The sequence below is a fragment of the Prunus mume genome, linkage group LG3 (assembly GCF_029339155.1).
Source record: "Prunus mume cultivar Tortuosa linkage group LG3, ASM2933915v1, whole genome shotgun sequence".
Taxonomy (NCBI): Eukaryota; Viridiplantae; Streptophyta; class Magnoliopsida; order Rosales; family Rosaceae; genus Prunus; species Prunus mume.
The window spans coordinates 6,262,180-6,332,988 of NC_142700.1; the positions used below are offsets into that span (position 1 = coordinate 6,262,180).

General features: G+C 38.4%; 6 protein-coding genes and 4 pseudogenes across 6 annotated transcripts; all 10 read right to left on the reverse strand.

The window, feature by feature from the left end:
- Positions 1-2,752: 2,752 nt before the first annotated feature.
- On the reverse strand, positions 2,753-4,173 carry LOC148918553 (wall-associated receptor kinase 4 pseudogene; annotated as a pseudogene).
- A 3,625-nt stretch (positions 4,174-7,798) lies between these two features.
- On the reverse strand, positions 7,799-9,018 carry LOC103325256 (wall-associated receptor kinase 5 pseudogene; annotated as a pseudogene).
- An 11,812-nt stretch (positions 9,019-20,830) lies between these two features.
- On the reverse strand, positions 20,831-23,801 carry LOC103325257 (wall-associated receptor kinase 1-like). Its single transcript, XM_008227410.2, has 3 exons — positions 22,794-23,801; positions 22,467-22,622; positions 20,831-22,219 (listed from the first exon to the last, which is right to left on the reverse strand). The coding sequence occupies exons 1-3, from the start codon at positions 23,755-23,757 to the stop codon at positions 21,789-21,791; spliced, it is 1,551 nt and encodes a 516-aa protein (XP_008225632.2). The 5' UTR covers positions 23,758-23,801; the 3' UTR covers positions 20,831-21,788.
- Positions 23,802-27,518: 3,717 nt separating this feature from the next.
- On the reverse strand, positions 27,519-30,499 carry LOC103325258 (putative wall-associated receptor kinase-like 16). The gene is made up of 3 exons (XM_089049408.1): positions 29,562-30,499; positions 28,991-29,164; positions 27,519-28,850 (listed from the first exon to the last, which is right to left on the reverse strand). The coding sequence occupies exons 1-3, from the start codon at positions 30,436-30,438 to the stop codon at positions 27,613-27,615; spliced, it is 2,289 nt and encodes a 762-aa protein (XP_088905534.1). The 5' UTR covers positions 30,439-30,499; the 3' UTR covers positions 27,519-27,612.
- A 12,062-nt stretch (positions 30,500-42,561) lies between these two features.
- Positions 42,562-45,797, reverse strand: LOC148918554 (wall-associated receptor kinase 2-like). The gene is made up of 3 exons (XM_089049407.1): positions 44,882-45,797; positions 44,513-44,686; positions 42,562-44,127 (listed from the first exon to the last, which is right to left on the reverse strand). Exons 1-3 carry the CDS (start codon positions 45,765-45,767, stop codon positions 42,890-42,892), a joined length of 2,298 nt encoding a protein of 765 aa, XP_088905533.1. The 5' UTR covers positions 45,768-45,797; the 3' UTR covers positions 42,562-42,889.
- A 437-nt stretch (positions 45,798-46,234) lies between these two features.
- Positions 46,235-54,651, reverse strand: LOC148918555 (putative wall-associated receptor kinase-like 16). The gene is made up of 3 exons (XM_089049443.1): positions 53,577-54,651; positions 53,115-53,285; positions 46,235-47,606 (listed from the first exon to the last, which is right to left on the reverse strand). Exons 1-3 carry the CDS (start codon positions 54,421-54,423, stop codon positions 46,384-46,386), a joined length of 2,241 nt encoding a protein of 746 aa, XP_088905569.1. The 5' UTR covers positions 54,424-54,651; the 3' UTR covers positions 46,235-46,383.
- A 3,715-nt stretch (positions 54,652-58,366) lies between these two features.
- Positions 58,367-61,345, reverse strand: LOC103325360 (putative wall-associated receptor kinase-like 16 pseudogene; annotated as a pseudogene).
- A 368-nt stretch (positions 61,346-61,713) lies between these two features.
- Positions 61,714-62,930, reverse strand: LOC148918556 (wall-associated receptor kinase 3-like). The gene has a single exon (XM_089048521.1). It carries the CDS (start codon positions 62,913-62,915, stop codon positions 61,749-61,751), a length of 1,167 nt encoding a protein of 388 aa, XP_088904647.1. The 5' UTR covers positions 62,916-62,930; the 3' UTR covers positions 61,714-61,748.
- A 3,779-nt stretch (positions 62,931-66,709) lies between these two features.
- LOC148918557 (wall-associated receptor kinase 4 pseudogene) lies at positions 66,710-68,196 on the reverse strand (annotated as a pseudogene).
- Positions 68,042-69,274, reverse strand: LOC148918558 (wall-associated receptor kinase 2-like). The gene is made up of 2 exons (XM_089048653.1): positions 68,371-69,274; positions 68,042-68,232 (listed from the first exon to the last, which is right to left on the reverse strand). The coding sequence occupies exons 1-2, from the start codon at positions 69,272-69,274 to the stop codon at positions 68,042-68,044; spliced, it is 1,095 nt and encodes a 364-aa protein (XP_088904779.1).
- Positions 69,275-70,809: the final 1,535 nt, after the last annotated feature.

Below are 70,809 nucleotides of genomic sequence, written 5' to 3' on the forward strand. Positions count from 1 at the left end.
GAGTGAAGGTGCGCGTGAGTAGATTTTGAAGTTGTTATATGCATGTTTGATGCATTAAGTTATTTAAGAACTTTGTGAGCGGTTCTGCTAGAAGCATTTGAAGGCAGAGCCATTTTAAATAAGTGCATGAGATTTTATTGTGCATGCTTTGTTGGGTTATAAAATCGTTTTATGCAGTGGAAATTTTGAAATGTTCAATTTATAGGAAGTGCGAATTTTGGCCGAAAGTCTAAATGCCATAGTCCTCTCGAGTAGCGAGGACATAGATTTAAGGAGTGAACTTCGGCAGGTGTGATGCAGGGGTCTCCACGAGTTAAATCTCGGGTTACAGGAAATCGGGGCAGAGGTCTGTCAAGAAGCTCGATATTCGGCCTCTGTGGAGCTTGAAGTGAAGCTTGCTTTTAGAAGCCCAGAGATTGGATTGTGGAAAAACTGCATAACGGTGGTAGATCGGCGAGTGTTTGGGTCGCTTTGCCCATCGGCATCGCAATAGTTGGAAAGCATAGTGCCAAGAGAAAGTGATCCCATGCAGTGCCTTACAGATACCGAAGAATTCTTTTGACAAAACCAAAATGAACATCAATGAGATTATGCATGAATTGACAGACGGTATTGACTGCGAAGGCTATGTCTGGATAAGTGAGGGTTAAATATTGTAGGGGCCCAACAATACTACGATACAATGTAGGATCACTAAGAGCGAGACTATCAGTTGTTAAAGCTTGTTGATGAGGTTTGAAGGGTGTGCTACAGGGTTTACACGTATCCATGGCAGCCTTCTTGATTAAATCCTTAGCATACTTAGGCTGATTGACAAACATATTGCCATTAGCCTAATAGTGAATCTCAAGACCCCGAAAATATTTGAGTTGACCCATATCCTTGAGTTCGAATACTTCCCCAAGATCACGAATAACTGAGTTGACATGTAATGACCCGATCCTAAATAAATGTTTAATTATAAATGAAACATGATAAAAGACCGTTTGCCCCCAGAATATTTTATTAGGTTTAAAGTTTACTTTTTGACCAGGAAGGAATCTTTGAAAAAAGATGTGGAAATAATTAAAATGGATGGAATTTATCTCATGGGGAGAGCCGGATGATTGGAGTCATGTGTGGTGGTACTTAGCCGTGTGGGAGAGAGGAGACAGGGAGTGGCGACAATACAGAGAGAGAGAGAGAGAGAGAAAGAGAAAGAGGGGATTTTTGTCGGGTTTTAAAATGATCTTGAATGTCTTGTGTGGCTATATGTATTTATAGTCTCCTTGTGTGCTATGATATTTAGAAAATAATCTTTATTTGGTTAGATTGTGTCTCTTAATGTAATTTTTTCCAGCCCAACTCAACAAATTAGTTTTGAGTTCTATCCATCGTGGATTGAAGTCACAGATGTTCTTAGTAAATAAAAATAAGAATAAATGAGCCTTCAGTTTAGAGCGGGGCCCATATTTGAATCAATCAGAGAGGCTAGAGGCATAAACAATTATTAAAAAAAACCAAAATTATTTTTTTACAAAATTAAAAAACAAATAATAATATTTTTTTATATATAATATATATTACTTTTGCGCGACGAAACGTAAATCGTCGCGCAAAATCATTTAAACAAAACCCGTTGACAAATATATTTTAATCATGTGCGACAAAGAGTTTCGTTGCGCAAAATGTGTATGCGCGACGAATTATTTGGTCACGCGAAATCGTATCTTGTGACAGAATTGTCTCGTCGTCTGCGAAATTTGTATCTTGTGACGACTCTTCGTCTTGCAAAGACTAATTCGCGTGTGAATCTTGTTTCAGTAGCAAAGTTCATGTATCTCGGCGGCGAAGCCTCCGTCCAGCGCATTGTTGTTGGGACGACCAACCTTTAGTCGCGCAAAGATTTGTCACGACGGACATTTGGAGTCTTCGAGCGTTTTTACGAAGTTGTTATCGTCGCATTGTTTTGCGCGGCGACTCTTATATATCGTCGCGCAAAACCTTTCTTCACGAACTGCGCGACGGACTATGCTGCGAAATACGTCGCGCGCAATTATATGCGACTAAAATCCTCTTTGCTGGCCAAGACTACTTACGTCGCACAAAACTAAAATGTTGTAGTGATAAGGAGTCCAACTAGATATTTAGGCCCAAACAAATAATGGGCTCGTTATAGAGTCCAACTAGATATTTGGCCCCATATTTGAATCAATCAGTCTATGGCCACATGCCGTGGAAAATTTACGCATTGATTGTGTAGCTATCCATATGATATCATGTGCTAGCTAGCTGGCTCAAGAGAGTCGTTGCTTCTTCCTCAAGAGAGTCGTTGCTTCTTCCTGATCAGGTGGAATGGGTGTCTTGATCATTTTCCAGGGCCAAAATCACCTCTATACCTTTCTCGGCTTTTTGGCTAGCATCAAGTAAGAAGCAAGATTTTTATTGTTTAGAAAAACATTTAAGTATAACTATTCCAAAAAAATTAATAAAAATAGTTGAAAAATTAAAAAATTCTATCGCCTTTTCATCAAGCACGGCCACCATGAATGCATGTCCCAAATCATATATATCACTTTTTAAATTGATGATAACTTTGGAAGAAGAAAAAGAATAATAATTATAAAGAAATTACGATGATTACGGGAAGTGTTAGAAATCAACGTTATATATAACTTGGACATTTTGATTACAAACCAGCCAATTACAGAAGTATTGCTTGCATTGCACATTTTATTTTACGAGGCACTCATCAAATGTAACAAACTGAAATTCAAATCAACGACCATGATCGTAAAGGCTTCACCATTTGGCTTTGGTCGTCTTGCGTGCAGTTTGCAATTGAATCACTATCACCAACTTCACCTCTAACATCCAAAACGTAATTATAATAATTAGCAGCAGGTGACCCGAGCAAGTGGTCGGAATCTTTGGAAGACCGTTGGATATCATCAGCCTTTTCCCCAGCCGTATTCTTTCCCATAATTTGCACTAATCCCAGGAGCTCCACGGCTACTTCATTCATGGGAGGCCTTTCTTCACCTCTTAACGCTAAACATTTGTTTGCCAGATTGGCAACTTTTTCTACGATTGTCTCGAAATTATGTTCCTCCTTAACTAAGTCAGCATCAAAATTTCAGCAGCAGCCTCTTTCATTGCGCTAACAAAGACGTTTGCCAGGTTTTCTGCCTCATTTTTTTCTTGATTAGTGCCTTTTTGCCTGTGAGTAGCTCCGCTAGGACAACTCCAAAGCTATAAACATCACTCTTATCTGTTAGAATGTGTGACTGAAGATATTCAGGGTCCAAGTAACCAAGCGTCCCTTGCACCAAAGTTGCTAGTTGATTTTGATCTTCCAGAACCAACCGTGAAGCCCCAAAGTCTGCTACTTTAGCCACATAATTCTTGTCCAGTAGTATATTCATTGCTTTCACATCTCGGTGTATTATTGGATTTGAAATGGAGTGATGCAAGTACGAGAGAGCTTCTGCAGTACCTGATGCTATCTTCAACCGCGTGATTCAACGAGTTTTTTCTTTTCCGTCTTTTCCATGAAGGTGATCATAAAGAGTGCCATTGGAGATGAACTCGTAAACGAGAATAGGTGTTTGGGTCTCTAAACAACAACCAAGGAGCTTCACAACATTTTTATGGTTGATTTGAGATAGAAGAATCACCTCGTTAGCAAACTCCAAGCTGTCAGTAATTGGGGCACTGACTTTGGACATTTTTATGGCAACCTCTCTTTTATCTGCAGGCAATATACCTTTGTAAACTAGTCCATACCCTCCTTCACCAATCTTTCTCTTTTCATCGTAATGGTCTGTCATCTTCTTCAGTTCTTCTTCAGAAAAGATTGAGGCTGTCTCTATGGATCCATTGTATCGAGTCAGTTGTTGTCGTAAAAGTAAGCCCCCATTTTGTTTAAAGAACTTTTCTTGTTGTTTCTTGAACTTTCTTCTCTTGACTCCGTAATATATCCAAAAGACTAAAACCAGTAAAACTAAGAAGCTCAGACAGACACCTGCAAAATCCAAGTCAAACTTGCTTTTTATAGATGACATGGTGGGACTATGATCACAATGAAATTGATTATTCAATTTTTTTTAAAATTATATTATTACTGGTCAAATAAAAGCAGCTTATTGTTATTTTCTTAGACAAACGTGTTGACCTATTTATGAACAAGTGTATAACATGCATGTATGCCTGTTAATACAATACATATTCTATATAGCAGCTGGCAATATGAAATTAACTAGCATACCCAATGAAATTTTGAGGCAGTGTTCTTTGTTCCGGGTATGCAAGTCTTGGAGTCGTGGTTTCTGTACCCACTATTACATTTACAATAGTAACTTCCATCTAGATTATGGCAAGTTCCATTGTCGCAGGGTTTGAAGTCTCGCACTCATCAATATCTGAACGGAAAGAAAAATAATCCCATGTCAAGCAATAAAATTAGGTAAGAATCAAGTTAATGATCAATAGTCAAGATTCACAATATGATGTTTCATATGTTGTGGCGATGTTGATGTATGAAATATTTGATTTTTAAAAAAAAGAAGAAGAAAGCATCATCAGTACCTTGGCAGCCATCTGTGGTATGGATTCCTTGGTAGCCCTCCGAGCAATTGCAAATATAACCAGGCTTACCATGGACAATGGACCAGTCCACACACTTGCTATTTCCCTGCATAAAGAATTGTTGTCTTTTCACTACATCACACGGCTCATCCCCAACTTTCCAGTTTATGACCACCGGAAGCTGCTTGTTGTTGCTGAGCTGTTGAAAACTTGTATTGGGAGCATAAGTAAACTTGGAGTCTTCCACAAGGAAGGCGTAGTTACTGGTACTCCTCGTAGAACCATTTCGTTACATTCCTGTTCTGCTCCCCAAAGCTATAGTAAATCAGGTCATCTCAAAGACTACCAATCCACCGAGGCCAGATTCGGTGCAAGCAATGCCGGAGCAAGTGTCGGGAACTTTGTTGTCGCTTGTTAAAATATTGTCGCATGCCGCCACACTGTAGCCCTGGGTGGATTTTGTTTTATCTGAGATAGGGTCTGCGATCTGCAAATCCAAAAGTGCAAAAGCTTCACAGCCAATGACAAACAATTTGTTCTTGGTTTCGGAGATGGTGTAAAGAGGAGGCAGCATCAGGTAATATACGTTGTTGCTGGTGCTGTTGCTGGGATTACCAAAGGCGTCATGACAGCTATCGGCTGCATCATGTGCTATTTGCAGCTCAGCCTCATCAAAGTAGAAGTTAGTAATGCTCAAGTTGTTTCTGGTCAAGTATGTTGGGTGTGTGCTGGCTTGGTTGCATGTGATGTTGAATTCGGGTCGGAGGTAACAGCCGTCACCTATGCCAAATGGGTAGGTTGTGAGATTACCGCATTTCTCTGGGCACCCAGGCTTGGCTTGAGGCAGCAGGGCTTGAGCTGCTGATGCTATTGGTGTAAATATGGCCGCCCCTAATAGCACAACCATAGAGAGTTGCACAATAATAAGCATGCTCCCAAGTAAGGCCATGGGGTTGCACCATGATTTTTCCTTGTACTAAGAATTGGTTTAATGTTTTAGGGAAGGAATTAATAAATAAATAATATTTTTCCTTCATGGGTCTTTTTCTTTCTTGATTGCTGGTACCGTGTAATGACCAAGTCATTAAACAAATAAATGACCAAGTCCACGCAATAATCAAATCCAGCAACAGCAACAGTTGGAATGGTGACTTTTCGACAAACAAAAAAAGTCATTTCTCTAACCCTTCTTCAAATCAAACCCTACCAACGACTCTGAAGTCAAAACAATGACAAAGAAAAAGATAATTAAAAACAAAACATTTGGGCCATATACGTGGCGTGGCTTTGATGGCATGTATGTGTGTTTCCCAACAAGAGTGAATCAGTGATTCTATGGTGAGGGCCTTGTCTATGGTACTTAAGTAGGTATTATATCTTAATCGTTAAATCAGATTAACTAATTTAATTGAGCATAGCCGGACATCACATAATCTAAGAACCAAGAGAGCTTTAACAGCCCATTTTAGTATCGCCTACTTTGTATATGTTGTTATAACTTAGGGCCCTATGTGAACTTTAAACTAGGTCTTCACATAAGCTAATACAAACTTACACCATTACAAAATTTCATACAATAAATGTTTTTTTTTAAGTGACCAAAGTACCCCTACTCCTAAGGGCAAAATTGAAATTTCACAATAGAATTAAATTTGATTAAATCGATTAAATTGGATCAGGGATATGTTACACCTTTTAAATAATCACAATGATTGTGACGTTAAGTCTTTGTCGTAATAGATCACATTCAGATATTAAATATTTTTTAACACCTAAATTATTTTGTATAAATAATTCAAGAACATCATTAATTGGATGCAACTTTTTTGGTTGAGTTAGTTGGAAGCATTATTTTTGCAAAATTAAATATCTTTTTAACACCTAATTTATTTTGTATCAATATTCCAAGAACATCATTAATTGGGTCCAACTTTTTTAGTTGGATGCATTATTTTTGCAAAATTAAATATCTGAGCATATATAAAAACAATCGTGTACCACTTTACTAACCACATTTTTAATTGAGGTGAGCCCTATATATGGGAAGTCTTATCTCTATGGCCGCTTGAAAAAAATAAATAAAATCTACATGAGTGATTGAAGAGCTAGCGTCAAGTCGATGATGGGGACGTTTGAGAGATTCAGTGTCATCATTTGAGGAATGAAGTGCTTAGTCGTTGGATCAATTTCCATGAAATCATGTGGTTGAGATTGATTTAAGTGTTTAAACTTGTTTGTGTCTAATGACTTGCCAAAAACCCACATGTATGTACGCTTTACTGCATAGCAAGGTTGCTGTAATTCGTCCACGTGTTATAATATGGATGGGCGATATGGTTAATATTTCCCACTTTTAAGATATAATATCAATAAATATTCACTTATAATTACTCGCACTTAAAGCACACAAAACTTGGACATACTCTCATACTAGGTACACTATAATTACTCGCACTTAAAAAGCACAAAAAACTTGGAACATGACAAATGTAGTATTATGCACGAAAATCTACAATGGATACAAGGACGGACCATATAACTTTACAACCCACGGTACAAGATATTAACATAGATTTATTTCCTGAGGCACTGGCTCGAACTGAAACAAACTAATATTGGTTTAGATTTCCTAAACATACATCATTAGCAGCAAGTCAATCTATTGTTTGTGGCACTTGTAAGTTCTTGCGCAGTAAAGACTGGTATGGGGTGGCTCTAAGTCATGGATTAGGGGTAATTATGGTCTTCCTCTACAAATTTGTCTGATCCAATAATGTTCCAGTCTTTGTGGCAGTGATACCCTGTCTCCATTTTCATCTTACCCACTTACTCTAGAAAACCAATACGCTACAATTTTTTAGAACACTCGCAAAGAAGAACAAATTCAAGAAGCATATGGGTAATGCCAGCCAACAACATTGCTCTGTTTCAAATTTAAAATTTAGTGCGAAAATGCCATCTAGGATTTATGAAAAATGTAAAGAAGAATGAATTTTATTTTCTTGTTTTTGGTGGAGAGATCATAAAGCTTAATATGATAAGCTTGCACTTGATATATCAAATTGTAAATTCAAGATTGATGATAAAATTAGTGGGAAACAAACGAGGAACAACAATACACCAGGAACAAACAAAGTTCAAGATTGATGAATTTTATTTTCTTCTTTTTGTTCTCTTATTTCAGCAAGCTCAAGAACAAGAAGTTCTATTTTATGAGGGAACATTACCAGGAACAAGAATTCAACTGATTATCGCCCATCTCCATAAGGCGTTACCATCTGGATTTGATTTTGCATGCTCCTCTCATAATCTGCACTGATTAAAATACTACTATAACTACCAGCATCACCCTCACCTCTGATATCCACAAAGGAAGAGCTTGAAACAGGTGACCCAAGCAAGTAGTCGGTATCTTTCTGAGTTCGAGAAACTAGGCTTTCCTCCACTTGGATACAGTTCCATAGTTGGCACTAATCCATCAGGCTCTGCAGCTACTTCTTTCATGGACAGCCTTTCTTCCCCTCTTGCCTTAAGCATCTTTTGCCAGATCAGCCCTTTTGTGACTCTCTCAAAGTGTCCCTCCACTATTTCATCATCAAGAATTTGACCCAAGCGATCCAGGTCAACAAGAAACAAAGACTTTGCTAGGTTTCTCTCTTCCTCAGGCTTTTCAAAACAGAAAGAGCCTTTGGCTTGTGGTAGCTCCACTAGGACAACTCCGAAACTATAGACGTCACTCTTTTCTGTTAGTATGTTTGACTGAAGATATTCAGGGTCTAAGTATCCGACTGTCCCTTGCACAAAAGTTGATAGTTTGTCTTCATCTTGATCAGGAACCAATCGTGAAGCTCCAAAATCGGATACTTTTGCCGTGTAGTTTTCGTCTAATAGTATATTTGTTGCTTTCACATCTCGGTGTATGATCGGGGTAGAAGTGGAGTAGTGCAAGTAAGCTAGTGCCTCTGCTGTATCTGATGCTATCTTCAATCATGTGGCAATGAAAGGGTGATGTTCCTTTGTTGTTTTTCCTATGAATGTGCTCATAAAGAGTGCCATGGGCGATGAACTCGTAAACCAATATTGGTGTTTGGGTCTCCAAACAACAACCTAGCAGTCTCACAACATTTTTATGGTGGATTTGAGAAAGAACAATCACCTCGTTAACAAATTGCTTACTCTCGGTAATTGGGGCACTAACTTTGGACTTCTTTATGGCAACCACTTCATTTGACAGTATTCCTTTGTAAACAGTTCCAGCCTCCTTCACCAATTTTCCTTACATGATAATTGTTTGTGGCCTTTTAAGTTCTTCTTCAGTAAAAATTCTGGCTGCTGTCCGAACAGATCCAGCATAACTGGCCAGTTCTTGCTTTAAAAATAAGCCACCATTATCTTCAAAGTATTTTTGTTTGAGTTTGTTGAACTTTCTGTTCTTCATTTCCTGATACATACAAAAACTCGCAACCACTAAAACCAAGATGCTCAAAGGAATACCTGCAGAAATTAAAAATCATAGTCAAAGCTGATATTCGTAATTTAATTATTACCAAAAGTCACTTTTGGTTCCCGTAATTTTGCACTTCAACCACTGTTGACCATGTAGTTTAAATTCCATCAATTTTTCCATTGTAGTTTTATAATTGTAGCAATTTGAGGAAAATTCTAATTTCCATCAAATTATTCTAATTTCTGTCATCCATTCAGGGTAAAAAATGGTAAAATGGCCAAATTTGAGGATTGTTCTTAAATTGTTACAGTTACGAAACTACAATGGCAAAATTGACCAAATTGAAACTATATGGTCAAAAATGTTTGAAGTGTCAAACTACACGGATCAAAAGTGACTACCTTTAATTATTTATGCTATTTTTATAGTATCCTGGGTCAGGTGTCAAAACTATATTTCTAATTAAAAACAGAAATATATAGGGTATTAACAAATCTTCTAATAACTCTTCATTCATCAACTCATATTTAATAAACTAGATTAATAATATATCAGCCAACTATTTGTTAACTTTGAAAGTAATGCCAACTATTTTGTAATAAACTCTCCATAGGTACCTCTTTTTTTTTTCCTCGTAATAAAATTTGTTTCCCTGCTATTTTGTTTCAGAATCATGAATAATTTAGGGAGATTCACTAATATACCCAATATGGGGGCCCAAATTATAAAAATACCCCATATGAAATGAACTTTATAAACACACTCAAAACTCATTTACAACATAACAAAGAGGCTTTAACTTCTTATAAATTACAAAACTACAATAAATTTCTTAAAACAAGCCTTCAAATCTCATAAAAATACCCAAAACACTCAATAGGGCATTAAAGTAATTTAATAATCAATATTAAATTCAATAAGGCCAGCTGTCATTTTTGGGGGTTTTTTTTGGGTTTGTTTATAGAAATTCAATGATGGAGGGTTTATCTATAATATTAGGGGTAAGAATGGGTATATCACTAAATATCTCAATAATTTACCATGCATAGCATATACTGTTTGTGTGTTGTATGTTTTGTATGGCCAACGTGTTGAATTAATTTGCTATAAAATATATAGGATGCATGCTTATATCTAAAATAGCTAGCTGGTTATACATACCCAACGTAATTTTCAATGAAATTGCAGATTTGATGCATGTAATTGCGTCCTGGTTTTTGTAGCCACTATTACATGAGCAAGAGTAATTTCCAGGTAGATTTTTGCACTTTCCATTGTTACAAAAGTCGATTCAAAGCGCACTCATCAGTATCTGGAAGAAATAGGAAAAACACATATATAGATATATATCACGTATCAATTAAGAAGAATCCCCAATTTTGAGCAACAATAGTTAACTAGCACATGCACAAACATATGTTTATTGCAGTATACTAATTTTTCTCGTGTTGTGAGACTAGGATATTGTCAAACTCAAATACCTTGGCAACCATCTGGGTGGTATGTGAAAATGGTACTTAGGTGACGAGGGGTAATCTTAATCACACAAACAAGACACAACAACACAGCAAGCTTCACACACTTTAAACCTAAACCAAATACACATATGACTAGTCAACTACTAGTCAAGAAACAATCGCAACCAATAGAATGCACAGAGCATGCCATAATGTACCTGCAATCCTAGAAGATTACTAGTGACAACCTAGGCACTCAGAAGGACCTGTCAATCTAGGCATCCCCTGTGCTAGCAACAACTATGGTGAAAGTGTGTGAAATCATCATTATCATGTAATCATCAAACAGCAGATACAGATGACTAGTCAACCACCAGAACACAAACCCAGAAAAATTCAGGATATGCAAAACAGATTTTGTTCACCCAGAAACCCACCATTGGGAAAAACTGGGAGTCATCAACCGACCAGGCATTCCACTAAGTAGAAAAAGATTCTTACAAAGGAAACACAACCAAGCTCAAGAAGCACCTAGGTCTATTTAGGAATATGAGCAATACCTCCTTTGTGCAATCTTCTTCTCCAACTTAGCAAAGCTTGAAGCTCAGTCCTTCATGGCAATGGCAGCTCCTTCTCCAGCTCGTTCATCCCATGGCACTAGCTTGCAAGCTCCAACACAAACCGAAACCAATTTGGATTCAAAGGAGAAAGACCAATTTCTTCAAGAAACCATACTCTTGAAGAAATCAATCTTGAATCCGACCTAGATATAAATGATAGAATGATTTAAATAGCTAGATGCAGATTTGTGTTTCAAATGCAGTTTTTCCAAAAGAAATCAATTGGAAAAACTCATAGATGAAATAATGGTTCTCTCGTGGAAGAAGAAGATGTGAAGCCAAACTTTCCAAAACTTCCACCGAAAAGACAAGCGCCAAATAGAAATATCGTGGGCTATCTGGACCAACAAAATCGTTAGGTCGAAAAACCCACTTGGCGTGAGAGAGAGAAGAAGAAGAATAGGACAAAGCAGTTTGTTATCGGTGGAGGCAAGGATGACTAGTCATATAAAGCGGTTGACTAGTCATCTTTTATGTTTTATGAAATGATATCAATGCTCAATACCTTTGTCAACTTGCTTGAGCCACCATAGAGCAGAGATTAGAGAAGAGCACCAATAAAAGTTTTCCCTAATCTAGACTTGAGCTTGATAAATTACATTACACAACCTATTACAAAGTTGTCAAGGGAAGCCAAAAGAAAATAGTAAAAACCATACATTAACAATCTCCCCCTTTTTGGCTTTCCTTGACAACACACTCTCTAAGGACACTCAACCCAAAACCGAGACTAAGGAGATGATGTAGTGAAGGTACCTGCAAGAACAACCAATCTTCCCAGCACAAAAACAAGCATATTATCACAGAAATTAAAAACAATATGCAATGTGGGGTTGAGAGTGTTCTCCCCCTTGTTGATAAGGAAAGTGCAAAAAGGCAGAGAGATAGAAACATAAGATAAAAGGGATTAACCACAAAGTGATAGGCATATAGGAACAAGGATAACAGAACATGTTCATAGATGGATGACTAGTCAACCAACAATAGTTTAAAAACAGTACAGACCATAGAGTTATGACTAGTCAAATATCAGTTGTTCAAAATAGGACAGAACAACTCCCCCTATCACAATGCTGAAACTACCCACAATGTGTTTACAAAAACAAACCCTCCTAGCAAAATGCACAGACTACTCACAATGAGATTACAAAACACCTCCCCTTTTCAAAATGCACAACCTATCTAGACGTAATCTTCCTATCTAGGACCTGACCAAGAGCAACACCAAGCTAAAGATCAAAGACCACGGAATCACGAGTCATCAGGAGTCCTCATCGTGTGAGAAGCGGTTGAGATGCTGCAGCGGCAATGACGGCCAGCGAGTGCGGAATCGAGTGGATGGAATGAGGCTCAAAGATGTTGAATATACTCCTCCTTGGGCCAGTGAGCTCAGAGAGGCATTCTCGGAGAAGGCGACCTGAAGTGAGAAAGGTCACGAAACTCTCGGCTAAGAGCGTGAGAGGCCTTGCCATAGGAAGCAATGGGGGATGCCGTGATCAGAATCAGAAATGCCACCCATTTTTTTCTCACAAAGATTTGAATCAGACAGAACACAAGTCCCTTGTGCTTGGTACCATGACCAATGGTTTTCCCAGAATGGAATTATATAGATATCACCAAGGGAATTTTATCATGATTCACCATGGATATCATGAGTTGGCGAGCGCAAAGTGGGATTAAATTGTTCCCAGTGGGAGAACATTATGGATAAAATTCACAAAAATTTATAAAAGGGCAGGTAAGACTTAAGGGGACCTTTAGAGTCAAAGCAAGATTGATCAATGTATGCCATGGATTTAAAAGATCAGCGAGTATTGAAGCAAGAGCAAATTTTGCAAAAATCAAAACAGGCATGATCGAAAACCTAAGACCCGATTGATAATAGATGGTTTGAGAGTAATGGGTGCTGACCTAACAAAATCTGATATTTTGACCCCTTAGGGTCAGCAGGAAAGATTAGAGTAAAACTCTTGAACAACAGGGATGTTAAACTTACGAGAGAGAGAATTTAGGGCTTGAGGTGGTAGTGCTCCAAAATCTGATTTGCGGACTCTGAGCCATAGGGAACAACATCAAATTGATAAGTCCTCTCAGGAATGAATTTCCTCTTTGAGACAACCTTATCAAAGAAGGAGGCAGCCTCAGAGGACACAAAAGAAGAAATCTCAGAGGCAGAGGAAGAAGAAGCGGGTTGAGGAACCTAGGAATGTGGTTGAAATCCATGTCGATGGATTTTGATTTGGAAGGCGACGGTGGTAAGTGTGGAGAGGCTTGGAGGAAGACATGGTCGTAGCGGGAAGAAATTTGGAAGAGAAAAACAAATGGAAGAAGGGGACGAAGGGCGAACAAAGAGAGAGAGAGAAAAATAAATGAAATGGAGCGAAGTCGAGGGCCAGCGAACGAGAGAGAGAGATAAGAGGCAAAAAGCGGCGAAGAAGAGGAAAATAAAAGACCTAAAAGGAAAAAGCGCAAGCGACGACCTAAAAAAAGAACCTTTCGGAACCAAAAGTGGAAAAAATAACAGCCAAAGCGAAAAATGAAAAAGAGCGCGTCGGTTAGGGAACAAATCGGATGGCTAGTCAACCACAAGCAAGATGACTAGTCAGCGAGGCAAAATTTGCGCGAGCGGGCGGATGACTAGTCAATCACAAGTATGATGACTAGTCAACCACAATATGATGACCAGTCAACTAAGGCAATATGAGAAAGAACAGCAAGGCAAACCATCCAGATGACTAGGCAACCATAAGCATAGATGACTAGGCAACTAAACCAGCATTATGACAAACACCAAATAATATCGACCCTGTGAAAGACATGATTTTGGTTCTTTTTTTATTTGATTATTTTTAAATTATAAGCATGAACCAGCACATATATCAAGTGACCAAGGAGGCATTAGCACAATAATCTAAACCAAGTCTTCAACACATGAAGAAAAGAGATGAAAAAGAGGAATAGTTTAAAAACATATGCAGTGTACATAGACAATCAACTCTGAGAGACACGCAATGAGATGCAATTCATGCTCAGAGACAAGGCATATTTAGGAAAGAAGGAGGTTTAGAGCCAAGGGACACAAGAGATGATATCTAATCTCTCTTGGAGACACATACATGCACTTTGCATTCTTAAGACATGATCATAGTATGGGCTCACGACAAAAAATAAGCACTTTCTATGGACAAAATATTTGATGATTGATTTTGTGGTACTTGCACATCCCGAACATAAGTGCTTTGAATGGCCCAATTTTACGGCTCTTTGCTCTAGATTCTTCAATCAAAACACCTTATACCTTCCTAGAGCCGTGACTACATTGGTCACACTTCCCTTTTTTTTTTTTTTCTTTTGATTTTTTTTTTTGATTTTTTATTTTATAAATTTGAAATAGATTGGCTAAGAGAGTGAGACCAGCTAAGAGAGAATAACAAGAACAGTCCAAAATGAAGCCGAGATACATGGCTCACCAAGAGGACAAGATAGCAAGATTTTGGTCTCAACTAACAGCTCAAAAACAAGAAAAAGGATTATGCACAAGTCAAACAAAGCACAAAAACATTCGGCATGCACACAGGGAGATGAGTGATATGAGATGACACATTGGACTAGGCAGCGGACAAGCAAGATGACTAGTCAACTGTTTGGAGTGTGCTGAAGACAAGGAGAAGACTAGCTAATCAATCAATGGAACAAAGGCCAATGGATTGCCTCAGTGTACCATGTTTCTGAAAGTCCAAGGCCTTGGTGAGTATATCTGCTAGCTGTTTTTCAGAGGGAACAAATTCCAAAGATAAAATTTTGTCTTCCACAAGATCTCTAATAAAATAGTGCCGAATGTCAATATGCTTAGTCCTAGAGTGTTGAACATGATTTTTTGAAATATCTATGGCACTCATGTTGTCACAATAGATTAGAAAACATGATTGAGCAAGACCATAGTCTTCCAACATTTGTCGCATCCAAAGGAGTTGAGTACAACAACTCCAGTGACAACATACTCTACTTGAGTGGATAAGAGACAAATTTTGTTTTTGCAATGCCAAGCAACAAGATTGTTGCCTACATAAAAACCCCGGAAGTGCTTTTCCTATCATCACTACACACCTTGCAATCGGCATCACTATACCCAACAAGATTGACACAAGTGTCATAGGTATACCACAACCCAAACTCACTAGTCCCACTCACATATTTTATAATTCTCTTAACAGCAAACAAGTGAGACTCTTTTGGGTCACTTTGAAACCGAGCACATATACCAATACTAAAAGAAATGTCAGGTCTACTAGCAGTCAAGTAGAGAAGACTTCCTATCATGCTTCTATAGAGAGTTTGATCCACACTTTTGCCATGCAAGTCTCTATGACTCTTAGCACTAGTGCTCATTGGAGTTCTTGCAGATTTGGCTCCTTCCAACCCAAATTTTGTCACAAGATTTTTTGCATATTTAGATTGGGATACAAAGATCCCATCATGGCTCTGTTTAATTTGGAGACCTAAGAAATAATTAAGCTCACCGACAAGACTCATTTCAAATTCACTAGTCATGACATGAATAAAATCTTGAACATGCAAATCAGATGTAGAACCAACCACAATATCATCAACATACACTTGAGCAATCAAGACATCCTTTTTAAACCTTTTCACAAACAATGTTTTATCAACGGACCCTCGAACATACCTATTTCCTAGAAGATGAGAGGATAACCTCTCATACCATGCTCTAGGAGCTTGTTTCAAACCATAGAGGGCCTTTTTTAACCGAAACACATCATTTAGATGATGTGGATCTTCAAAACCCTTTGGCTGCTCAACATAGACCTCTTCATTTAGGACACCATTCAAGAAGGCAGTTTTGACATCCATTTGGTAAAGTTTAAATTTCAAATGACAAGCAATGGCAAGAAGCAATCTAACTGATTCTAATCGTGCAACAGGGGCAAAAGTTTCATCAAAGTCAATGCCTTCCATTTGAGTGTATCCTTGAGCAACCAATCTAGCCTTATTTCTCACCACATTACCTTGTTCATCGGTTTTATTCTTGAAAATCCACTTAGTGCCTATGACATTTGTGTGGACTGGTCTTGGAACAAAGTACCAAACATCATTTCTCACAAATTGATTTAATTCTTCCTGCATTGCAAGAAACCATTCACCATGGTGCAAGGCTTCTTTCACATTTCTAGGCTCTTCCTTGGAAACATAACACACATGGCTAATTTCTTGAGCAAGTTGTTTCCTAGTTCTCACTCCTTGATTAAGAGGGCCAATAATGACACTCTCGGATGGAGTGAGAGAACTATGATCGTGAGAGGCAGCTGGGCGGAGGAGATGGAACTAGAAGTTGAAGGGGTTGAGTCAGTCAGGGACCGAATTTTCAAAGGTTGTGACAGGTCAACCACAAGATCCAGACACTGGAGATTCTTGCTCAAGTGGAGGAGGAGGAAAAAGACCATCCTCATCTAATGCCATCTCTATAGAGGCAGCAAAATCATCAATAGTGACATTTATGGATTCAATGATGGTTCTGGACCTACAATTGTACACTCTATAGGCTCGGCTAGAAGTGGAATACCCTAGAAAGATTCCCTTATCACACTTAGAATCAAACTTAGCAAGATGCTCCCTATCTCTCAAAATATAGCATGTGCTACCAAAGACCTTAAAATATGACACATTAGGCTTCTTTCCTTTCCAAATCTCATAGGGAGTTTGTTTGGTACCAGACCTCACAAATACCCTGTTTGAGATGTAACAAGCTGTATTGACAGCTTCAGCCCAAAAGTGTTTAGCAAGATTTTTGCTATTTAGCATCACCCTTGCCATCTCTACAAGCACTCTATTCTTTCTCTCCACAACACCATTTTGCTGAGGTGTAATAGGTGCAGAGAACTCATGTTTAATTCCCATCTCTTCGCAAAATTTCAGCGAGAATTCTCGAATTGAGCCATGGTCTATTCTAATTCTAACAAGATGCAGATGACTGGTCATCTTCTCTTTTTGCAAAAGATGACAAACATACTTAAACTTTTGAAAAGTTTCAGATTTCTCACGTAGAAATGAGACCCAAGTAAACCTAGAGAAATCATCCACCATGACAAGAATATATTTCTTTCCACCAAGGGACACGGTTTGAATAGGACCAACAAGGTCCATGTGAACAAGTTCTAGAATTACATTTGTTTGAATATGTTTGACATTTTTGTGTGACACTCTGACTTGTTTGCCTAATTGACATCCTTCACAAACATGCTCATCAGATTTTTCCAGCTTTGGTAAGCCACTTACTAGCTCTCTCTTGGACAATTTATGCAAGTCTCTAAAATTAACATGTCTAAGCCTTTGATGCCACAAAATACTTGTTTCATTTACAACCTTGTTGCAAACAATTTCTTTTGCATCGTTGACACCATCAATGCAGAAGCAATTGTCCCTAGACCTTGCCACGCTCACAATCTCATTTCCACCTTTTCCAATGATTTTGCAGCCATGCTTGGAGAATCTGACTTCTACTATTCCATCATCACACAGCTGACTCACACTAATGAGATTGGATGTGAGACCCTCAACAAATCTAACATTCTTAAGCTCGGGCAAACCAGGAATACAAACAGTACCTTTTCCAACAACTTGAGATCTATGACCTCCACCAAAAGTCACATTGCTCCATCAAAGGGGCGGAGAGATGAGAAAACATTTTTATCTCCAGACATATGTTTGGAACAACCACTATCAAAATACCAAAAGTTGATATTTGAAGCAGCAAAAGCATTTAGCACAACAAGAGATTTGGTATGACCTCTTGCAATCCAAGTAGACTTAGGCACAATAGGAGAACTCATTTTGAGGGAGACAAGTTTGGCTATCTTAGTGACCTCATTTAGCAAATGATCAACTTGATCTTGCAAAGATCTGGGATTCCTTTTAGATTTTTGAGACAATTTTCTGGTCTTATCTTTGCTATACATATGACAGACTGGTCGAATATGACCAGTCAACCCACACCTGTGACAAGTTGGAACAAACTTAGGTTTCTTGACAACCTGCTGAACATCAAGAGGAATCGTGATTGGATTTTCTGATTTGACAAACTTAGTGGTAGAACTAGACAAACTAGAACCAAAGTGATTAAATCCAAGACCACCTTTGTCCCCATGAAGTTTTCCCATATTCAACATTTTGTCAATTTTTGATGCACTAATGGTCATAGATATAATCTTCCTATTTGCTTCATTCAATTCACCTAGGAGCTGTTTGTTTGAGTTCTGGAAACCAATGTTACTTTCCTTGAGCACATTAACTTGGTTCTCGAGGTTACTCTTAATTGACATAAGAGCATCAATTTCTTTTTCTAGAGACTCAAATTTGTCACTCAACTCCTTTTTGGTTTCTTTTAAGATGAGAATTTCATGTTGAAGATCTTGTTTATTTGCCTCAAGTTTGAGGCTCTCTTCTTTCAAGGACAGGGTCTCTTTAAACAAACAATCATATTTTCTTCCTAATGACTCGTATGACAGGTCATCGACTCGAATCAGATTCATCAGACATGGGCTGTACAGAGGCAACAAAGGCAACATGTTGGTCATCATCATCAGAGGAAGATGAATCATCTTGAGAGCCTTCACTTTCACTCTCACTCCAGCTCACTTTCATGGCCTTGTCCTTTCCTTTGGAGTATTTTTTCTGATTGTTTGCACAGTCAGCAGCATAGTGTCCAATGCCTCCACATGTGAAGCACTTGACATGATTTTCTAAAATCTTTCGTGAAAGGTTTGACATCCTTATTCCTCTCATTAAACCGATCAGTTGATGGTCTAAAATTTTCTCACTACCAGAGCTGCCCTCTCTAGCAAACTTTCCCTTATCCTTAAGAATTCTCCTAAATTTTTTGACAAACAAGGCCATCTCATCCTCAAAACCTGAGGATTTATCACCACCTTTCGGAGAGGAAACATGCACTCCTTGAAGTGCAACATTTTTTGATTTTTTGGAGTCATTTTCTTCCATATTCAATTCCATCTCATAGGTTTTCAATTTTCCTACAAGCTTGCCAAGCTTAATTTCATTTAAATTTTGGACCTCCATGATTGCGGTTTTCTTTGCTCTAAACCTAGATGGTAGAACACGAAGAATTTTCTGAACAACAAGAAGCTCTTCAATGGGTTGACCTAGACTCATGGCTTCATTTGTGATCATCTCAACTCTTCCATAGAACTCAGAAATAGACTCAGATTCAGACATCCTAAGTTCTTCAAATTGTGCAAGCACCATCTGAAGTTTTAGGGTTCTAACTTGGTCATCCCCTTCATGAACTACCCTTAGTTTATCCCAAGCTTGTTTAGCATTAGGGATGTGTTGTATATGTGCAAATTGTGTGCTAGACAAAGCTGTAACTAAGGCATTTCTGGCCTTCTTGTTCGAATATGCAGCAAACACCTTAGCTTCAGTCCATTCTGACCTAGGCTTGGACACAAGCTCACCCTCAACAGTCTTGACTGGAGCAACCCACTCTTTTGTGAGATACCCACTTGCATACTCATCAAGAGCATCAAGGAATATCTCAAATTTTTCTCTCCATGCAGCATAGTTATTGCCGTCAAAATAGGGAGGGGAGTTGCAAGATCTAGCAACTCTATCCCTTTCCATAGTGAGCACACTTAAACACCAAAACAAATCCTAGGATCTCTCTATTTTTGTTAAGAGCTAACGCTCTGATACCAATTGAAAATGGTACTTAGGTGACGAGGGGTAAACTTAATCACACAAACAAGACACAACAACACAGCAAGCTTCACACACTTTAAACCTAGACCAAATACACATATGACTAGTCAACTACTAGTCAAGAAACAATCGCAACCAATAGAATGCACAGAGCATGCCACAATGTACCTGCAATCCTAGAAGATTACTAGTGACAACCTAGGCACTCAGAAGGACCCGTCAATCTAGGCATCCCCTGTGCTAGCAACAACTATGGTGAAAGTGTGTGAAATCATCATTATCATGTAATCATCAAAAGCGGGAATACGGATGACTAGTCAACCACCAAGAACACAAACCCAGAAAAATTACAGATATGCAAAACAGATTTTGTTCACCCAAAAACCCACCATTGGGAAAAACTGGGAGTCATCAACCGACCAGGCATTCCACTAAGTAGAAAAAGATTCTTACAAAGGAAACACAACCAAGCTCAAGAAGCACCTAGGTCTATGTAGGAATATGAGCAATACGTCCTTTGTGCAATCTTCTTCTCCAACTTAGCAAAGCTTGAAGCTCAGTCCTTCATGGCAATGGCAGCTCCTTTTCCAGCTCGTTTATCCCATGGCACTAGCTTGCAAGCTCCAACACAAACCGAAACCAATTTGGATTCAAAGGAGAAAGACCAATTTCTTCAAGAAACCATACTCTTGAAGAAATCAATCTTGAATCCGACCTAGATATAAATGATAGAATGATTTAAATAGCTAGATACAGATTTGTGTTTCAAATGCAGTTTTTCAAAAAGAAATCAATTGGAAAAACTCATAGATGAAATAATGGTTCTCTCGTGGAAGAAGAAGCGAAGATGGCAAGCCAAACTTTCCAAAACTTCCACCGAAAAGAGACAACGCCAAATGAGAAATATCGTGGGCTATACAGACCAACAAAATCGTTAGGTCAGAAAACCCACTTGGCAGCAGAGAGAGAGAAAGAAGAATAGGACAAAATAGTTTGTTATCCAGCTGGAGGCAAGGATGACTAGTCATATGAGAAACGGTTGACTAGTCATCTTTTTATGAAGACTGTTTTATGAAATGATATGCAATGCTCAATACCTTTGTCAACTTGCTTGAGCCACCATAGAGCAGAGATTAGAGAAGAGCACCAATAAAAGTTTTCCCTAATCTAGACTTGAGCTTGATAAATTACATTACACAACCTATTACAAAGTTGTCAAGGGAAGCCAAAAGAAAATAGTAAAAACCATACATTAACAGTATGGATTCCCATGGTAACCTGGCTTGCACTTGCAAGTGTAACCTGCAGACCCAACAGTAGTACAGTTGCTATTTCCCTTGCATGCAAAACCTTCGCTCTTTTGAGCTGCGTCACATGACTGATTCCCAATTTCCCAATTAAGAGCCGCCGGAAGCAAGGTTCTGTTGTTGAGCTGTTGAAAATTTATACCATTGAATTCGAACTGGCCATCTTGCACAATAAACGAGTAGCTGCAGGGGTTGAAGTCCCAAATACCCGTGTGATTTCTAAAGCTTTTCAACGTGACCGTCTGATTCTTTAGCCCTCCAGGGATGGAAGTTTGGCAGCAACCAACGCCAGAACAAGTGTTCTGCTCGTCAACAGCGTTGCCTAGACTATCACATACGGACAAGCACCCCGTCGTGAACTTCTGGTCCTCTCGGTAGCCGCTGAAAAACGAGTAAGTGTCGCAGCCAAGGGCGTAGAACTTGTTCTTGGTATGAGAGATGGTGTAGGGAGGAGGCACCCACAGCCTGGGGACGTTGCGGCCAGTCGGGTTGCCCTGAGCGTCGTAACAGTCTTCGGCAACGTACTGAAGTATTTGGAGCTCACCCTCCTCAATGGAAAAGTTGGTGATTATGATATTGCTTGTCAACAACTGTACTTTTGGGTGCTGGGAGGATTGGTTGCAAGTGATGTTGAATTGGGGTTGGAGGTAGCAGCCAGGGCCTATGCCAAAGGTGTTTGGGTCTCTAAACAACAACCAAGGAGCTTCACAACATTTTTATGGTTGATTTGAGATAGAAGAATCACCTCGTTAGCAAACTCCAAGCTGTCAGTAATTGGGGCACTGACTTTGGACATTTTTATGGCAACCTCTCTTTTATCTGCAGGCAATGTACCTTTGTAAACTAGTCCATATCCTCCTTCACCAATCTTTCTCTTTTCATCGTAATGGTCTGTCATCTTCTCCAGTTCTTCTTCAGAAAAGATTGAGGCTGTCTCTATGGATCCATTGTATCGAGTCAGTTGTTGTCGTAAAAGTAAGCCCCCATTTTGTTTAAAGAACTTTTCTTGTTGTTTCTTGAACTTTCTTCTCTTGACTCCGCAATATATCCAAAAGACTAAAACCAGTAAAACTAAGAAGCTCAGACAGACACCTGCAAAATCCAAGTCAAACTTGCTTTTTATATATATGACATGGTGGGACTAGTATCACAATGAAATTGATTATTCAATTTTTTATTATTATTTTTAATTATATTATTACTGGTCAAATAAAAGCAGCTTATTGTAATTTTCTTAGACAAACGTGTTGACCTATTTATGAACAAGTGTATAACATGTATGCCTGTTAATTACGATACATATTATATGTAAATAGCAGCTAGCAATATGAAATTATACCCAATGAAATTTTGAGGGCAGTGCTCTTTGTTCCGGGGATGCAGGTCTTGGGGTCGTGGTTTCTGTACCCACTATTACATTTACAATAGTAACTTCCATCTAGATTATGGCAAGTTCCATTGTCGCAGGGGTTTGAAGTCTCGCACTCATCAATATCTGAAACGGAAAGAAAAATAATCCCATGTCAAGCAATAAAATTAGGTAAGAATCAAGTTAATGATCAATAGTCAAGATTCACAATATGATGTTTCATATGTTGTGGCGATGTTGATGTATGAAATATTTGATTTATAAAAAAAAAAAAAGAGAAGAAAGCATCATCAGTACCTTGGCAACCATCTGTGAGGTATGGATTCCCATGGTAGCCCTCCGAGCAATTGCAAATATAACCAGGCTTACCATGGACAATGGACCAGTCCACACACTTGCTATTTCCCTTGCATAAAGAATTATTGCTCTTTTCAACTACATCACACGGCTCATCCCCAACTTTCCAGTTTATGACCACCGGAAGCTGCTTGTTGTTGCTGAGCTGTTGAAAACTTGTATTGGGAGCATAAGTAAACTTGGAGTCTTCCACAAGGAAGGCGTAGTTGCACGGGTACTCCTCGTAGAACCATTTCGTTACATTCCTGTTCTGCTCCCCAAAGCTATAGTAAATCAGGGTCATCTCAAAGACTACCAATCCACCAACGAGGCCAGATTCGGTGCAAGCAATGCCGGAGCAAGTGTCGGGAACTTTGTTGTCGCTTGTTAAAATATTGTCGCATGCCGCCACACTGTAGCCCTGGGTGGATTTTGTTTTATCTGAGGTAGGGTCTGCGATCTGCAAATCCAAAAGTGCAAAAGCTTCACAGCCAATGACAAACAATTTGTTCTTGGTTTCGGAGATGGTGTAAAGAGGAGGCAGCATCAGGTAATATACGTTGTTGCTGGTGCTGTTGCTGGGATTACCAAGGGCGTCATGACAGTTATCGGCTGCATCATGTGCTATTTGCAGCTCAGCCTCATCAAAGTAGAAGTTAGTAATGCTCAAGTTGTTTCTGGTCAAGTATGTTGGGTGTGTGCTGGCTTGGTTGCATGTGATGTTGAATTCGGGTCGGAGGTAACAGCCGTCACCTATGCCAAATGGGTAGGGGATTGTGAGATTACCGCATTTCTCTGGGCACCCAGGCTTGGCTTGAGGCAGCAGGGCTTGAGCTGCTGATGCTATTGGTGTAAATATTGCCGCCCCTAATAGCACAACCATAGAGAGTTGCACAATAATAAGCATGCTCCCAAGTAAGGCCATGGCTTGCACCACTTGATTTTTCCTTGTACTAAGAATTGGTTTAATGTTTTAGGGAGGGAATTAATAAATAAATAAAAAATGTCTTCCTGGTGTGTACGGATTGGTAAAATACTCGGTCAAATAAATAAATAATATTTTTCCTTCATGGGTCTTTTTCTTTCTTGATTGCTGGTACCGTGTAATGACCAAGTCATTAAACAAATAAATGACCAAGTCCACGCAATAATCAAGAAAATTAGAAATCGTGGACCTGATTAAGTCGGAATTAGTATAAATAAATGCAAGAAAACATCCGAATCGATAAATAGTCAACAGGCGACGGTAATTTCTCGACGGCGGGGGCGAAGTGAAGTAAAGTAATTTTATTAGAGTTGGTTTCTTTTTTCTTTTAAAATTAGAAATAAGAATTGCTGAAAAGTTTTTGTGATGTTTAAATGAAGGAAAAGGTTGACCGGTAAACCTCCAAGAACTTATCAACCTTTACTGGTTTCTAGAAAATTAAAAAAATGGTAGACTTCAAATAGAACCCTACCAACGACTCTGAAGTCAAAACAAAGACAAAGAAAAAGATAATTAAAAACAAAACATTTGAACCATATGTGTGGCGTAGCTTTGGTGGCATATATGTGTGTTTGCCAACAAGAGTCATTCTATAGTGAGGGTTTTATCTATGGTACTTAGGTGAGGTCTTATATCTTAACTGTTGGATCAGACTAACTAATTTAATTGAGTATAGCTGGACATCACAAAATCTATGAACCAAGAGAGCCTTAACAGCCCATTTTAGTATTGCCTCCCTTGTATATGTTGTTACAACTTAACACGTTGTTGGGACAAGTGTGTGACATTGGCATCATAACACACCTACAGAAAAAAGTGATCATGATCAACTATTATTTGATGACATTTGTTGGGTATGTATTAAAAAGTGTCAAAATATAAACAAAGAGAGAGAGAGTCTATATTTCAAAAAGCTGGGCCCAAAGTCCAAAACCAAACAAATAATGGGCTCGTTACCGAGTCCAACTAGATATTTGGGCCCAAACAAAGAAAATCCAATTTCTCTCTCACATATTCTTTTCCTATTCAAAACAAACCGTTTTCAACTTTTTATTAGATTTTTTCTTTTATTCTTTTGAATCAATTCCTCTCCAGAACTTGGAAGGGGAAAATTGCGAGCATCCTGTTCGAGGGTTTCTGGTACTGCGCGTTTCAGCGGTTAATCTCTCAGGTAAAATCTCATTTTGAATATTGAGCATCTTAATTCAGTGAAGTTGAATATCAATTTCAATTAAAATTGAAATTATTTATATGTCCCATTGCTAAGTCACCATCTAATTAGCTAATTAGATGATTAGTTAATGGAGGAATTTCATCTGTGTCTGGACCAATATTAGGATACAAGAAGGTAGGGGTTATAAATTAGCCCTGAAATACTACTGTGAAGAGGAAAGTTGATCCCTTTGAACAGAATTTTTTTTGGGTGATAGTATTTGTGCTGCACTTTATGCTATCGTTCATGAATTTAGTTTTGTTTTAGAGGCCCTTAATTTTTCCCTTTTTGGAAGTTCCCTATTTAAACATTGGAGTACCATTGTCAATTTTGTTCACATTTGAATAGAGTTTCAGTATGTTTTTGATATATTTTAAACTTGGTTTTAAATATTGTGGGTATGAGATTCTATGGGCTCCAGCCTCCACTTGTGTTGTGTCGTTGCTAATTGGGTTTTGTGGAAACTTCAATCCTATGGTTCGATCTTTAGCATTTTAATTCAATGAAGTTAGTTTCAATTTCAGTTAAGTTGGACGTTTCGAAAATGACCTTCTTGAAAGCCATCTTCTTGGTTGAATGGAAATAGAGATAACAGAAGCTAGGGGTTACGACTTAGCACTGAAGTACTGTGAAGAGGAACGTTGCTCCCTATGAACAATTAAGATTTGGTGATAGACCCTTAACTCTGCCCTTTTTTGAAGTTCCCTGGTTCAAGATTGGATTACCCAATTTCAATTTTGTTCTCATGTTAATGGAGTTTAAGAATGTTTGATGAAACGAAGAAGCTTATTCCCTAATATAGTTTTTGGATGACCTCTTGGCTCTTTTAGTTTGATGATTGGTATTTCAATTATTTTGTTATTCGATCTACATGCCTTTGTCATTTAGGAAAACATGAAATTAATCATGTCTTGGTGACCTGTATATCTGAAAGTTTATGCCAAGATAGAGTTGCCACTGGTTGCATGAAAGGGGAAGAACATGGCATTAAGTGTCATTGGTTGAGAAGGGGGAGGGATATTACTTGTGCATATTGTGGGGGACAAATCAAAGTCAACATGTTTATCTTCTTAAGTTCACATTGCACAAATTCAATTCTTTGTGCATCATGATTGAAACGAAAAGCATGTGCTACCTCAGTCTTGATTGTTCATGTGCACTAAAGCATGAAATTACTTTTGGCTTCCCTACAGTATTTGTAAACTGTAGAACTTGGAAATCTCTTAGCCGTGGAAATGGTTTCGTGTGGGTTGGGGTGTGTGAACCATACTAATCAGGCCGCCATATAAGCAATGGTAAGTCATAATTAGCTCTTAATCAAGAGAATGCAGTCCAATTTTGTAAATTCGTAACTTCTTCCTGAAATGTTTTCCTGCTTTAAAGGCTTTCCTTAGCAAAAGGGGGAAGGGAGGTTTTTAAAATGCCTTTGTAGCTGTTCCTGGACTTTTGCTAGGTTTGCCCAGTGGATTTTGAAAGAAAGGTTAAGGTGATTTAAGTTTATTTTCATATAGAAAATGTCATAGAACTTACATTTGCGTTTCAATGGTGAAGTTTTTCAGCAGGCTTTCTACTCCGAATCAGCAGCTTATGCAAGACACTGACCGAACCAAAGCAAATGTTATGGTGTTTAACAGTACTTAATTCCTAAAGCTTTGGATGGGTGGCAATGTAGTTGTTTGTCGCTTAATTTACAACAATGTGTTTATTCCGTGTAGTTTTGGAAATGGTGTTTATTACATCTATTGTAGTGAAACTTACCCAAATGAGAAAGGGTGCTGGGGGAATTTGGCATTAGAAATCAAGCCTGTCTAAGTATTTTATATATGCACATTCTTTTCATAAAACCAAAAAATAAGCTTTAGTAAAATCTGTACAGAGAGAAACCACTCAAGATTACCCAAATCAACGTGTTTTGGGTAAAGAAAAACACTATAAAGGCACAGGAATGGGGCTGTTCAAATTATCCTTAGATCTTTAGTGACGACTTCGATAGCCGCTTCTAAACGGTAATTTTGCGATGGCTAACGGCGAAACAAATCGCCGCTAAATGATGTTTGAAAAATATCCACCTTAATTTCGTCACGAAATGTCCATGAAACGTTGCAAGTCGCCGCAAAAGACCTGAAACCGTGGTTTAAAATTAGATGACCTAGTTTTTGCTGACTGAACTGTTTTTCCATCTGTAAATCTGATTCTGACTTGGGTCCGAAGTTCACAGTCCAATCAAGAATGTTGTTTTATAGCGGAATACTGCTACATGTATTGAGAAACGAATAATGCAGTTTACCAAAAGTTCGTCTTTAGACATTTGTAATTCAGATCCAACTCATTCCATAGACATTTGCAAAATCATCTTGAACTGACAAGTGACAAATTCCTAACTGATATAACATGTAAATACTGTGTGCGCATCTTGAGTTCAAAGAATCAATAAACCAATAAGACCAACAAAGAACAGGATATACATCTAGTATATATTTATGCACACACAAAAAATATTTACAAGAGACAATGAACAAATTAATAGTGGTTTAGATTCCTTAAACTACATCATTAGACGCTAGCGACATGAAGTCAGTCAACTATCGTCCATCATACGGCATTACCATTTGGATTTGAATGCTATCGTACCCACTGGTTGTACCAATAGTTGCACCTCTAGAACCAAAATCACCTCTAACATCCACAAAATAAGCGTCTGAATTCATAGCTGAACCAAGTAAGTACTCAGTGTCTTCTGGACTTGAAACTTCAGATTTTCCCCATGGTTGCTTTGGTGTAACTCTCATTCCCTCTAGCTCCATTGCTACTTCTTTCATGCTAGGCCTGTCCTGCCCTTTTAACCTTACACATCTTTTTGCGACTTCTGCCACCTTTTTTAGTGTCTCAACGTTTCTCTCGTTGACTATGTCATCATCAAGAACCTCATTCAAGCGATCTTCCTCCATGAAACGAACAAAGAAGTTTGCTAGGTTTCTGTCCTCCTCGGGCCTGGCGAATGAAAGTGCCACTTTGCTTGTCAATAGCTCCATAAGGACAACTCCGAAGCTATAGACGTCACTCTTTTCCGTCAGTTGATTTGTAAGGAAGTATTCGGGGTCTAAGTATCCAAATGTTCCTTGCACTAACGTTGTTAGTTGAGTTTGATCTAGAGGGATCAATCTTGAAGCTCCAAAGTCGGACACTTTTGCCGTGTAATGTTCATCCAATAGTATGTTTGTTGCTTTCACATCTCGGTGGATAATTTGCATGAGAGCAGAGGAGTGTAAGTATGCTAGTGCTCCTGCTGTTTCTGTCGCTATATTCAATCGCAGCTCCCATGAAAGTGATGATCTTTTACCAATTTTTTTATGGATGTGCTCAGAAAGAGTGCCCTCAACGATGAACTCGTAAACCAGTAATGGCGCAGGTGTCTCTAAACAACAACCTAATAACCTCACCACATTTCTGTGCTTGATTTGAGAAAGAACAATCACCTCATTAATAAAAACGTCACTCTGAGCTGGCGCACCATTAACTTTTGACTTCTTTATGGCAACCACGCTGTTATCTGGTAATATTCCTTTGTAAACCGTTCCATAGCCTCCTTCACCAAGGATTCTACTTTCGTGGTAATTGTTCGTGGCCTTCTCAAGTTCTTCTGCTGTAAAGAGTTTTGTTGTTTCCATAGAGCCTCCTTGACTAGCGAGTTGTTGTTTTAACAATAAGCCACCATTTTCTTTGAAGTATTTCTCTTTGAGTTTGATGAACTTTCTTTTCTGCATACCCCAATATATCCATAAACTTCCAACCACTAAAAGCAAGAAGCCTCCACTGGCACCTGCCGATTAAATAAAATTTCTTTTTTAGGATAAAGGTTTTCATCAAAGTGATATATTACGAACAAAAATGAGTATCACAATTAAAATTTGGTATTGAAATGCCTATGACGCGTGTTAACATGTAAATTAAAATGCTTACCCAATGAAATACCGAGCAGGAGAATAATCTTTGATCGATTGTTGTCTTTGATGCAAGTCTTTTCATTCATGCCATCATTTTTGTATCCTTTGGGACATTTACAAGAATAATTTCCCAGTGAATTTATGCACTTTCCAATACTGCAGGCGTTTGAATTCTCGCACTCATCAATATCTGAAAGTCAGTGAGGAAAACCAATGGTAAAAACCCAATTTTAGCTTTTCTAGTAACAACTTTATAAACAAAAGATATGCTTTCTAATGAGAATCAAAAGGGATTGCTTAGGGTAAATCCTCAATCCGATCGACGCTCCGAGCCATCCATTTGTTAAAGAATTCATTTAGGATCATCCATACAAAACAAATATCACCGAATCATCATAAAGTATTTAGCTATATGACTATGATCAAATTAATATAAAGACAAATGTTATGATCACTAAAAGTGTTCTTGATAATAACAATCAAATGGTTAAAATAAATTCATTTTATCTTCTTTTTTGGCAGAAGTAGTATTCTTAGATGGGATATTCTAAAACCTTAGATGGTTATGGAAACACTGAAACACATACCTTGGCAACCATCTGGGTGGTATGGATTCCCATGGTAACCTGGCATGCACTTGCAAATGTAACCTGCAGACCCAACAGTAGTACAGTTGCTATTTCCCTTGCATGCAAAACCTTCGCTCTTTTGAGCTGCATCACATGACTGATTCCCAATTTCCCAATTAAGAGCCGCGGGAAGCAAGGTTCTGTTGTTGAGCTGTTGAAAACTTGTACCATTGAATTCGAACTGGCCATCTTGCACAATAAACGAGTAGCTGCAGGGGTTGAAGTCCCAAATACCCGTGTGATTTCTAAAGCTTTTCAACGTGACCGTCTGATTCTTTAGCCCGCTAGGGATGGAAGTTTGGCAGCAACCAACGCCAGAGCAAGTGTTCTGCCCGTCAACAGCGTTGTCTAGACTATCACATATGGACATGCACCCCGTCGTGAACTTCTGGTCCTCTCGGTAGCCGCTGAAAAACGAGTAAGTGTCGCAGCCAAGGGCGTAGAACTTGTTCTTGGTATGAGAGATGGTGTAGGGAGGAGGCACCCACAGCCTGGGGACGTTGCGGCCAGTCGGGTTGCCCTGAGCGTCGTAACAGTCTTCGGCAACGTACTGAAGTATTTGGAGCTCACCCTCCTCAATGGAAAAGTTGGTGATTATGATATTGCTTGTCAACAACTGTACTTTTGGGTGCTGGGAGGATTGGTTGCAAGTGATGTTGAATTGGGGTTGGAGGTAGCAGCCAGGGCCTATGCCAAAGGGATATGGGATTGAGAGATTGCCACAATGGTCTTGGCAGCCAGGGAGGGCTTGAGCTGCTGTTGGAATTGGAGTTGCTAATAACAATATCACAACCAAATCCGCCACTACCACAGAGAGTTGAAGAATAAGTAGCATCCTCGTATATGCTACAAATTGTGTTTATGTTTTGGGATGGTTTTTGAGTGTGAAGAAAACAGCCAACAAGCCTGTTCTTTTATGTGGAAGGAAATTAAGACGCGTACTGGCACATTGGGTTAGGGAAAATTGTCTTCCTAATCTTAATTAACTGCCATTTGTCTCTGTTAATGTTTTTCTTTTTCACCCCAAGTAGGCCTCGTCCCCTGTTATTTTCAGGAATTAGTATAAAGAAATGCAATAAAACATCCGACTTGGAAACTAGTCAACAAGCGACGGCGGGGGGCGAAGTCAAGTCAAGTAATCTTATATATGGCACGAAAGATTGCCGATGAAGACCTAGCTAGTTAACTTAGGGAGAAATAAAATACATTAATAGAAAGAAGTGAATTTATTTGTTTGTTTACTTGATATTAATCAAATCATGTTTTTTTTTAAAATAAGAGATTTTTAAACAAGAAGGAAAAGGTTGACCAGTAAACCTCCAAGAACTTATCAACCTTCACTGGTTTCTAGAAATATAAGAAATTGTAGATTTGATTAAGTCGGGTAATTTTTGATCAAAATGAATTACTGGGTCAACTTTGACCAAACATTAAAAACTTTTGATCCTAAATTCTCAAGTGATCATATATCACTGGCAGAAAGACATCTTGAATTCATAACATATCCATACAAACCAATAAGACCATCAAAGAACAACATATTGGTTTATTTCTAGAATACATCACAACTAGACCCTAGCAATCGATTATCGCCCATCACCATATGCCATTAACATCTGGATTTGCATGTTGTCATATCCACTACTTGTGCCACTAGGATGACCACAATCTGCTGCTGTAACATCCGCACGATAAGCATCTGACTTGCGTGAACCAGGCAAGTGCTCGGTCTCTTCTGGACAATCAGCTTTCCCCCATGGATGCTTTGCCATAATTCTCATGCCTTCTAGCTCCAAGGCTGCCCCTTTCATTGTAGGCCTTTCCTCCCCTTGTAACCTCAAGCATCTTTTCGCGAGAATGGCCACATTTTTCAGAGTCTCAATATTTCCATCGTTGACTATGTCATCGTCAATAATATAATTCAAGCGATCTTCCTCCACTGAACAAACAAAGAAGCTTGCTAGGTTTCTATCTGCCTCAGGCCTGTCAAAACAAAGTGCTATATTGGAATATGTACAGAGTTATTTCCTTAATTTATTATTATGTTGGCTGAGTGGAGTTAGTTGTCTTGGGCTCTTCATGAGTGTAGCTTGGTACCTGATGTGTGCATTAATTGTTTTCAATTGGCTGTTGTATGAGTGCTCTTTATGTACCAGAGAAGCTAATTCTCTGTTTATGATGAATATGAGTTTCTTCCTTCTTCTATGGTGGATGCAGGTAAACTAAGCCGAACCACATTAAACACTGTGTTTCTTTTTCCTTTAATTTCTACATGGTATTAGAGCAAGAGTCTTACTGATCAAAGCTTCTACAAGATCTCAGTTTTTTGTTGTTGTTGACAATAGGAGAACAAAAATGAATTTCAGAGGAAAGAAAAGTTCTACTACCTGTGACTATTGTGGACAACGTTGACATATCAAGGAAACCTCCATCCACATTTGAAATCAAGAAATGAAAAGAATGCTAAGTCTGCGCATGGTTCTGCTGCCAAAAATGTGAGCTCCACCAATGACTATGGAAATGGTGTCTTCTCAAAAACTGCACCAGGTTCTAATTCGAGTCAAGTCACCTCTAAGGAGACTTATGCAAATCATGCTTCTTTAAATTCTCTTACCCTGTTTGGTGAGCTTACTAAATTGCTTCAATAGTTTGGTAAATTAGAAAATGCATCACTTGCATCACATATCTTCCAAGCTTTTTTATCTACCTTATCTCATAATTGCTAATCAAGTATTTGGGTTGTGGATATTGGAGCTACAGACCACATGACAAACAATAAAAATTGTCTTTAATCTTCAAATTCCAGAAAAAAGTCAATCAGTTTTGGTGGCAAATGGAACTTCTGTACCTGTCCTTGGACATGGGGAAATCAATTTCTTCAACTCAGAAGTTAAATCTACTGCTCTCTATGTTCCCTCTTTCCTTGTTCAACTGTTAGTAGTAGGGAAGTTAACTAATTCCTTAAACTGTGATGCAATTTTCTCTCCTCATTCTGCAATTTTTCAAGACCGAATCACCAAGAAGACGATTGGTGAGGGAGTTTATTCCAATGGCCTATATCTCTTGCATCAACCTCTAGATAATTCAAGAGCTTTTCAAGTCAACTCTCCCCAAAATAGTTTGTTGTGGCATCAACGCCTGGGGCATCCTTCTAATCAGGTGTTGTCATGCTTGTTTCCTTCCTTTGTTGTGGACTCTGATGTATGTGAAGTTTGTCAGTTTTCTAAACAAACTCGTAAGCCTTTTGCTTCTTAGTTGTCTAAAGTTGATAAACCATTTAAGCTTATTCACTCTGACTTATGGGGTCCTGCTCCTGTAGAATCACATGATGGTTATAAGTATTTTGTCACATTTGTTGATGATTTTTCCCGAGCCACATGGTTATACTTGTTGAAATTAAAAAAGGAAGTTGTTTCATGCTTTAAAGATTTTCATAAACTGATTGTGAATCAATTCAATTCTCAAATCAAGGTATTGCGATTTGACAATGGTACAGAGTTTATGACAAGTTCTATGTCAGAATTCTTGACTGGTGAAGGCATCATTCATGAGACGAGTTGTGTTGGTACTCCTCAACAAAATGGAGTAGCCAAGAGGAAAAATCGTGATCTTCTTGAGAAAACCAGATCTCTCTTGTTTCAAATGAATGTTCCAAAAAGGTTATGGTCACAAGCAATTCTTACTACTGCATACTTGATAAATAGACTTCCCAGCCGTATTCTTGGCTCCAAGTCGCCACTTGAAATTCTCAACAATCGAAAAATTGATCTTTCTCATCTACGAGTGTTTGGGTGCTTATGTTTTGTTCATGTTCAAGCTACTCAATGAGATAAATTTGATCATCGAGCTGCAAGAAGTGTTTTCCTTGGATATTCTTCAACACAAAAAGGGTATAAATGTTATGATCCTAAAGCAGGGAAAATGGTTATTTCTCGTGATGTTCAATTTGTTGAAACAGAAGCTTTCTTTAAGGAGAAATGAGGGGCTGAGTCTTAGAGGGAGAATCCATTTGATCAAGTTCCTTTACCAATTGTTGACACAACTGAAGGATGTTATCCATCAAATACGGATGGAGATGGTGTTGATTCGAGAAATTCTCTCACATAATTTGGCTGGAGATAATGATATTTCACCTCAAAATGAGGAATCTGTTTTTAATGGTGAACATTCTCATGCTATCGATGATTCAAATGGTACATTACAAAGATCATGCAGAATAAAAAACAAGCCGACCAAGTTTCAAGATTTTGTCACCTATCACACATCTAGGTACCCAATTCAGAAGTACATATCTTATGATAAAGTGTCTAGATCATATTCAGCCTTTTTAAGCAAGATCTCAAAGATATCAGAACCTACATGCTTTCAAGAAGCAAAATCTCAATTTGTTTGGAGGTAAGCAATGGAAGAAGAACTTCAAGCTCTTGATGAAAACAACACTTGGACTATAGTCAAGCTGCCAGAAGGAAAAAAATGGGTTTACAAAATTAAGTTCAAAAATGATGGATCAATTGAGAGATATAAGGCGAGGCTGGTTGCTAAAGGATTTACTCAAACTTATGGGGTAGACTACAAAGAGACTTTTGCTCCGGTTGCAAAGATGAACATGATAAGAGTTCTTTTGTCTATTGCTCTAGGACATCAAGAAAATCAAGAAGGATTTGTATGCTAGTTAAATAAAGCTCTCTATGGACTTAAACAGTCACCAAGAGCTTGGTATTCAAAACTTAGATCAGTTCTCGAAGCTAAAGGTTTTAAAAGGAGCAATGCAGATTCTTCTCTATTTATTAAGGATGGATCCTTTGGAAAGCTTGTTGTCCTAATATATGTTGATGATTTAATAATCATAGGGAGCAATAATACTAAAATCTCTAAACTAAAGTTCTTTCTCTCTAAAAAGTTTGCCATCAAGGACTTAGGAGCATTGAAATACTTCCTTGGAATCGAAATTGCTTCATCAAGAAAGGGTTTGTTTCTCAACCAAAGAAAGTATGTGTTGGACTAGGTGCCAAACCTAATGAAAATCCAGTTAACAACAAGGAGAAACTTAGTTTGGATGGGGAATTTTTATCAGATGTTGGACAGTATCAACGGCTGGTTGGAAAACTCATTTTCCTTACCATCACTCATCCTGATATAACCTATGCTGTTAGCTTAGTAAATCAGTTTATGCACGCTCCAAGGACAAGTCATCTTACGGAGGTAAACATAATTCTAAGGTATTTGAAGAGCTGTCCAGGACATGGTATTTTGATGAAAAAGAATGGACATAGTCAGATTGTTGACTATAGCGATCTTGATTGGGCGGATGTCCAATAGATAGAAAATCCACTACCAGGTATTATATCTTTGTCGGAGGCAATTTAGTGACTTGGAAGAGTAAGAAACAAAATGTTATTGCTCGATCAAGTGCTGAAGTTGAATATAGAGCTATGACATCTACTACTAGTGAGTTAATTTAGCTTCAATCTTTGCTTAAAGACTTTGGGTTTGTTATTTCTCAGCCCATGGAATTATTCTATGATAACCAAGCTGCTATGCATATTGCCTCTAATCCTGTGTTCCATGAAAGGACCAAACATATTGAAGTTGACTGTCACTTTTGTTCGTGAAAAGGTTCAATCAAATGTCCTTCAAACTGTGTTTGTTAGAAGTAATGAGCAATTGGCAGACATTTTTACCAAAGGCTTGTCCTCATCTCAGTTTCGAGAGTTTTTCTCCAAGCTTGGCTCCACTAACATTTTCGCATCAACTTGAGGGGGAGTATTGGAATATGTACAGAGTTATTTCCTTCATTTATTATTATGTTGGCTGAGTGGAGTTAGTTGTCTTGGGCTCTTCATAAGTGTAGCTTGGTACCTGATATGTGCATTAATTGTTTTCAGTTGGCTGTTGTATGAGTGCTCTTTATGTACCAGAGAAGCTAATTCTCTGTTTATGATGAATAAGAGTTTCTTCCTTCTTCTACGGTGGATGCAGGCAAACTAAGCTGAATCACGTTAAACACTATTTCTTTTTCCTTTAATTTCTACAACTCTACTTGTTAGTAGCTCTGCTAGGACAACTCCAAAGCTATAAACATCACTCTTTTCCATTAGTTGATTTGAAAGGAAGTATTCAGGGTCTAAGTCTCCGAGTATCCCCCGCACTAAAGTTGTTAGTTGAGTTTGATCCACCGGAATCAATTTTGAAGCTCCAAAGTCTGACACTTTTGCTGTGTATTTTTTATCTAACATTATGTTCGTTGTTTTGACATCCCGGTGTATGATTGGTATGGAGTGGAGGAGTGTAAGTATGCTAGTGCTCCTGAAGTTTCTGTTGCTATCTTCATTCATAAGTCCCATGGAAGTGATGATCTTTTGTCCCTTATATTATGAATGTGGGCGGAAAGAGTGCCATTGGTGACGAACTCGTAAACTAGTAAAGGAAGGTGTCTCTAAACAGCAACCCAATAGCCTCACCACATTTCTATGGTTGATTTGAGAAAGAACAATCCTCTCATTAACAAACTGCTCCTTCTGGGTTGAGGCACCAATTTTGGACTTCCTTATGGCAACCACTTTGTTATATGCTAATATTCCTTTGTAAACAGTTCCATAGCCTCCTTCACCAAGGACTCTACTTTCATGGTAATTGTTTGTGGCCATTTCAAGTGCTTCTGCAGTAAAGATCCTGGTTGTCTCCATAGAGCCTCCTTGGCTAGCAAGGTGTTGTTCTAACAATAAACCACCATTTTCTTTGAAGTATTTTTCTTTGAGTATGATGAACTTTCTTCTTTGCAGACCGTAATATAACCAAGAAATTGCCCCCAGTAAAATCAATAGCCCTGGCGTAATTTCCACTGCTGGTAAGTTATTTTAACAAGATTTCCTTTTGCATTTTGCAGGCTGAAGAAGGATGCCACCAAAAGTGTTCGATATTTACAAGGGCAACAAGTTCATCCAAGGATCTAGCTAGTGAAGTGTTTGATATGTCTGAATGGGGCTGCTTAAACTTACTAGTTATGTAAGTCTTTTGCTTCCTTCCCATATGGCTTCCCAATTCCACTGGCATCTGGTTGATATTTGTATGTTCCTTTACTATGGCATCTGGTTGATTCAATTATTTTCACAGGAAGTTCTGCTTGTGATAAAAGTCTATTTCTGGTTCTTCTTTGTACTTCTCAACCTATGTCTGCTTCTAATTTAATTAGAAGGGGGAAACAATAAGTTGGGATTGTCAGTCACATCATCATCTAAGACCAAACAGAACCCTAAGAGCCTATTTAATATTGCCTTGTGTTGATCTTTGATACAGCTACATATGCACTCTTTGGATGAGGATTTGATAATAGCATTGCAATACAGCGAAAACCTTGTGTCGTTGTTGTTCATGTCTAGGGCTGCTAAAATAATTTCTCTGTTTGTCTTGGTTGCAATGTTAAGCACATATGTTTGCAAACAAAAATTCAGACAAAACTCACTCTAGACATTTTGCAATTAAATGCATGCAAAGACATCTCTAATTGAAAAAAGATCAATTCAATTCTCAACTCAACTGATCATATATCACTGGCAGAAAGACATCTCGAATTAAAAACATCCAAATAAACTGAAAATGCCAACAAAGAAGAGGACATAGGCTTACATTTTCTAGACTACAACACTACAGAAACAAGTCAATAGATTATCGACTATCGACCATTACCATATGGCATTAACATCTGGATTTGCATGCTGGTACCGTGTAATGACCAAGTCATTAAACAAATAAATGACCAAGTCCATGCAATAATCAAGAGAGTTAGAAATCGTGGACTTGATTAAGTCGGAATGGTGATTTCAAATCAAACCCTACCAACGAGTCTGAAGTCAAAACAAAGACGACAAAGAAAAAGATAATTAAAAACAAAACATTTGAGCCATATGTGTGGCGTGGCTTTGGTGGCATATATGTGTGTTTGCCAACAAGGGTCATTGTACAGGTCTTTAGGTGAAATCCTATATTTTAACTGTTGGATCAGACTAATTAATTTGATTGAGCATAGCTGGACAACAGAATCTAAAAACCAAGAGAGCCTTAACAGCCCATTTTAGTATTGCCTCCCTTGTATATGTTGTTACAACTTAACACGTTGTTGGGACAAGTGTGTGACATTGGCATCGAAACTCACTACATAAAAAAGTAGCGAAGTCACTATTATTTGGTGACATTTGCTGGGTATATATTAAAAAGTGCCAAAATATAAACAAAAAGAGAAAGAGAGTCTGTATTTCAAAAAGCTGGGCCCAAAGTCAAAACCAAACAAATAATGGGCTTGTTATTGAGTCCAACTAGATATTTGGGCCCAAACAAAGAAAATCCAATTTGTCTGTTACATATTCTTTTCCCATTCAAAAATAAACGTTTTTCACTTGTTATTAATTTTTTTATTTATTCTTTTGATCAATTTCTCTCCAGAACTTGGAAGGGTTTGCGAGCATCCTGTTCGAGGGTTTCGGCCTGCGAGTTTCAGCGGTTAATCTCTTAGGTAAAATCTCATTTTGAATACTTAGCATTAATTCAATGAAGCTGAATATCAATTTCAATTAAAATTGGACGTTCTGGAAATTATTTATATGTCCCATTGCTAAAGTTAATGGAGGAGTTTCATCTGTGTCTGGACCAATATTAGGATACAAGAAGGTAGGGGTTATAAATTAGCACTGAAATACTACTGTCAAGAGGAAAGTTGATCCCTTTGAACATGATTTTTTTTTTTTTTTGGTGATAGTATTTGTGCTACACTTTAAGTTATCGTTCATGAATTTTAGTTTTGTTTTAGAGGCCATTTTTCTTTTCTGGAAGTTCCCTAGTTAAACATTGGAGTACCATTGTCAATTTTGTTCACATTTTAATAGAGTTTCAGTATGTTTTTTTTTATATTTTAAACTTGGTTTTGAATATTGTGGGTATGAGATTCTATGGGCTCCAGCCTCCATTTGTGTTGTGTTGTCGCTAATTGGGTTTTGTGGAAACTTCAATCCTATGGTTCAATCTGAAATTGGTACTTAGGTGACGAAGGGTAAATTTTACGACACTTAAACAAAACGCAACAATCTTCACACACTTTAGACCTTGACCAAAAACACTTATGACTAGTTAACTGCTAGTCATGAACAACCACAATCAAGAATACACACAGAGCATGCCACAATATACCTGCAACCTTAGAAGATTACTAGTGACAACCTAGGCACTCAGAAGGACCCGTCAATCTAGGTATCTCCTGTGCTAGCAATAACTATGGTGAAAGTGTGTGAAATCATCATAATCAAGTAAACACCAAACAACAGATAATGATGACTAGTCAACTACAAGGACAAAAACCCAAAATTCATACGATGACTAGTCAACCACCAAGAACACAAACTCAGAAAAATTACAGAGATGCAATCAAAAATTGTTCACCTAAAAACCCATCATTGAGAAAAACTGGGGGTCATCAACTGACCAGGCAATCCACTAAGTAGAAAAAGATTCTTACAAATGAACACAAGCAAGCTCAAAAAAAACCTAGATTTATTTATGAAGATGAGCTATACCTCCTTCGTGCAATCTTCTTCTCCAACTTAGCAAACCTTGAAGCTCAGTTCTTCATGGCAATGGCAGCTCATTCTCAAGCTCATTCATCCCATGGCACCAACTTGCAAGCTCTAACTCAGACAGAAACCAAAATTTGGATTCAAAGGAGAATGACCAATTTCTTCAAGAAACCATACTCTTGAAGAAATCAATCTTGAATCTGATCTAGATATATATGAGAGAGTGTTTGATCTAGCAAGATGAGGTTTTCATATTTCAAATGCAATTTTCAAAAAGAAACATTTTGGAAAACTCAAAGATGAAAAATATGAAGGTTACACTTGAGGAAGAAGAGAAATTTTACAGAGAAACTTTCCAAACCTTGCCTACAAAAGTGACGGCTGCCAAATGAGGAATGCTGTGGTTTTTTACACCAAAATCCCTAGGTTAGAAACGTACAGGGCAGCAGAGGATTTTGCATAATAAGACGAAAACAAATGGGTAGGGTCTAGCTGGAAACAGTGACCTAAAAAACCTTACTAATGCAAAGGTTGACTAGTCATACGGAGGAAGGATGACTAGTCATATGGAGAAAGGATGACTAGTCATAATCTTCAGGAATATGTTAATGCAATGTCATGCAATGTAAAACATACCTTTGTCAAATACAATGTTGTCCATCATAATGTAGCCAAATAAGAACACCTAAAGATGAAATTCTTAATCTAAACTTGAGAAAATACAATGATTGTCCTATTACAAACTTGTCAAGGGAAGCCAAAAGAAAATTCAAAATGCATACATTAACACAATCTTTAGCATTTTAATTCAATGAAGTTGAGTTTCAATTTCAGTCAAGTTGGACGTTTCGAAAATGACCTTGAAAGTCATCTTCTTGGTTGAATGGAAATAGAGATAAAAGAAGCTAGGGATTATGACTTAGCACTGAAGTATTGTGAAGAGGAACGTTGCTCCCTATGAACAATTAAAATTTGGTGATAGTATTTGTGCTTCACTTTAAGTTATCTTACTTGAATTTAGTTTTAGAGACCCTTAATTCTGCCCTTTTTTGAAGTTCCCTGGTTCAAGATTGGATTACCCAATATCAGTTTTGTTCACATATGTTAATGGAGTTTAAGAATGTTTGATGAAATGAAGAAGTTTATTCCCTAATATAGTTTTTGGATGCCCTCTTGGCTCTTTTAGTTTGATGATTGGTATTTCAATTATTTTGTTATTGGATCTACATGCCTTTGTCATTTAGGAAACATGAAATTAATCATATCTTGGTGACCTGTATATCTGAAAGTTTATGCCAAGAGTTGCCACTGGTTGCATGGAAGGGGAAGAACATGGCATTAAGTGTCATTGGCTGAGAAGGGGGAGGGATATTAGTTGTGTATTGTGGAGGACAAATCAAAGTCAACATGTTTATATTCTTAAGTTCACATTGCACAAATTCAATTCTATGTGCATCATGATTAAAACTAAAAGCATGTGCTATCTCAGTCTTGATTGTTCATGTGCATTAAAGCATGAAATTACTTTTGGAATACCGTTTCCCTGTCCCTACAGTATTTGTAAACAGTAGAACTTGAAAATCCCTTAGCTATGGAAATGGTTTCGTGTGGGTTTCGATGTGTGAACCATACTAATCAGGCTGCTATATGGGCTATGGTAACTCATAATTAGCTCTTAATCAAGAGAATGCAGTCCAATTTTGTAAATTCATAACTGCTTCCTGAAATGTTTTCCTGCTTTAAAGGCTTTCCTTGGCAAAAGGAGGAAGGGAGGTTTTTTAAATGCCTTTGTAGCTGTTCCTGGACTTTTGCTAGGTTTACCCAGCGGATTTTGAACGAAAGGTTAAGGTGATTGAAATTATTTTGATATAGAAAATGTCATAGAACTTACATTTGCTTTTCAATGGTGAAGTTTTTCAGCAGGCTTTCTACTCCGAATCAGCAGCTTACGCAAGACACTGACCGAACCAAAGCAAATGTTATGGTGTTTAACAATATACTTAATTCCTAAAGCTTTGGATGGGTGGCAATTTAGTTGTTTCTCGCTTAATTTACAACGTGTTTATTCCGTGTAGTTTTGAAAATAGTGTTTATTCCATGTATTGTAGTGAAACTTACCCAAATGAGAAAGGGTGCTGGGGGAATTTGGCATTAGAAATCAAGCCTGGCTAAGTATTTTATGTATGCACAATCTTTTCATAAAACCAAAAAATTAGCTTTAGTAAAATCTGTACAGAAAGAAACCACTCAAGATTACCCAAATCAACGTGTTTTGGGTAAAGAAAAACACTGTAAAGGCACAGGAAGGGGGCTGTTCAAATTATCCTATGGATCTTTAGCGACGACTTTGATAGCCGCTTCTAAACGGTAATTTTGCGATGGCTAACGGCGAAACAAATCGCCGCTAAATGATGTTTGCAAAATATCCACCTTAATTTCGTCACGAAATGTCCATAAAACGCTGCAAGTTGCCGCAAAAGACCTGAAACCGTGGTTTAAAATTAGATGACCTGGTTTTTGCTGATTGAACTGTTTTCCATCTGTAAATCCGATTCGACTCGGGTCCGAAGTCCACAGTCCAATCAAGAATGTGGGTTTATAGCGGAAATACTGCTACATGGTGTATTCATACCAATAATATAGGTTACCAAAAGTTCGTCTTTCTTAATTGCAATGCAATTTTAAGAATATATTTTTGCAACCAACAATTCAGATCCAACTCATTCTATAGACATTTGTAATAAAAAAAACATGCAAAATCATCTTGAATTGACAAGTGACAAATTCCCAACTGATATAACATGTAAATACTGTGTGCAAGAAATCTTGAGTTCAAAGAATCAATAAACCAATAAGACCAACAAAGAATAGGATATACATCTAGTATATATTTATGCACACACAAAAAATATTTACAAGTGACAATGAACAAATTATTAGTGGTTTAGGGTCACTTTGGCATTGTTGTGCTGTGAATATAATCAATTTCATATTTGCTGTAAGAGAAATCAGCTGTGAATAAAAGTAGTTTAGTGTTTGGTAAAATGAATATTAAAATTGTTGTTAGTACAAAAATCAATTTTTGAGTGTTTGGTAAAATTTTGTGTAAAAGTATTAATTCACCCAAATGCCCCAGAAAAAGATTCAGAGGAGAAAGTCAAGAAAATTCAGAAAAATAAAAATAAAAATAAAAAATAAACATAAACATCAAGAATAAGTACAGCAAAAAAATACTTGTAAGGGAAAGGAGGCAATTGCTGCATCCTGTCTTATCTATGCATCTCCTGGAGAATGAAAAAAGCACACCCACCAAGGTATTTATTTATTTATTTACTAAAGAGTGAAATGATAAACAAGTGAAGAGGAAAAAAAAAGAAGTGGACAGAATGGTTGAATTAAAGATTGACTGGAATGAAGGGATATGTGACGTAAGAGATATAAGGATAGTATAGGTATTATAAAAATATTCATTAACCCACACCGGTTCCGCGTCTGATTTCCGTGAAAGTGGAAAGTGAAAGCAGGTGCCTACCAGCTTCTCCAAACTGCTGTGTGTGGCAGCGATTTCCTCCAAAAAGCAGGTTTTTTCTCTTTTACCAAACGGCGTGGATATTCAAAACTTTGAAAGAAAGTAATTATAGTTCAAAATAAACAATGTCAAATATGCACTTAAATTCCTTAAACTACATAATCATTAGACGCTATCGACATTAAATCAGTCAACTATCGTCCATCGTATGGCATTACCATTTGGATTTGCGTGCTATCGTACCCACTGGTTGTACCAATAGTTGCACCTCCAGAGCCAAAATCACATCTAACATCCACAAAATAAGCGTCTGAATTCATAGCTGAACCAAGTAAGTACTTAGTGTCTTCTGGACTTGAAACTTCAGATTTTCCCCATGGTTGCTTTGGTGTAACTCTCATTCCCTCTAGCTCCATTGCCACTTCTTTCATGCTAGGCCTGTCCTGCCCTTTTAACCTTACACATCTTTTTGCGACTTCTGCCACCTTTTTTAGTGTCTCAACGTTTCTCTCGTTGACTATGTCATTATCAAGAACCTCATTCAAGCGATCTTCCTCCATGAAACGAACAAAGAAGTTGGCTAGGTTTATGTCTTCCTCGGGCCTGGCGAAAGAAAGTGCCACTTTGCTTGTCAATAGCTCCATAAGAACAACTCCGAAGCTATAGACGTCACTCTTTTCCGTCAGTTGATTCGTAAGGAAGTATTCGGGGTCTAAGTATCCAAGTGTTCCTTGCACTAACGTTGTTAGTTGAGTTTGATCTAGAGGGATCAATCTTGAAGCTCCAAAGTCGGACACTTTTGCCGTGTAATGTTCATCTAATAGTATGTTTGTTGCTTTCACATCTCGGTGGATAATTTGCATGAGAGCAGAGGAGTGTAAGTATGCTAGTGCTCCTGCTGTTTCTGTCGCTATATTCAATCGCAGCTCCCACGAAAGTGATGATCTTTTGTCAATTTTTTTATGGATGTGCTCAGAAAGAGTGCCCTCAACAATGAACTCGTAAACCAGTAATGGCGCCGGTGTCTCTAAACAACAACCTAATAACCTCACCACATTTCTGTGCTTGATTTGAGAAAGAACAATCACCTCATTAATAAAAACGTCACTCTGAGCTGGCGCACCATTAACTTTTGACTTCTTTATGGCAACCACGCTTTTATCTGGTAATATTCCTTTGTAAACCGTTCCATAGCCTCCTTCACCAAGGATTCTACTTTCGTGGTAGTTGTTAGTGGCCTTCTCAAGTTCTTCTGCTGTAAAGAGTTTTGTTGTTTCCATAGAGCCTCCTTGACTAGCGAGTTGTTGTTGTAATAATAAGCCGCCATTTTCTTTGAAGTATTTCTCTTTGAGTTTGAGGAACTTTCTTCTCTGCATACCCCAATATATCCACAAACTTCCAACCAGTAAAAGCAAGAAGCCTCCACTGGCACCTGCAGATAATTAAATAACATTACAACTACCTCATTTGATTTAAGAGTTTGTTATCTAGCTAGAGCTTTCTTTTTAGGACAAATTAATGTTTTAGTCAAAGTGATATGTTATATCACAATGAAAATTTCATAAGTCTTCTTACTGAGATGAATCAATATGTATAAGTTGTTAAAAATGTTTAGTACTAAAAAGGGAAAACTTCCAATATATATTATATTAAAAAGACTGAAATTGGAACAGGCTAGCTAGCATGACTTATGTGTGGATTTATTTTTCTGTAATATTAAGGAAAAACGTTATGAGAATTTCGGATTCGGATCCGAAATTGTCAGTAAAAATAAATTTAGGCTATGATTTTATGATGCATGTTACCAAGAGGCATACCCAATGAAATAACGAGCGGGAGAATGATCTTTGAACGACTGTTGTCTTTGATGCATTTCTTTTCATCCATGACGTCATTTTTGTACCCTTCGGGACATTTACAAGAATAATTTCCCAGTAAATTTATGCACGTTCCAATAGGGCAGGGGTTTGAATCCTTGCACTCATCAGTATCTGAAAGATAGTATGGAAAGCCAAAGATCAGGTAAAATGCCAATTTTAGCTTTTCCAGCATCAACGTAACTTAGGTAAAAACCGAATGTAGTATTCTTAGAAGAAAAAAAAGTTCGAATATTTAGCAGGAAATATTGAAACATATATATATATATATATATATATATATATATATATATATATATATATATATACCTTGGCAACCATCTGGGTGGTATGGATTCCCATGGTAACCTGGCATGCACTTGCAAGTGTAACCTGCCGACCCAACAGTAGTACAGGTGCTATTTCCCTTGCATGCAAAACCTTCGCTCTTTTGAGCTGCGTCACATGACTGATTCCCAATTTCCCAATTAAGAACCGCCGGAAGCAAACTTTTGTTGTTCATCAGTTGCAAACTCGTACGACTGAATTCGAAGCGGTCAGCTTGCACAATAAACGCGTAGCTGCAAGGGTGAGAGTCCCATATGCCCGTGCGATTTGTAGGGCTTGTCAACATGACAGTCTGATTTTTCAGTCCGCTAGGGATGGACACTTGGCAACAGCCTACGCCGGAGCAAGTGTCCTGCTCGTCAACAGCCATATCTAGACTATCACATATGGACACGCACCCCGTCGTGTACCGTTGGTTGCCCCGGTAGCCAGTAAAATACGCTAACGTGTCGCAGCCAAGGGCGTAGAACTTGTTCTTGGTATGGGAGATGGTGTAGGGAGGAGACACCCGGAGCCTGGGGACGTTTCTGTCCGTCCGGTTGCCCTGAGCGTTGTAACAGTCTTCGGCTACATATTGCTGAATTTGGAGCTCACCCTCTTCAAGGGATATGTTGGTGATTTTGATATTGCTTGTCTTCAAATTTGCTGTTGGGGGCTGGGTGGATTGGTTGCAAGTGATGTTGAATTCGGGTTGGAGGTAGCAGCCAGGGCCTATGCCAAATGGATATGGGATTGTGAGATTGCCACAATGATCTTGGCAGCCAGGCAGGGCTTGAGCTGCTGTTGCAATTGGAGTTGCTAATAGTAATATCACAACCAATTCCACCATGACCAAAGAGAGCTGCAAAATAATTAGCATCCTCTTCATATTGTATGCATGCAGGCTGCAGCAATTAAATTGTGCTAATGTTTTGGGATGATTTTTGAGTGAAGAAAACAGCCTTATATGTGGAAGGAATTAGGACGCGTGGTGGCATTTCGGCTTATGTGGGAAACGGTCTTTCTAATTAACTCATTTGTCTCTGTTAATGTTTCTTTTTTTTTTTTTACCTCGACTCGTTATTTTTCAAGAATTAGTATAAATAATTGCAATAAAACATCCAGCGCGATAAATAGTCAACAGGCGACGGCGGGGGCGAAGTCAAGTCAAGTCAAGTAATTTTATTAGAGTTGGTTTCTTTTTTCTTTTAAAATTATAAATAAGAATTGCTGAAAAGTTTTTGTGATGTTTATAAATGAAGGAAAAGGTTGACCGGTAAACCTCCAAGAACTTATCAACCTTTACTGGTTTCTAGAAACTGAAAAAAATGGTAGATTTGATTAAGTCCGGGGTCATTTTTGAAAAAGTATAATTTCTCAACTCATCATATATCACCGACAGAAAACACATCTTGAATTCATAACATAACCAATAAGACCAACAAAGAACAACATATTGGTTTATTTCTAGCATATATATACATCGCAACTACCCTAGCAATCGATTATCGGCCATCACCATACGACGTTAACATCTGGATTTGCATGCTGTCATATCCACTACTTGTACCACTAGGATGACCACAATCTGCTGCTGTAACATCCACACAATAAGCATCTGACTTGCCTGAACCAAGCAAGTGCTCAGTCTCTTCTGGACAATCAGCTTTCCCCCATGGATGCTTTGCCTTAATTCTCATGCCTTCTAGCTCCAAGGCTACCTCTTTCATTGTAGGCCTTTCCTCCCCTTGTAACATCAAGCATCTTTTCGCGAGAATGGCCACATTTTTCAGAATCTCAATATTTCCATCGTTGACTATGTCATCGTCAAGAATTTGATTCAAGCGATCTTCCTCCACTGAACAAACAAAGAAGCTTGCTAGGTTTCTCTCAGCCTCAGGCCTGCCAAAACAAAGTGCTACTCTACTTGTTAGTAGCTCTGCTAGGACAACTCCAAAACTATAAACATCACTCTTTTCCGTTAGTTGATTTGAAAGGAAGTATTCAGGGTCTAAGTATCCGAGTGTCCCCTGCACTAAAGTTGTTAGTTGAGTTTGATCCACAGGAATCAATTTTGAAGCTCCAAAGTCTGACACTTTCGCTGTGTAATTTTCATCTAACAGTATGTTCGTTGTTTTGACATCCCGGTGTATGATTGGCATGGAAGTGGAGGAGTGTAAGTATGCTAGTGCTCCTGAAGTTTCTGTTGCTATCTTCATTCTTAAGTCCCATGGGAGTGATGATCTTTTGTCCCTTATATTATGAATGTGGGCGAAAAGAGTGCCATTGGTGACGAACTCGTAAACTAGTAAAGGAACTGGTGTCTCTAAACAGCAACCTAATAGCCTCACCACATTTCTATGGTTGATTTGAGAGAGAACAATCATCTCATTAACAAACTGTTCCTTCTGGGTTGAGGCACCAATTTTGGACTTCTTTATGGCAACCACTTTGTTATCTGGTAATATTCCTTTGTAAACAGTTCCATAGCCTCCTTCGCCAAGGACTCTACTTTCATGGTAATTGTTTGTGGCCTTTTCAAGTGCTTCTGCAGTAAAGATCCTGGTTGTCTCCATAGAGCCTCCTTGGCTAGCAAGGTGTTGTTCTAACAATAAACCACCATTTTCTCTAAAGTATTTTTCTTTGAGTTTGGTGAACTTTCTTCTTTGCAGACAGCAATAGAACCATGAAATTGCCCCCAGTAAAATCAATAACCCTGCGCTGACACCTGCACATAATTGAAAATCAAAACTAAATTTGATTTGATTTTTTTATTTTTTTTTATGTACGTGTTTATCTAATATTTCTGAGGGTGGGGAGTTAAGATAGTATATATAGAGAGAGAAAGAGAGAGCGCATATTAATTGAGATACTCCATGTTGTGTGGCATGTGTTAAGATTTTATCTAGTTACAACAGTTGTTTTAATTAAATAAATTGATTATCCTATAGGAAGTTATGTTGCACGTTGTTATGTTTTACCAAGTCTTTAGGAGTCTCCCAGTAGTGGAGCAGTTTGTTAGTAGTGTCAGTAATGGATTAAGTTAGTAGGAGTCATGTCCTTGAATTTAGCGTAGTCTGGTGATGTAACGTTCTATTTAAGTTCAACTTTATCAATATACAATTACACTTTCCAGCACCTCCTCTCACATGTGTTTGGATTTTGAGTTTAACTCTACATTTGGTATCAGAGCTCCCCACTGAGGCCTGATGAAAAATTTCCCACAAAAGCAGTAAGTTATTATTGCACTTACGACAGTAAGTTTCTATGGCGTCTAACAAGGTTACAGACAACTATGTGCAGCCAGCCATACCATGCTTTTATGGTCATTATGATCATTGGAGCATATTGATGGAGAATTTCCTGAGGTCTAAAGAATGCTGGACTCTCGCAGAAACCGGTATAGTAGAACCGGAAAGTGGAGTGGTGTTGACGGAGATACAACAAAAGAAATTGGATGAATCCAAGCTGAAAGATCTGAAGGCGAAAAATTACTTATTCCAAGCTATTGATCGTTCCATTTTGGAGACCATTCTCCAAAAAGATACTTCCAAGCAAATTTGGGACTCCATGAAGAAAAAGTACCAGGGCTCAACAAAGGTGAAGTGTTCAATGCTGCAAGCACTAAGGAAAGATTTTGAGACTCTTTAGATGAAACAATGAGAGTCCGTCAATGACTATTTTTCAAAAGCAATGGCATGCAATTGCAAACAAGATGCGAGAATATGGAAGACGTGACCATCGTAGAAAAGGTCATGTGATCTATGACTACAAAGTTTGATTACATTGTGTGCTCCACTGAGGAGTCAAATGATGTTGAGCAGCTTTCAATTGATGAGCTGCAGAGTTCCTTGCTTGTCCATGAGCAGAAGATCAATCAGAGTACATCTGAGGAACATGCCTTGAAAGTTTCAACAAATATTGATTCTTCGGCAACAAGAGGTTGTGGTGGTTGTGGACGAGGACGCGGTAGAGGCGGCGGCCATGAAAGAGGTCCAGGTAGCAGAGATGGGAACAAAGACACTCATGATTCCAGCAGTAACAGTAAAAGCTATTATAATTATGGGGGCAAAAGCAGCAGAGGCTGAAGGCAATCCTACAATCATGGTTCGAATGTCGGCAAATCAGACGTCGAGTGTTTCAGGTGTGGCAATTATGGTCATTACCAGTCTAAATGTTACACAAATATGAATAAAGCAAAGGGTACAAGGGCGAATTTTGTAGAGCAAGAGAAGAGGCTATTCTAATGGTGTGTCAAACCATGGAAAACCCACAAAAGAACGTGTGGTACTTGGATATAAGTTGCAGTAATCACATGTGTGGAGAAAAGTCAATTTTCTCTACCTTCGATGAAAGTTTCACAACTACAGATTTGGAGACAACACCAAAGTTTTTGTTTTGGGAAAAGGAGATTTCAAAATTTGGGCTAAAGATAACACTGTCCATACCATCTCTAGTGTTTTCTTTGTCCCGAGTTTCAAGAGCAATTTGCTGATCTTGGGACAACTGCATGAAAAGGGATATGAGATCAAGATTATAGGAGAAGCTTGTCAGATACATGACCAAAAGAGGGGCTTAATTGCTAAGGCTTACATGATGACAAATCGAATGTTTCCATTACATATTCAGAGTGATGATCCTACGTGTTTCTCTACCAAGGTCAATGATCCAGCGTGGCTATGGGATTTACGTTATAGTCATCTGAATTTTAGAGGTTTAAAGACGCTACATGATAAGGAGATGGTGATTCGCCTTCCTCAAATAACTTGTCCAACTGAAGTTTGTGTTGTTGGAAAATAACATAGGGAAACCTTTCCGAAGGGAAAAGCATGGCGGGCTCGAAGACCTCTTGAGCTGGTCCATTCAGATATTTGTGGGCCAATAACTTCAGCTTCCAACACCGAAAAAGGTACTTTAAATGTTCACTGATGATTACAACAGAAAAACATGGGTTTATTTCTTACATGAGAAATCAGAAGCCTTAAATGCATTCAAACACTTTAAGGTGGTTGCAGAGAATGAGATAGAGAAAACGATCAAGGTTCTTCGAACTGATCGTGGTGGAGAATACAATTCAAAAGCCTTTGAAAATTTTTGGGCTATACATAGCATTCGCCAACAGCTTACGGCAACTTATGGACCACAACAGAACGGTGTGGCAGAGAGGAAGAATTGTACCATTTTAAATATGGTACGTAGTATGCATAAAGAGTTGCATTCCAAAGAGTTTCTGGGCGGAAGTGTAAACTGGAGCATTCACATACTGAACTAAAATCCAACTTTTGCTGTTCAAGATTTGACACCTGAAGAGGCATGGAGCGGCCATAAACCAGCAGTTGGTTACTTCAAAGTTTTTGGCTGCATTGCATATGCACGTATTCTAGATCAGAAAAGGAAGAAGCTTGATGACAAAGGTGAAAAATGTGTCTTTCTTGGCATAAGAGAAGTTTCCAAGGCGTATAAATTATTCAATCATGTGTCCAAAAAGATTATTATTAGCTGAGATGTTGTATTTAATGAAGAGAAGACATGGAATTAGAGTGATGATGTTTCTCAACAGCAGCAGAAGATTCCAGTCAATTTTGATGACAACATGGAACAACAACAACTGGAGAGCAGCCACAACAGTACATTCTGGCATTGACTTCTTTAGTTGTTCCAGCACTAACTTATCCAGCACCAACTTCTTTAGTAGTTCCGACACCAACTTTTTCAATTGTTCCACCAATTAGAGCTCATGCTGCAAGTTCATCTAGTGCACAACCCTAACGTTTAAAGAAGCGGCTTGCATGGATGATAGATTCTAAATAGGTGTTTGATTTCGTTAGTGGAAGTAAAGGAAGTGATGATGATCCACTTGTTCACTTTTCTTTGTTTGATAGATTCTGAATGGGTGTTTGATTCCGTTAGTGGAAGTAAAGGAAGTGATGATGATCCACTTGTTCACTTTCCTTTGTTTGTAGATTCTGATCCTGTGTTATTTTCTGATGCCATCAGAGAACCAAAGTGGTAGAAAGCCATGGATGAGGAATCAAATCTATTGAGAAGAATAATACTTGGGAGTTGACAGAGCTTCCACAAGGGCATAAGATAATTGGTGTCAAACGGGTCTTTAAGACAAAGCTGAATAAGAAGGGTGAGAGTCATAAGCACAAAGCACGCTTGGTGGCGAAAGGTTACAAGCAAGAGTACAACGTTGATTACACAGAATTGCTTGCGCCATGCAAGGCATGACACAATCTGATGGTGATTTTAATGGCAGACGTAACTCATGGCCTATCTTCCAGCTGGATGTGAAGTTTGCGTTTTTACATGGTAAGTTGCAAGAATAGGTTGATGTTGAGCAGCCAGTAGGTTATGTTCATCCAGGGAAGGAAATACAAGTTTACATGCTAAAAAAACTTTATATAGGCTGAAGTAAGCTCCCAAAGCTTGGTACAGCAGCATAAAGACATATTTTGCAAGATAAGGATTTCAAAAATGTCCATATGAGCATACACTCTTTACAAAATTTGGAGAGGAAGGGCAGATACTCATCGTGTGCTTGTATGTGGACGATTTGATCCATACAAGTAATGATGTGGTCATGTTTAATGATTTTAAGAAATCCATGATGCATGAGTTTGATATGTCTGATCTTGGATTGATGCACTATTTTCTTGGTATAGAAGTAGCACAATCTAGTGTCGGAATATTTATTTCACAGAAGAAATATGTTCAAGAGATCTTAGACAGGTTTGAGATGAAAGATTGCAATTCAGTTTATACACCAATTGAAATTGGTTTGAAACTAATAAAGAATTCTGAAGAGAAGAAGGTTGATCAAACTCTTTACAAACAGATTGTAGGAAGTCTGATGTATTTGACAGCGACTAGGCCATACATACAACATGCAGTGAGTCTCATTAGCAGATTTATGGAGTGTCGAGAAGTGTCTTATTTGGCGGCAGCAAAAAGAATTTTTCGTTACTTGAAGGGCACAATTGATTTTAGAATATTATACAATAAATGAGCTGAATCAGGTTTGTTTGGCTTCACTGATAGTGACTATGTAAGAGACCCAGATGATAGGAGAAGCACCTCAGGTTATGCATATATGATAGGAGCAGGAGCCATTTAATGGTCATCCAAAAAACAACAGATTGTCACTCTGTCAACCACCGAAGTTGAGTTTATTGCAACAACCGCCTGCAGTTGTCAAGCTATTTGGTTGAGGAGGATACTTGAAGAATTACGTGGTTTGAAAGATGGTCAAACTCCTGTTTATTGTGATAACAGTTCAGCAATCAAGTTGTCCAAGAATCCAGTTTTACATGGCAAAAGAAAACACATTGATGTTCTCTACCATTTCCTATATAACCTCACAAAGGATGGAACAATTGATCTAATCTACTGCATAAGTGAAGATCAGGTAGCTGATATTCTAACCAAGCCTCTCAAATTACCGGTGTTCTCGAAGCTAAGAAGATTGTTAGGAGTTTGCTCTGTGAAAAATATTGCTTGAAGACAGAAGCTATAGTGCATGTTAAAGGTTTCTCTCTAAATTGATTGTTCAAGGAACATTTAGTTTAAGGGGCGGGTGTTAAGATTTTATCTAGTTACAGCAGTTGTTTTAATTAAATAAACTGATTATCCTATTTTATAGGAAGTTATGTTGCACGTTGTTATGTTTTACCAAGTCTTTAGGAGTCTCCCATTCGTGGAGCAGTTTGTTAGTAGTGTCAGTAATGGATTAAGTTAGTAGGAGTTATGTCCTTGAATTTAGCATAGTCTGGTGATGTAACGTTCTATTTAAGTTCAACTATTACACTTTCCAGCACCTCCTCTCACCTGTGTTTGGATTTTGAGTTTAACTATACACACTGAACTTAACTTAAAATAGACAAGAGTCATGCATGCCAACATATTGTGTCTTACAAGTCCCACCTAGAAGGGTGAGACATTAGGACGGCCTTAGACTCAACTTGAATTCAATCTAAACTGGATCACCAAACAAAGTGAAAAAATCTTAGGAATCGAATAATCAATTTCACCTAGCACTTGATGAGGCACATTAATTGGGCTGTTTCAACTTTCAATGATAGTTTAGCTAGTGCTTAGGTTAGAATTTAGGATAAAGAAGATAAATAACATAAATATGGGTGCTAGCCGTTAAAAATAAAATAGATTAAAGTTCGAATTTTTTACTGTGATCATATATAGGGTGCATGTTAACATGTAAATAAAGCATACGTACCTAATGAAATGATAAGCAGGAGAATGGTCTTTGATCGATTGTCTTTGATGCAACTCTTTGGATTCATGCCCTCGTTTTTATACCCTTTGGGACATTTACAAGAATAATCTCCAGGGGAATTTACGCACACTCCAATACTACAGGAGTTTGAAGCCTTGCACTCATCAATATCTGAAAATAAAATAAAACCCATATGCATCATGTAAAATCCCAATTTTGAGCTTTAACGTCCGATAGAGTTTTTCTATATTAAGGATGCCCCTTATTGTAAGAAAATGCACACATCCTTTCTAGGACTATCCTATATAAAGATTTTCTACCTTTACACTGCATTTGAACTATAGAAACCATCTATATTTGAGTTCATACTTAAAGGACTACGTGTACACCCTGCAAAACTATCTATGTAATACATATAGCTTTAGAAGAGGGATCTCCTTCTTTGTAAAATCTGGTACATACCTTGGCAACCATTGGGGTGGTAAGGGTTCCCTTCATAACCTGGCAAACACTGGCAAATGTAACCTGTAGAGCGATTATTGGGGTTGACACACTTACTATGTGCCTTGCATGATGAATTCTGGGTGGTCTCTTGAGCTGCATCGCATGGCTCATTTCCAATTTCCCAGTTAAGGATCATTGGAAGCAGCTCTTTGTTGTGGAGTTGTTGAAAACTTGAATCGGAGAATCTGAAGTGGCCTTCTTGCACAACAAAGGCATAGCTGCAGGGGTTAAAGCTCCTAATATACGTATGATTGTGATAGCTTGCCAACGTCACAGTACAATTTTTGAGACCGTCGGGGATGGAAGTTAGGCAACACCCGATGCCAGAACAAGAGTCTTGCTCACCACTGTAGAGGCGGTCACAGAAGGATATGCAACCGGTGATGAATCTTTCTTGGTTTGCACGGTAGCCTCTAAAAGTTGCATAAGTATCGCAACCAATGGCCATGAACTTGTTTTTGGTACCGGAGATGGTGTAAGGAGGAGCCACCCAAATCCACGGGATGTTGTGGTTTCTCTTGCCCATCTCGTCGTAGCAGTCATAGGCCCTATACTGCTGTACTTGGATCTCACCGAGATCCACGGATATGTTGGTAACAAGAATGTTGGTTCTCCTCAAGAACGCTGTTCCGTTGGCGGTGCAATTGATGAAGAAGTCAGGTCCCATGTAACAATTTTTTGTAACGCCAAATGGGTATGGAATTGTGAGATTTCCACACTTGTCTGGGCAGTTTGGCAGGGCAAAGTCAGCTGCTGCAGCCGCGGCCAGCACCGCCATTACCAAGGAGACTTGCATAATAAGCATCCTCTCATGTAAGAATGGCACACAACTTAATTCCGTGTAGTATGGTCTATATTACAAACCTATATGTTCGTTGAATTATAAGTGAATAAACTGCTAACAAGCCTGGCCGTTTGTAGGCAAATTAGCCACGTAAGGAATGAGGACTGGCAGGTCACGCCGTGGCTCAGGGGGCTAGCCTAGAGGAAATTTCCTTCTTATCTTTAGTAATTTGTCCGTTGATGCAAATGTACCATTCTTGTTTTTCTATGTTGAAGTCGTCAGTATAATTTCCAATTACTTAAAAAGTGGAGCTTTTTTTTGATGAAATGAGGGTGTTAAAACCCCAAAGAACAGCTTAACTTTATTAAAGATCTGACGGGCATGAGAGACTCCTAGCAAGTCATCAACCAGCACATCACTAACAGAGGGGTATTTTCAAAAAAAGCAAATGCCCAAATTCAGATTGTAGCTCCATTTTGCAAGACAGTCAGACAGAGGCGGCTCATGGAGTGTGCGAGGTGTGCGACCGCACAGGGCTCCCAAAATTTAGGGGCCTCCAAATTTTTCCTAGTCAACCCATTAAATTAACTAAAACATGAAAATAAAAATGAAATATTAAATATCACCCCACAACACCACATGCAAAGCACCAAAACCAAAATTGAATTGAATATTTATTATCAACAAATTCTAATTTAATTGATTTTCCTCTTCCCAACTCTCACACTGCAACTCTTCTTTTTATTTATTTATTATGGTTTGAAACCTGTGTTTTCCTCTTCCCAACTCTCAAGCTGCAAAACCATTCTAATATTATTTTCTCTTTCAGTAAGTCTTTCTCACTCTCCTCCATCAAAATAAAGCCATTTCTCTTCAATACCAGTGTACCACCCTCTTCCATCAAATTTTGTGTCACGACCCGACTCCCCTAGCACGATATTGTCTGCTTTGGGCCCCCTTCTCTGCCCTCACGGTTTTGTTTCTAGGAGCTCACGAGCAACTTCTCAGAGGTCACCCATCCCGGATTGCTCTAGCCCCAACTCGCTTAACTCGGAGTTCCTAAGAATCCGCTGAGCTCCCAAAAGGCCTCGTGCTAGGAAGAGAAGTGCCCACACATTTAAGCACTTCACCTTTCCCTCCCCGAGCGACGTGGGATTGCTTATTGTTCTTGTTTCCCCAAGACACGGGTCTTACATTTTGGATTGTAAAAACCCAAGCTTTAGCCCTTTCCCCAAAATCATAGTTCTTTTCTCCCTCCCTTATTCACATGAGAATTCACCAAGCATTGAAATTGGAAAATCAATTTATCAGCTCTGTGATTTGGAAGGGTGACTAAAGAAATTTTTCTAGGAAGCTCTTTCCGAATGTGTTCTTCCCGTGTCAGAAATTTTTGTTTCTATATGGATTTTTTTTTTCCTACTTGTATATATAGGACCTCGACATCCATATTTGCACAGGGCCTTCAAAATCAATGGACCGACTCTGGTCAGCAAGGTAGTTCTTCTCTATGCATATATGAATATGATGAATTTGATAGCTCTCAAACTGCCTTAAAAGAGTACAACAGTTATACAGCAAAACAGCAAGGGTGTGAAAACGATATATGCATGTCAAATTCCTCTGCAGTAAAGACTGGTGCGCATGGCATTGCGCCAGCGAAAGTCATGTGGCGGGTTCCAATAATGTTGCAGTCCATGGCCACATGCCGTGGAAAATTTACGCATTGATTGTGCCTATTTTTTGGACGATGTTGTTGAAAATTGGCAACAAATTGTGAACTTTAGTAGCAGCCATTGTTGACTTTGGAGGAGTTTTCACACGAGTAACGATGGCTTGCCATCTTTGTCAAATGCATGGGATGGCTTTGTTATTTGGTTGGGAGACAAATTGGATTGGCTTTTTTCGGTGCTTTCGGTGGCTTTGGCTTTTGGTGATTGAAAGCATTATTCTTTGGATGGGCATAAAAATGAAACCAAATTAAATTGAACCGAAAAATAAAGTTTTTTGACTAAACCGAAAAAAGTCAACACTAGACCTGATTCAAACCGAAGTCAACAGTTCGGTCTTTGAGTTTAAATTTTTTTGAATCGGTGGATTTGACCCAAACTGACATTTGGGCTCAAGCCATAACCAACAAAAAAAACAGAACCGAACCATGAATGTTCCGGTCAGTCCATTTTTGGGTTTCATCTTTGACCCTACCTCACTTTGGTTGGTTTGGCCCATGAGTCAGTCAAAATTTGACCCAACCCAAACTGTGCCCAGGCCTACTTTGGCTATTTAATCAGAGTGCTGCTGCTGCAGCATTTGAATGGGTGCGTAGTGTGCCTCACCATTTTGGAGGTGCCGTTTGCACCATGTGAGAGAGGGATATAAAGCAGCTGCTGCTCCTCTTTGTTGTAGCTGCACATTTGATGACAGTTTCCTGTCTGATCAATGGGAGAGAAAAATCCATTTCTCTATTGGTTTTTGGGTGTGGTAATATTTGTTCCCTCTTTTGGTATTGGTGTGAGTGACTTGGGTGTATTTGAGATTTGGGCTGTGAGAGTTAAATTCTGTAATTCCTAGGATAGGTAGGGTTGATCTCCTTTGGTTGTAATATCTTTTAGGATACTAGTGGAATTTCTCGTTGTCTTTGAACTGGATGCAGGCTACACACAGGCTGAATCTGTATAAATCCTTGGTGTCATTTAAATTTATGTATTTCATATTTTGCTCTTGTTGTTTCAATGGTTTCATATCCACCATCCAATGCAATCCATTTTTGCCGTGCACAACAGATGCATGGTCCATGGAGATGGAATTTGAAAGCATCTGGCTGCTCCAACCTGCACGTTTTGGAGATTCTTTTGACAAGTCTCTAGACAGAATCATATGAACACGCTTCTTTTTGGGCCAGGAGAAGAGTGAGGTGGGGCTACAACCTTCAATAGTAGTCAGTAGACTGAACTGATTGCAAGAAAAGGACAGATTCTGTTTAATTGGTTGCTTATTTTGCAGTGTTTCTGTTTACAACCCAAAGATTTTCTTAATTCTGACTAAATTGTATATTGTATTTGGGCTCCATCTGTCCCATTAAGTTCCTAAAAATTTAATTAACTGGTTCGTGATTAAATTTCAAAGAATTCGAACTTGGAATTTCATGAAATTTGAATACTTCAATAAGCTTGTGCAAATGGAAATTCTTACCCTTTTTTGAGTCTTAATTTCAATTGCTGGTAAGTTATTTTGACAAGATGGGGTATTAGCAAGGATCTAGCTAGTGAAGTGTTTGATATGTCCAAGGATCTAGCTAGCAAGGATCTAGCTAGTGAAGTATTTAAACTTACTAGTTGTGTAAGTCTTTTGCTTCCTTCCCATGTGGCTTCCCAATTCCACTGGCATCTGGTTGATATTTATATGTCCCTTTACTATGCATCTGGTTGATTCAATTATTTTCACAGGAATTTCTGCTTGTGATAAAAGTCTATTTCTGGTACTTCTTTTTACTTGTCAACCTATGTCTGCTTCTAATTTAATTAGAAGGGGGAAACAATAAGTTGGGATACCCTAAGAGCCTATTTAATATTGCCTTGTGTTGATCTTTGATACAGCTACATATGCACTCTTTGGATGAGGATTTGATAATAGCATTGCAATACAGTGAAAACCTTGTGTCGTTGTTGTTCATGTCTAGGGCTGCTAAAATAATTTCTCCGTTTGTCTTGGTTGCAATGTTAAGAAGATATGTTTGCAATCAAAAATTCAGACAAAACTCACTCTAGACATTTTGCAATTAATTGCATGCAAAGACATCTCTAATTGAAAAAAGATAAACTCAATTCTCAACTGATCATATATCACTAGCAGAAGGACATCTCGAATTAAAAACATCCAAATAAACTGAAAATGCCAACAAAGAAGAGGACATAGGTTTACATTTTCTAGACTACAACACTACAGAAACAAGTCAATAGATTATCGACTATCGACCATTACCATATGGCATTAACATCTGGATTTGCATGCTGTCATATCCACTAGCACGATATGACTTAGCTAACCCAAGCAAGTACTCGGTCTCCTCTGGACAATCAGCTTTCCCCCATGGATGCTTTGCCATTATTCTCATTCCTTCTAGCTCCATTGCTACTTCCTTCATGGTAGGCCTATCCTCCCCTTTTAACTTTACACACCTTCTTGCGAGATCGGCCATGTTTTTTAGTGTCTCAATATTTCCCTCCTTGACTATTTCATCATCAAGAATTTGATTCAAGAGATCCGCCTCCATTGACCAAACAAAGAAGCTCGCTAGGTTTCTCTCTTTCTCAGGCCTGTCAAAAGAAAGTGCCACTTTGCTTGTTAGTAGCTCCATAAGGACAACTCCAAAGCTGTAAACGTCACTCTTTTCTGTTAGTTGACTTGAACAGAAGTACTCAGGGTCTAAGTATCCGAGTGTCCCTTGTACTAAAGTTGTTAGTTGAGTTTGATCCAGAGGAATCAATTTTGAAGCTCCAAAGTCTGACACTTTTGTTATGTAATTCCCATCTAATAGTATGTTAGTTGTTTTCACATCTCTGTGTATGATTGGCATGGAAGTAGAGGAGTGTAAGTATGCTAGTGCTCCTGCAGTTTCTGCTGCTATCTTCAATCGTAATTCCCATGAAAGTGATGATCCTTTGCCCTTTGTATTATGAATGTGCTCAAAAAGAGTGCCATTGGTGATGAACTCATAAACTAGTAAAGGCACTGGTGTCTCTAAACAGCAACCCAATAGCCTCACCACATTTCTATGGTTGATTTGAGAAAGAACAATCATCTCATTAACAAACTGCTCCTTCTGAGTTGAGACACCAATTTTGGACTTTTTTATGGCAACCACTTTGTTATCTGGTAATATTCCCTTGTAAACCGTTCCATATCCTCCTTCACCAAGGATTCGACTTTCATGGTAATTGTTTGTGGCCTTCTCAAGTTCTTCTGCCGGTAAAGATTTTTGTTGTCTCCATGGAACTTCCTTGACTTGCGAGTTGTTTTTGTAACAATAAGCCACCATTTTCTTTAAAGTATTTTTCTTTGAGTTTCATGAGCCTTCTTCTATGCATTCCCCAATATATCCATGAAATTCCAATTAGTAAAACCAAGAGGCCGGCACTGACACCTGCACATAATTGAAAATTGTCGTAAGTTTTTATGCAAGTCTAGTCATAAAAATAAAATTAGAAAGAAAAAAAAGAAGTGTTAAAGATAGATTGGTGAAAAGTATTAATAGATGTTGTTTTTGTTGTCTACCTTGTGCTTTACTTTCTAGGATAAAATGCTTCTGAGAAAGAATTCGTTGAGACGAAATAAGATTATATATATGTGTCACAATGAAGGATATTTATTCAGTTTAACTTGGGTCTTGTTAGTGAGATTAATCAATGTTTATAAGCCTTTGAAAAACGGTAATTAGTACTGAGAAGGGGGAAACATACGTAGGTTGGAACTTTTGGATATATTCTCATAGGGGTGGATGTTAACATGTACATAAAACATACCCAATGAAATAACAGGCAGGAGAATGATCTTCCATCGATTGCTGGGATTGTGTTTGATGCAACTCTTTTGATTCTTGTCGTCGTTTTTGTACCCCTTGGGACATTTACAAGAATAATCTCCAGAAAAATTTATGCACGTTCCAATACTGCAGGGGTTTGAATCCTTGCACTCATCAATATCTGAATAGTAAGGAAAACCAAATTTATCGCAATTAACATCATGCAAAATTCCAATCTTTAGCTTTCCAGTAAAAACAACTAACACACACATTCACATGTTATTATAGGACAGTACAATTATTCTCTTGTCAAATTTATGTTGCCGGACAACTGTGAATTTAGTTCACATATTCAGGCATGAGCCTTATCAATGGTTCATATTCATATAGTTTAACAAAACATAGTCAGGCAAGTGAACATTATTAATTCATTAGACACATATCTATATATTTCGTGTGTGTGTGTGTGTGTATGCTATAGAGATGACCTTGGCAACCATCTGGGAGGTACGGGTTCCCTAGATAACCTGACGAGCACTGGCAAATGTAAGCAGGCGGACCACCGCCGATGGTCGTCCGTTCGACACACTTGGTATTTTCCTTGCATGGAAAGTTGGGGTTCTGTTGAGCTGCATCACATGACTCGCCCTCAACTGCCCAATTCAGAACTGCTGGAAGCTGCCTTGAGTTGTTGAGTTCTTGAAAAGTTGTGTTGGGGTTGAATGAGAAGTTGCCTTGTTCCACAATGAAGGCATAGCTGCAAGGGTACTTAGCGTACCACGGATTATAAATCCCCGATCGATTGCCGACAGTCAGGCTTAGAAGAAAAGTGGAAATGTTTCGCAGTCCACCAGGGATGGAAGCTTGGGAACAGCCAAATCCAGAGCAAGAGTCTGGAAGTGCGTCTCCAAGAATATCATCACACAAGGTGACGCTATTGCCGACTTTGACCTTTTCTTTCTTTAGGCCTCCATCCCCTGAGCGCTCACCCAAAAAGATTCCTATAGTGTCACAGCCCACTGTGGTGAAATTGTTTTGTGTATGGGACATGCTGTAAGGAGGAGGCAGCTGTAGTGAAGTAGAGGAGCTGTCTGCTGTTTCCTCACCCGAATCATCATAACAATCCATGGCTACATCTAGCATTATTTGCAACTCGCCATCAGCAACAGAAAAGTTGGTAATCCTGTGCGTACCGCCCGTCCAGTAGGCTGACGGCGGTTGGGTGGATTGATCACAAGTGATGTTGAATTCTGGTCGAAGGTAACAGCCTTCACCCATGCCAAATGGGTATGGGATTGTGAGGTTACCACATTTGTCTTGGCAATTAGGCCGGGCTTGAGCTGTTGCTGCTGTTGCATTTACAACCAGTCTCATCAATATCATTACTTGCATAACGAGCATCCTCCCATCCCCACGTAAGGCCATGGCATATGTTCACCACTTAATTAAAATTTTGAGTAATTAAGAGGAATGAAGTAAGGAGATAGGACTGGTTTAATTTGTCGTCCTCATCTTTACTGGTTTATTTCTCTGTTAAGTCCGGCGAGATTAAAACAAATATTATAACTAATTGAAGTCCGGCCAACCGAAAAAAGAAGAATATAATAATTAAAATGTCGCGTCAGACAATAAAAAATGAGATTTGTAATCACTATTTCCAGGAAGTCCAAGCGGACCAACATGGTGATTCACGAAAAAATTATAGCAGTGACACAAATTGTTTTTATAATTTAACTTCTTTTGCCATAGCCATCTTATCCTCTTTTACAAAGAAGAATCCTACAACCTCTGTTTGATATTTACAAAGGCCCTAGCAATAGGTTATTAGTTATCGGCCATCATCATTTGGCATCAACAGTTGGTTTTGCATGCTGTCATATCCACTACTGGTACAACTAGGACCACAATCAGCTCTAACATTCAAAAGATAAGTGTCTGAATTAGGTGAGCCGAGAAAGTACTCAGTTTCTTCTGCACAGATATCATCTTTTCCCCATGGATGTTTTGCTGCAATTCTCATTCCCTCTAACTCCATTGCTACTTCTTTCTTGCTAGGCCTGTCCTCCCCTTTTAACCTTACACATCTTTTTGCGAGTTCGGCCACGTTTTGTAGTGTCTCAATATTTCTCTCGTTGGCTATGTCATTATCAAGAATTTGATACAAGTGACCTTCATCCATTGAACAAACGAAGAAACTTGCTAGGTTTCTCTCTTCCTCGGGCCTGGCAAAAGAAAGTGCCACTTTGCTTGTTAGGAGCTCCATAAGGACAACTCCAAAGCTATAGACATCACTCTTTTCCGTTAGTTGATTTGTAAGGAAGTATTCAGGGTCTAAGTATCCAAATGTCCCTTGCACTAATGTTGTAAGTTGATTTTGATCTAGAGGGATCAGTCGTGAAGCTCCGAAGTCTGACACTTTTGCCGTGTAATTATCATCTAATAGTATATTTGTTGCCTTCACATCTCGGTGTATGATCTGCATGAGAGCAGAGGAGTGTAAGTATGCTAATGCTCCTGCAGTTTCTGCTGCTATCTTCAATCGTAATTCCCATGAAAAAGATGATCCTCTGCCATTTATATGGTGGATGTGCTCGAAAAGAGTGCCATTTGCAATGAACTCGTAAACTAGTAAAGGCACTGATGTCTCTAAACAGCAACCGAATAGCCTCACCACATTTCTATGGTTGATTTGAGAAAGAACAATCAACTCATTGACAAACTGCTCCTTCTGTGTTGGGACACCAATTTTGGACTTCTTTATGGCAACTACTCTGTTGCTATCCGGCAATATTCCTTTGTAAACTATTCCGTAGCCTCCTTCACCGAGAATTCTACTTTGATGGTAATTGTTTGTGGCTTTCTCAAGTTCCTCTGCAGTAAAGATTTTCGTTGTCACCACAGAACCTACTTGACTAGCAAGTTGTTCTTGTAACAATAAGCCACCATTTTGTATAAAGTATTGTTCTTTGAGCTTGGTGAACTTTCTTATCTGCATTCGCCAATATATCAGTGAAATTCCAACCAGTAAAACCAAGAAACCTCCGCTTACACCTGCATATAGTTGAAAAATACAACTAAGTTGCTTTTATAATTTGCTTATATATGTACATAATCTATGTGACATTTTTGGGGTAAGATGTAAAGGAAAGGATAGATTGATCAGAAAGAATATATATAGTAATAGGTCTTGTTTTTGTTGTCTAGCTAGTGATTTCTTTTTTAGCAGAATGGTTTTTGACAAAGTATATGATCAATTATATATTACCATGAAAATTATTATTCCTGTTACATGTAAATGAAACATACCCAATGAAATAATCAGCAAGAGATTGTTGGGGTCGTCTTTGATGCAACTCTGTTTATTTGTGCCGTCGTTTTTGTACCCTTTGGGACATTTACAAGAATAATTTCCATCTAAGTTCTCACAGGATCCAATACTAGGGGTTCAAAGCCTTGCACTCATCAAAATCTGAGAAGAAGGAATTAAATCCATGAACATCAGGTGAAAATGCCAAGTTTGAGCTTACCAGTAGCAGAAACTAGCATTTACAAATATTTATTAGATTGTGTTCATATAAATAATATGCGAAGCGAAGATATAGAAAATCAATTACCTTGGCAACCATGCGGGAGCTATGGATTCCCTTGGTAACCTGGCAAGCACTGGCAAATGTAACCAGACCCATTGATGTTAGTTTTCCTGTTGACACACTTGCTATAATCTGCCTTGCATGCAAAATCTTCTCTCTTTTGAGCTGCAATATCGCATGTCTCATCCCCAATTTCCCAATTTATAACCATTGGAATTTGACTTATGCTGTTGAGTTGTTGAAAACTTGAACTGTTGAATTTGAACTGGCCCTGTTCCACAATGAAAGCATAGCTGCAGGGGTTGAAGTCCATTATGAAAGTATGATTGTAATAGCTACTCAATTGGACAGTACAGTTTTTCAGTCCACTGGGGATGGAAGTTTGACAGCACCCAATGCCGGAGCAATAAGAGTCCTGCTATTCGACGCTGCCTAGGCTGTCACATAAGGACATGCACCCGGTTATGAACCTCTCTTCGCCTCTGTATCCTTGGAAAAGCGCGTATGTGTCACAACCAATGGCGACAAATTTGTTCTTGGTGTCGGAGATGGTATAAGGAGGAGGCAGCCAGAGTATGGGGGTGTTCCTGTAGGCTCTGAGACCTTTGGTGTCATAACAATCTCTGGATGTGAAGGTCATTACTTGCAACTCTGCCTCAGCAAGGTAAAAGTCAGAAATGCGGATTGTGTGGCCCGTCAAGTTTGCCAATGGCGGCGTGGTGGATTGGTCGCAAGTGAGGTTGAATTCGGGTCGAAGGTAGCAGCCATCACCTATGCCAAATGGGAAAGGAATTGTTAGATCACCACATTTGTCTCTGCAGCCAGGCAGGGCTTGAGGCAGGGCTGGAGCTGCTGCTATTGTTGTAAATATTTTGGTATTTAAACATGGCAAGGAGCCTCACAACATTTTTATGTTGGATTTGGGAAAGAACAATCACCTCGTTTACAAACTCTAGACTCTGAGTCTCAGTAATTGGGGCACTGACTTCGGACTTTTTTATGGCCACCACTTTGTTATGATGATCTGCGGACAAATTTCCTTTGTAACCTACTCCATAGCCACCTTCACCAATTTTTCTCTCTTCATTGTAATTATTTGTGGCCTTCTTCAGTTCTTCTTCAGTAAAGATTGTGGCCGCATCCACGGATCCATTGTAACTAGCCAACTGTTGTCGTAAAAATAAGCCACCATTTTGTTTAAAGAACTTGTCTTGTTGTTTCTTAAACTGTCTTCTCTTCATTCCGCAGTACAGGCAAAAAAATACAGCCAGATAGATAGTTGAAAATCACAATCAACTTAATTACAATTCTTTGGAAAATATCGTAAGCTCATATCATGGCATGGTCATAGCCATTGAAATTTAATAAGTTTGTTTTAAAATTTTAATGACTCTAGATTTCAAGGGTATTATAGGAAATTTGGGCTTAGGAAAGTATATCAATATGTTATGAAATTAACTAGACAGTGGAAAAACAGTGTGTGTCTGGAGAAATAGGACAGGAGTGGAAATAACAACACTAATCTAATATTATAGTTATTTTACTTTATATGGATATCGGAGGCAAAGGGACAAAGGGGTTCTCTTAAATAATAGCATATATTATAATATGTATATCACTGTGAAATTATTTATTAATTTTACATTTAGTCTGTCTAAACAAAAACTTGGGAGATTTTTACTTTTTTATTTTGAGAAAATTATTGTTTTCCTTTTATTTATACTTTATGTTTGTTTTACTAAGCAGGAATGCAAGCAGGTAGCTATTTCATGTTATAGGCTGCACATTAATTAATAGGTAGCTAGTAATACATACCTACTGAAATTTTCAGGGAATTATTTGATGTAGGAGGGTTTTTTAAGCAACTAGTTCCATTCACGCTGTCGATTGTGTACCCTGTGGGGCATAAACAAGTGTGACTTCCAGGTAAATTGGAGCACGTTCCATTAGTGCAGGGGATTAATGGTTGGAAAGCTGCATTCATCAATATCTGAAAAGAAAATCAGGAAATTCAATCAGTTAAATTTAAAAAAACAAAATACATATATATTATAATATATATATATATATATATATATATGAAGTGGATTCGTGGCACTATATTTAGTTTTGACATAATTTTTGGATTATTAAATTACTCAATTTTTAATGATTAAGATTAAATCTGACATGATAAATAGTAAAGGTTGCCGAGGTGATACTTTTTGCACCTTTGCAACCATTTGGGTGGGTAAGGGTCGTTGTCATACGTGTTGTTACCCTGCTTGTTGTAACAATCTCGGGCTATGTACTGCAGTAACTGCATCTCAGCCTCATCAAGGGAAAAGGCCGTGACAATGATGTTGCCCCAGAGTGCTGTTGGGGCTTCCGGTGGATGTGTTGCAAGTGATGTGAAAGCCTGCCAAAAGGGTATGGGATTGTGAGATTGCCACACTTGTCTGGGCAGCCAGGCAGGGCTTGAGACAAGGCTTGTGCTACTGTTGTTGTAATTACAGACCCTAACATCACATACACTCCCACCATTAATATTACCAATGGGAGTTGCTCAATAAGCATCCTCCCATGTAACGCTATGGCACAAATATTTGTACATGTACCACCCAATAATATTCTTTCTCGCACAAATATTTGTATTGCTTGTGATAAAAGTAAGCGGTACCCGGCATGGCCTTTTATAGATAGAGGGTCTCATAGGGTTAGGGGAAACGTCTTCCTCTACCTATGGTTATCATCTGTCCTTGTTTATTTGTTGGACCAAAAAACAAAAAGCTTATAAGTTTATTTGGGATGCGTGCTTATAAGTTAAATTATCATATAGAGATGTTGAAAAATAATAATAATATAGGTTTTTTTATCATGAAAACGTAAGTTTATGAAATTATCATATTCAATTCTTTATGTTTTTTTTTTCTTTTGGAGTCATTAATGATCCTTAAGATTTACATCCGGCTCCAATCAACAAAAGATTGTTATATTCTATTGAAATGAGATCAAAAGAATATAGACGCGACTAAATAGACAGTAATCACAAGGTTACAACCAAATTAAAGAAATTCATAATCACAGGGTTACATAATCAAATACCAGAGAATTAACTTTATGACAAACATATTACAGCAGTACGTACTGATGACTGGAATTGAAACAAACTACAATTCAATAGACGATAAATGTGACTAGGAATTAAGGAGCTAATTAACTATCGTCCATCACCATAAGGCTTTACCAGTTGGATGTGTTGAATGAATTGCATGCTCTGGTCGTACTCTGCACTATTTATAATATTACCATCGTCACCTCTAACATCTACAACGTAAGCAGGTGACCCAAGCAAGTAGTCGGTGTCTTTCGGAGATGGTTTGAAATCAGCCTGATGAACTCCCATGACCTGCAATAATACCCCGAGCTCGATGGCTATATTTTTCATGGAAGGCCTTTCTTCCCCTCTTAAGCTCAAGCAACTCCTTGCCAGACCGGCCACTTTTTCTATGATTTTCTCAGAGTTAAGTCCTTGCCTCACTATTTCAGCATCAAGAATTTGATCCAAGCTCCCCTCTTTCATTGCACAAACAAAGACATTTGCTAGGTTTGTATGTGCCTCATTCTTTTTACTTATAAGTGCCCTTTGGCTTGTGAGTAGCTCCACCAGGACGACTCCAAAACTATAGACGTCGCTCTTTTCTGTTAGTATTTGCGTCTGAAGATATTCAGGGTCTAAGTACCCGAGCGTCCCTTGAACTAAAGTTGATATGTTGTTTTGATCCTCTTGAGGAACCAACCTTGAAGCTCCAAAGTCCGCTACTTTTGCCCTGTAGTTCTCATCTAGCAGTATATTCATCGCCTTCACATCTCTGTGTACAATTGGTGGGTAGGTAGAGTGGTGCAAGTACGACAGCGCTTCCGCTGTATCTGCTGCTATCTTTAACCGTAATTCTAATGAAAGTGGTGAGTGTTTGTTGTCTTTTCCATGAATGTGATCATGAAGAGTGCCATTTGAGATGAACTCGTAAACCAGTATAGGCGTTTGGGTCTCTAAACAACAACCAAGGAGCCTCACAACATGTTTGTGGTTGATTTGAGAAAGAAGAATAATCTCGTTAGCAAATTGCTGACTCTCAGTAATTGGGGCGCTAAGTTTAGGCTTCTTTATGGCAACCACTTTTTTACGATCTCCGGACACCGTTCCTTTGTAGACTTCTCCATAGCCACCTTCACCAATTTTTACCTTTGCATCGTAATTGTTTGTGGCCTTCTTCAATTCTTCTTCAGTAAAGATTGTGGCTACGTCAATGGTGCCATTGTAACTAGCTAGTTCTCGTCGCAAAAACAAGCCACCATTTTGTTTAAAGTTCTTTTCTTTCTCTTTCTTGAATTTTCTCCTCTTCATTCCGCAATATAGGCAACAAGTTAGAACGAGGAAAACTATGACTCCTGCATATATAAATCGAAAAATTGCGATCAACTTTCTTGACATACAATTTATATATTAAGCAGGCATATGCCTAAACTATTTCATGTTATAGGATGCATGTTAGTATGTAAGTAGCAAGGCGTAATGCATACCCAATGAAACTTTGAGGGAAGTGTTCTTTGATGCGCTAATGCATTTCTTCAGGTCTTCAGTATTTCTGTACCCTTTCGGACACGTGCAAGTGTAATTTCCTGGTGCATTTACGCACTTTCCCATTTCGCAGGCGTTCGGGTCTTTGCACTCATCCACATCTGAGAGAAATAGGAAAACAAATGTTACACACATTAATTAATTAGTTAATCAATTCCCACTTCCAGCTACAACAACTATAGCATGCATATTACATATAAGAGGTCTACATATCATATTTTTATATGATAAGTTCGTACCTTGGCAACCATCTGGGTGGTATGGGTTCCCTTGATAACCTGGCGAGCACTGGCAAATGTAACCAGACGGGGCCGCATTGCCCATGGTCCGGTTTACACACTTGCTATTTACCTTGCATGCAAAACTGTGGCTCTTGTTTTGAGCTGCACTCTCACATGACTGCTCCCCAATATCCCAATTAAGAATCATGGGAACCCTGCTTATTTGAGCCAGTTGGTCAAAGCTCTTGTTGGAAAAGCTGAACTGGCCTTCTTGCACAATGAAAGCGTAGCTGCACTTGTTAAAGTCCAATATACGGGTATGATTTTGGAAGCTACCCAAGACCACCGTACGGTTTGTCAGCCCGTCAGGGATGGAAGTTTGGCAGCAACCGATGCCCGAGCAAGAGGTCTGATCAACGCTGTCAAGGGCGAGACACCGAGACAAGCACCCGGCAAAGAAGGGATTCTCATCTTTCCAGCGGAAGCCTTCGAATGTGGCGTAAGTGTCACAACCAACGGCCATGAACTTGTTTTTGGCACCGGAGATGGTGTAAGGAGGCGTCACCCTCAACTCAGGAACATTGTAGTCATTGTTGCCCTCCTCGTCATAGCAATCGCGGGCCAAACGCTGCTGAATTTGGATCTCACCCAGGTCAACCGATATGTTAGTAACACGAATGTTACTGTCCCACAGATATGCTTTTCCGTCAGCCGTACAGTTGATACGAAATTCAATTCCCATGCAACATTCATCGGTGAGCCCAAATGGATATGGAATTGTGAGATTGCCACAGTGGTCAAGGCAGCTGGGCTTGGAAATCTGAGCTCTTGCTGTTTTTATTTTTCCATCTCCTAATAATACAATTACAACCAAAGAGATGACCAATTGCAGAATAACAAGAGCCCTCCCATGGAAGGCCATGGTAGTACTTTCCGAGGATTTAATTAATAAAACTAAAAATTGCATGCATTGCTTGTGATGAGAAAATTAAGTGCTACCCAGGATGGTCTTTTATAATCAGCATGTGCATGGGGTTAATTAGGGGAAATGTCTACCTCTTCACCTACCGCTAATGGTGATGTTCCTCTCCATGTTGGGGTGGTGTCTATTATTTCCTCTTAGTAAATGTAGTTGAAAATCCCACTTCGTATTACTCAATATTCCCACTTGGTTATGGTCAATAAGCCAAGCGGCAAACTCTTTTCTTAATTATATGGTAATTATAAGAGCAGTCACATCCAGCATATTACTAATTAAGGTCAAAGTCAATGACAAGCTTACATGACTACATTCCTGATAGATTGGACTTCGGACGTGCATATGATTGGCGATGAGAAGGCAAGTGGTGTTTTATTTGTCTTTGATTCCCACCTAAACATCTACCTCGTCATGCCTTTGCCAAAATAAAACTAATAACACAACTTGATCAGCTTGACATAAATTTTTGGGTTTTTAGCAAAGTTGCATTTAAACAATTACTCTTCATTTATTAAATTAATTTCATCTGTTCATATCATTCAGCTTTTACTTCTGATTTGTTTATACACCCATTCACATAGGTCGAGCTGCTCATTCACATTTAATTTTCTACTTCTTAATTTGTGGCGATATTATGTTATTAATTCATCTAAATTATGCCTCGTATATACTCGTTAATTTAATTGGAATACCCCATTGCATGGCACATTGTGTTCCCGAGACACATAATGATTTTTCATCCATATGCTTAAAGCTGGATTAATTGTTTCATATTCTCATTTAAATGCCCTCTCTATTTTCGGTTTACTTGGAATCTACAGAGATTTTTGCAATTTGAAAAGAAAATGGTGGTTGTAGTTGGTCTCATCCCATTTTATTTCTCATTTAATTAACGTTCTAGATAGTCCTTGCATTCAAATTGCTCGAAGTGCTCTAAGCATCCTCTCATGTAAGGCCATGGCATAAATATTTGTATATGCACCACTCAATAATTCTTTCTCGCACAAATATTTGTATTGTTTGTGATAAAAGTAAGTGGTACCCTGCATGGCCTTTTATAGATAGAGGGTCTCATAGGGTTAGGGGAAACGTCTTCCTCGACCTATGGTTATCATCCGTCTTTTTTATTTGTCAATAGGCAAGTGAAATGGGCAGAGTCTTCTAATAGTATCTATTATTTTCCTCTTAGCAAAATGCAATTGAAAATGAGCCCCACTTTTTATTAATGAATAATCCCACTTGATTCTAGTCAATAAGCCAAGGGGCAAAGTCTTTTTTATATATGGTAAATAAGCGCAGTCACATCCACCAGCAAAGTCAATGACAAGCAGGGTTAATATAATAATAAATAAATAATTATGATCTGGCATTCTATCCTATGAATTCTTACTCCTGATTTATTATCGAGTTTACGATCTCGCAACTAGACGAGTGGATTTTTGTTTAATAAGAAATATGTGAATTATATTTATATATAT

Bases quoted from the DNA above. Each gene is read 5' to 3' on its own strand.
- LOC148918554 (XM_089049407.1), bottom strand. From the start codon at position 45,767: ATGAAGAGGATGCTAATTATTTTGCAGCTCTCTTTGGTCATGGTGGAA. The intron at 44,687-44,881 runs GTATATATATAT...ACTATCTTTCAG, and splicing joins CCACCCAGATGGTTGCCAAG to ATACTGATGAGTGCAAGGAT. The intron at 44,128-44,512 runs GTATGCCTCTTG...AATTATCTGCAG, and splicing joins CCCGCTCGTTATTTCATTGG to GTGCCAGTGGAGGCTTCTTG.
- LOC148918558 (XM_089048653.1), bottom strand. From the start codon at position 69,274: ATGGCCTTCCATGGGAGGGCTCTTGTTATTCTGCAATTGGTCATCTCT. The intron at 68,233-68,370 runs GTACGAACTTAT...TATTTCTCTCAG, and splicing joins CCACCCAGATGGTTGCCAAG to ATGTGGATGAGTGCAAAGAC.
- LOC103325257 (XM_008227410.2), bottom strand. From the start codon at position 23,757: ATGGCCTTACTTGGGAGCATGCTTATTATTGTGCAACTCTCTATGGTT. The intron at 22,623-22,793 runs GTACTGATGATG...TTTCCGTTTCAG, and splicing joins CCTCACAGATGGTTGCCAAG to ATATTGATGAGTGCGAGACT. The intron at 22,220-22,466 runs GTATAATTTCAT...TGGATTTTGCAG, and splicing joins TGCCCTCAAAATTTCATTGG to GTGTCTGTCTGAGCTTCTTA.
- LOC148918555 (XM_089049443.1), bottom strand. From the start codon at position 54,423: ATGCTTATTATGCAAGTCTCCTTGGTAATGGCGGTGCTGGCCGCGGCT. The intron at 53,286-53,576 runs GTATGTACCAGA...TTTTATTTTCAG, and splicing joins CCACCCCAATGGTTGCCAAG to ATATTGATGAGTGCAAGGCT. The intron at 47,607-53,114 runs GTACGTATGCTT...AATTATGTGCAG, and splicing joins CCTGCTTATCATTTCATTAG to GTGTCAGCGCAGGGTTATTG.
- LOC148918556 (XM_089048521.1), bottom strand. From the start codon at position 62,915: ATGCAGATAAGAAAGTTCACCAAGCTCAAAGAACAATACTTTATACAA.
- LOC103325258 (XM_089049408.1), bottom strand. From the start codon at position 30,438: ATGCTACTTATTCTTCAACTCTCTGTGGTAGTGGCGGATTTGGTTGTG. The intron at 29,165-29,561 runs GTATGTGTTTCA...ACTGACTTTCAG, and splicing joins CCACCCAGATGGTTGCCAAG to ATATTGATGAGTGCGAGAAT. The intron at 28,851-28,990 runs GTAAGCATTTTA...TTTAATCGGCAG, and splicing joins CCTGCTCGGTATTTCATTGG to GTGCCAGTGGAGGCTTCTTG.